Raw genomic sequence first — 72,089 nt, forward strand, 5'->3', positions numbered from 1 at the left:
GGTAAACATCTGTAATGAATCCCAGGGGCCAACAATGAGGATGCGTATTATTATCTTTGAGTATGACTACAGTACCCAGTTTTATATTTTCTGAGGACTTAGTCCATTTTTCTCTTTGTTGAAGGGAAGTGAGATATTCCTGGCTCCAACGACGCCAGAAATCATGCGTGAGTTTACATAACAATTGATAACGTGATAAGCGATTATCAGGCGATTCAAGGTAATTTTCAGCGGGAAGAAATTTTATAGGAGTAACATTTAAAAAATGATTTGGAGTGAGAGCAGTTGCTTCAGGTTCAGTACCTAGCACACAAAGGGGTCTACTGTTCAGCAAACCCTCTATTTGAACTAAGACAGTTGTGAACTCTTCGTAAGTTAAGATCTGAGAGCCTACAGTTTTGAGTATATGAGTTTTAACACTCTTAACATTAGCCTCACTTAGACCGTTAAAATGAGGACCGTACGGCGGGCTATGTTTAAATTGAATTTTATTTGTCAATAAATAATTACTGATATAATTTTGGTGAGCTGTGGACTGTAATAAATCATAAATTTCACTAAGTTTTCGTTTAGCGCCGATAAAGTTGGTTCCGCCATCGCTATAGATCATAGAAACCGGACCTCTTCTACTTATAAAGCGTTTGAAAGCGTCGACAAACAATTCTGAACTGAGATCAGAAACTAATTCTAAATGTAACGCCTTGGTAGCGAGACACACAAATAGACAAACATATGCCTTGTGGCTTTTGATTCCACGGCGTCGAATATGTGTAATAAAAAAGGGGCCTAAATAATCTACAGCAGTGTTAACGAAACACTTAACTTTTGAAATGCGAAAGGTAGGTAAATCTCCCATGCGAGGGTAAGTGAATTTCGGTTTAAGTTTGAAACAAATATTGCATTTATGTACGCGTTGACGAATTAAGTTTCTGGCGGATAGTATCCAAAACTTTTGTCTTATAAGAGCGAGTAATAGTGAAGGTCCTGTATGAAGGTTAGTTACGTGATAATAATCAATAATCAATTGAGTTATTAAATTTTTAGAAGGTAATAAAATGTGATGCTTTTGACCGAAATCGAGTTCAGAGTTTGATAATCTCCCACCGACTCTTAGAAGGCCTTCCTTGTCGATGAAAGGGTTTAACTTGAGTAGAGAACTATCAGATAATTTCCCATTTCGCAAAGCGGTAATTTCTTTAGAGAAATGCTTATTTTGAACAAAGCGGATTATATAAAGTTCAGAAAATTCTAAATCTTGTACAGAAATAGGTTGTTGAGATTTTAATTTTTGTATAAAACGTAACATATAAACAACCGAGCGTAATAATTTCAACCAGTTTGAAATTCTTTCAGCCATAATTTCAATTGGATGAGAAGTCTGAATATCTTCAGGACTTTGAACGACTAAACTTATTGTTTTAGTCTCTAAATTTCCTAAACAACCATTAGGATTAATCGTAAAAGGTTTCAATGGCCAATCCGAACAACTAAGGCTTAGCCAATCGGGACCATTAAACCAAAATTGATTGTTGACTAGAGCTTTAGGCGTTACAGGGCGAGATATAATATCTGCGGGATTTTCAATGCCTTTTACATGAAACCAATGCTTAGCGGGAAGTTTTGAGTTAATCTCAGTAATTCTATTAGCCACAAATGTATGGAATTTATACGGCGGAGAATGAATCCACGTAAGCGCCACAGATGAATCTGAAAACGAGTATATTTCGTTGATATGACATCTCTGAGAAAGAGTATGTCTAACGGCGTCTAGAAGGTTAGCGAGAAGAAGAGCGGCGCACAGCTCTAGTCGTGCGAGTGGCATTTTAGATAGTGAAGCTACGCGAGACATAGAAGCGAGCAAGTGGACAGAGCCGGGTGAGTATGAGTCTTGACTAACGCGAATGTACACATTAGCGCCATAGCACCTTTCACTTGCGTCTGCGAAACCTAGAAGAATGACATGCGGAGAACGTAATCCGACATGTCGCGGAATTTTTATTTGTTCTAGATAAGCAAGTTCATTATGAAACTGTGTCCATTTATTTAAGATCGCGGGAGGCACTGGATCGTCCCAATCAAGGCCAGCCATCCAGCATTCTTGAACGAGCAGTTTCATGTATGTGACCACCGGGCCTAGTAGCCCTAATGGGTCGAACAAGCGCGCAGTAATCGAGAGAATGAAGCGCTTGGTGCACTCTTGCATATCAGCGTTCGTTGAGAATTGAAAATGATCAGTAGTAGGTAACCACTGCATTCCTACTATCTTATGTGGAGTTGAAGCGTTAGTATCAAATTGTATGACGTCTTCACTTTGCATTGCGGACGACTTGTCCAAGAGGTCGGGACTATTAGAAATCCACTTCGTGAGATTAAAACCACCAGAGGCAAACATTTGGATCAACTCGGACTTGGCCTTAAGAGCGACGTCTACGCCATCCATAGATGTGATGAAATCATCCATGTACATGTGAGTTTCAGCTTCTGTGGCGGCGAGAGGAAATTGATCGCGGCTATCGGCAGCTAGCTGGCGAATGACTCTCATGGCAAGGTAAGGGGAACTTGATATACCGAAAGATACACGATTGAACTCGAATGTATCGATATCAGATCTAGAATCGAATCGATATAAAATACGTTGAAAAACGTGATGAGTGGGAGTAAGTTTCAATTGAAAATACATCTTTTCAATGTCTGCAGATAGGGCCACAGAGAACATGCGTAAATTTAATAAAAGGTCAAATATACTTGTCTGTAAATTTGGACCTGTATAAAGAAGGTCATTAAGGGACTTTCCACTAGTAGTTTTACTACTGGCGTCAATAACGATACGAGTTTTCGAAGTGAGTTTGTCGGGGCGATAAACAGCTCTGTGCGGAATATAATAAGAGCTATCATCTGACGATGCATTTTCAACCTTAGATAAGTAACCTTTATCAATATAACTTTGCAAAGTGTCGTTGTAATTTGTACGTAAATCAGGATTACTATCAAGTTTTTTCTCTAAATTCAGTATACGGCGTTTAGCGATAAAATGAGAATTTCCTAATTCTGAAGGATTATGTTTAAACGGGAGATGCACAGTATAACGACCGGTACTATCTCGAGAATAAGTTGACTTGAAGATTTCTTTACAGGCCTGATCGTCAGGGCTCATATGAATTTTATGAGGGACATTGTCGAGTTCCCAAAAGCGTTGAGTAATTGATTCTAGCGTTGAGGTTTGTTCAGTAAAACAAAAGAAAGTTTTATTATTAGCATTGCGACAGGGCTTGATGCGCGTAACAGCAGCCTTACCCATGGCTACATATCCAAGAGTAGTTTCTAACGCAACTACGGAAGAATGCGGTGAAGTCACTTTGTCACTTCCTAACAGAAACGGGAAGAGCTCGTTACCAATTAAACAATCCACCTCGCCGGGCGTGTGGTAATTATAGTCAGCCATTGGTAAGTCACTAAAGTGAGTTAATTTAGAAATATCTAACTCATAGTTGGGTAGGTGGTCGGTGATCGAGTCAATAACACGCGCAACTATATCATACGAACACATAGGATCGAAACGGGAATGGAATTTCAGAGTAGTGACTCCGTATGATACACTTTCGGTCTGACCGATACCTTTAATCGAGGAGGAAGCGGGAGTTATTTTTAAATTTAATCGATCACAGCAAGATTTTGTGATGAAGTGGCTCATAGATCCACAATCTAAAAATAGACGTAAATTATGTCGCTTATTCTTATTAAAAACATAAACGGAAGCAGTAGGTAAAACAACGGTATTACCTAGCTCATTACAACGAGACGAAGTAACAACCGACAGCGCAACATTATTTAAATTTGCGCGCGTATTCGAGTCTGCGTGTACTTGCTGCATAGAATTCGACTGTGTGAGCGTATCGGCAACAGGGGCTGAATACGGTGCGTGCGAGTGAGACGGATAGCTCACTGACGTCGCCTTGTGACTAGACGGTGTGATAGCACTTTGAGTATCATGCATGTGCAACAAAGAATGATGTCTTTGCTGACAAATATTACAGTTACGTTGAGAACGACAGACTGCAATATTATGAAATCTGAGGCAATTAATACAAAAATTGTACTTAGTGACTAAATTATTTCTGGAAACTGGAGTCTGATTCAAGAAATATTGACACTTATACAATGCGTGTGAAGGTTGAGAATTGCATATCAAACAATTGTAAGATAGTGAGTTTTTAGAATTAGAATTACGTATGTCTGTTTTGGTATTTATCTGATCGGTGTTAGCGAAATAATTATGCGTTGGTTTATTTTTGTTAGTATTTTTATTAGCGTTCGAGGGTAGCGTTTTGTTCATAGTATAGGCAGACGAACGAAGCGTTTGTATCTTGTTTTGATGATTGACAAATTGCGTTATTTGAGAAAAAGTAGGTATCTCAACACATGAATGCATTTGCTCAAATAACCTTACTGTTTCTTTGTCAAGTTTATTGAGTGCTATATGCGTAAAAATATAATCGGAGAAGTTATCGATTTTTAATCTGCGTAACGCAGATTCGGCCGAGCAAAATTGCTCCAAGAATGTATCAAGCGATTGGCCAGTCTTAAAATTAATCATTTGGTCAATATAAAATGACGCTTGGACTCTGATATCTTGGTATTTCTTCAAAAGCGCGTTCCAAATAATCAAATAATTGTCTGACGTGGGAGGTATACCGGAACATACTGTTAGGGCTTTACCTGTTAGTTTGCCTACCAGATACTGAACCTTCTCCGCATCCGTCAAGCGGGGATTTTCGTGAATTAAACTCTTAAAGTTTTCATAAAAGAGTGACCATTTTGTGGGGGTACCATCAAATGATATTAAATTAAGCGGGGGTAATTTCTTATTCAACAATTCAAACTTTTGATCGCACCTGGAAATCTTACAGTTGTATTTATTTTCGCAAGCTTTAATATGACAATAAAGTTGGTCAAAAGATTTCATACTGGAGTAATCCGGTTTTGATTTTGGATCAAAAGAGATTTGAGCTATGGCTAAATCATCGAGCGTTTGCATAAAATCAGTCCTAGTTTTTTCAAGCGATTGTATCATTATCAAGAACTGCTCTTTGTTTGTTTCATCGGAAATATCTTTACTAAGTGTATATGCGTCTTGAATAATAGCAAAAAGATGTTCCTTTTTTGCTGTTAATCGAACAATTTCGGGAGAATATGCACATTCAGACTTTTGTTTCGACATTTTAAATTGAAAATATGTAGAAAATTACTTTAATGAACTAGAAAATAAATTTATAAAATAAATCGGTGAAAATAAATATGGCGGCGATGTCGATAAATAATTTGACGCAAATTCGTAACAAAAAATATCAAATTATCTCGAAAAATACAATTGAACGAATATTTGTTATGCGTAATATATATTCTATTGTGAATATATAAGATAATAAATTATTATATTTAAGAGAAACATATGAGTTTATGAGTGTTTAAGCGAATGAAAGTGTAGCGTAATGTAGGTAGTTAAGTATGTAGTAATGAGATGCGTTGCGTGGTGCGTTGGAATTAAGTAAAATATACGATATTAATAGCGTGTGAGAAGTATTGCGTTGAAGAAGAGTAATGTGAGGATAGCAGATAGGGATACGGCTCGTGAGGAACACTTGGTGTCGCGGAAGGATATGGACAAGGAGTACCTTTGATCCGTAACTCGAGCTCTCGTCCAGCGCCGGTATCTTCCACGATCCAAAGGGTAGTTTTTGGGAAACACAAATCACTGCACTTCACAAACTAACCCCGGGGTGCGTAATTAATAAAGTTTTAGCGTCTTTGATGAATTTTGCGAATATTCACAACCGATGCAGAGAGCGATGCAGATGCGCGCGGAGACGAATTAGAACGTTTTCTTTTTAAATTATTTTGACATTTGTGAAAGGAGTGAGAGTGGGACAGGAATAGGATTGAGTGCGTGCGTGAAAGAGTGCGTGTATGTAGTGTTGCGTTTATAAAAAATATATTAAAAAATAAATAATTGGCGAAGACAATAACAAAATTTGAAAAATTTATAAATACATAATAAAATAGGAAATATAAGACCCCTGTCCACCCACACAGGGTCCCTCCTGATGGAGTTTCCATGAGCAGGTGGTGTTTTAGCACGGTAAGAGTCCGGCACTACCTGGGTCCTCCTTCCCAGGCTGTCCATGATGGATTTCACCACCTGCTCATGTAAATAAAATAAAAAAAAAAAAAAAAAAAAAAAAACCTAACCTAACCGCCACAGCAAGCGCTACTGCACAGAGCCGGCGGACCTCTGCAGCCACTGTGGAGGGCCACACCTGAAATCAGAATGCGCAGATTGGAAAACATCCATACCGCCGAAATGCAGAAACTGCGAAAGAGCTAGCTTCAAGGATAGAGAGCACAATGCCTTCGACAGGAATTGCCAGGTTATGAAGAAGTGGGACGCCATAGCCAGGTCGTCTGTGGCCTACTGCTAAGGGCGGCCAGGAGAGGAAACTTCCCTACAGGTTTGCGCAAGCGAACCTGCAGAGGAAAAGATTGGCGACAGACGAGCTCCGAATCGAGGCAAACAGGCGGAAATTAGCGGTGGCGCTAGTCCAGGAGCCCTATGTGGGCAGGGAAAATTATATGAAGAGCCATAGCGGGATGCGAGTCTTCCAGGCGGACGCTGAAGAAAGCAGGACTGTCAAGGCAGCAGTAGCGGTTTTTGACGCCGGTATGACCGTGGTTCAATACCCACCCCTAACCACGTGTAACGTGGCAGTGGTGGAGATACAGACCGAAGCCTGGAAAATCGCACTTGTCTCTATATACATTGAACCGGACAAGCCCACCGAGCCACACCTGGAGCACCTGAAAAAGATAATCGAGGTGTTGAAGCCAAAGCTCGTTATAGTGGGGGGCGACTTCAATGCGAAGAGCCCATGGTGGGGAAGCCAGGAAGTGGACCATAGAGGTGAGGAGGTGGCCAGCGCGCTCCATGAGATGGGCCTTCACATACTCAACAATGGTGATGTGCCAACTTTCGACACCATCAGGTGTGGCACAAGACTCAGGAGTTTCGTCGACATTACGGCTTGCTCGACCGGAGTGCTGGGATTGACCGAGGATTGGAGAGTGGCGGAAGACCTGGTTAGCTCGGACCACAACGGCATTATCTTTGAGGTAAACTTGAAAAAATCTAGAGGTATAATTATTAAACGAACCACGCGAAAATACAACACAAGGAAGGCTGATTGGAATAAATTTACCGATGAAATAAAAATGTTAAAACAGAAAAACAACTTAACCAAAGAGAGAATAACAAAAATAAAAAATATAGAAGAGATGGAAATAGTAATAGACAAAATAAATAACATAATAACAGAAGCATGCAACCAGTCCATCCCGAAGAAAAAGAAAAACGAAAAACTCACCGTACCGTGGTGGACTAAGGAACTCGCTGAGAGGAAGACCGTTGTGGCAAGGCTAAGACGCCGAATTCGGAACGCGGCACCAGTCCGGAGAGCGGCCGTGGTTGACGAATACCTGAAAGAGAAAGAAAGATATGAGAGTGAGGTAGTGAGGGCCCAGACTCAAAGCTGGAAATAATTCTGCACCAGGCAGGAGAGGGAGGGGGTCTGGGACGGAATTTATAGGGTCATGAAGAGAACCTCCAAAAGGGAAGAAGACGGCCCACTGGAGAGGGAAGGAAAAACCCTGGATATGGGCGAATCCGTAAAATTTCTCGCGGAGACATTTTATCCAGAGGACAGACAAGACAGTGACAGCCAGTACCAAAGAGAAGTGAGGGAAAAAGTTCACACAGGCAGAGCTAGAGGCTGCTGCTGGATCTTTTAACCCTAAAAAAGCTCCAGGAGAGGACGGTTTTACAGCAGACATTTGCTTCAGGTTCATCCAGGAAGATCCAAATACATACCTAGAACTACTGAGCAGATGTCTTGCTCTACAATGCTTCCCGAAGCAATGGAAGAAGGCCGCTGTAATTGTGCTTAAAAAACCAGGAAAAGATAGTTACAAAGCACCTAAATCATTCAGACCAATAGGACTCCTACCCATCCTTGGCAAGATATATGAGAAGATGCTGGTAGCACGGATGAAACACAGTCTCCTGCCGAGGATGAGTCCAAACCAATATGGCTTTATGCCCCAACGGAGTACCGAGGACTCCCTCTATGCTCTCATGCAACACATTAAGAGGAAATTAAACCAAAAGAGAATAGTGACTATGGTTTCATTGGACATAGAGGGAGCCTTCGATAATGCCTGGTGGCCGGCCATAAGACTCAGACTGGCGGAGGAGGTGTGCCCAGATAATATAAGAGGAGTGATAGACCACTACCTTCACCACAGGAGGGTCTGCATAAAATATGGAGGGGCAGAGAGTGAGACAAGCACGACTAAGGGTTGTGTGCAGGGATCCATCGCTGGCCCAATCCTTTGGAATCTGCTGTTGGACCCGCTGCTAAAAACCCTGTCCGAAATGAAGGTCCACTGTCAGGCGTTTGCCGATGACGTAGTGCTGGTATTCGATGGAGCCACAGCCTTAGACATTGAAATGGAAGCAAACGGTATACTCGACCATGTTGAGGCGTGGGGCGCTCGAAATAAGCTCAAATTTGCTGCTCACAAAACCAACGCTATGGTAATTACGCGCAAGCTTAAATACGATGTTCCGCGCCTCAGCATGGGCGGGGCTGCAGTTCAGCCAGTAAGCCAGATAAAGTTGCTGGGGGTTACCATCGACTCCAAATTAACGTTTAACGCGCACGTGGCAAGCGTCTGCAAAAAAGCCACATCCATATACAAGCAACTGGCAAAGGCGGCCAAAATAAATTGGGGTTTAAGCCCCGAGATTGTGCGGGTGATCTACAACGCCGCCGTGGAACCGGTCGTGTTGTATGCCGCGAGCGTATGGGGTGCCGCAGCGGAGAAAATCGGTGTCCGCAAACAGCTGAACGCTGTGCAGCGCGGCTTCGCCCAAAAAATATGCAGAGCTTATCGCACGGTCTCCCTGAACTCAGCACTGGTATTGGCCGGTCTGCTCCCCCTCGATCTTCGTATACGCGAAGCTGCTTCGCTGTACGAGATCAAGAGGGGTGCGCGGTTGCCGGAGTTGGGGGACTGGGAGATCGAGCGAATGGCATCTGCCCTTGACGCTCCTCATCCGGCCGAGCGTATCGACTTGGGTTTTACCGGCCTGGCAGACCGACAGCAGGTGGAGGCTAACATAAATTTTGATGTAAGAATCTACACGGACGGCAGCAGGATTGACGGGGGGGTCGGCGCAGCGATCTCCATATGGAGAGGCGAGGCGGAGACCAGGTCCGTCAAGTTTTGCCTGTCGTCGTATTGTACGGTCTATCAGGCCGAGCTCTTGGCGATATGTGAGGCCACGAGGAGAGCCATTAAGTATAATGCAAGTACCTTTGGAGTCTACAGCGACTCCATGGCAGCGTTACAAACGGTAACAAGCCCCGTTTCCCTTCATCCTTTAGCAGTAGAAACAAGGGAGAACCTGAAGATAATCACCCGCCAGAATAAGTCGTTAAAGCTTTTCTGGATCAAGGCACACGCGGGGCTGGAGGGAAACGAGAGGGCCGATCAGCTGGCCAAGGAAGCCGCTGTAAACACCAAAAGGAAAGCAGATTACGACCTCTGTCCCGTCTCATATGTCAAGGGAATACTCCGTAGGAGGTCTCTTGGCGTATGGGATGACAGATACAGCATGGGCGAGACCGCTGGTACAACAAAGATCTTCTTCCCTGTGGCATCCGGCGCATACAAAGTGGTGCGGCAGATGGACCTGAATGGTCAAATAACGCAAGTCCTGACCGGACACGGCGGATTTGCGGAGTACCTGCACAAATTTAAATGCAGAGAAAGCCCAGCATGTGAGTGCGACCCAGAGATTAACGAGACTGTCCCCCACCTACTAACAGAATGCCCCGTCTTTGGTCGTCAACGAACAGACTTAGAACATAGGTTAGGATGCAAAATTAGCATACAAAACTTATCAGAGATAATGAGAAACAAGAAAAGGGAAACCTTCTTACAATTTAGTAGATATATAGTAACAGTAGTCAATAAGAAAAATAGCGATAAAACCGTGATGTCCGCTGTATAGAATAGGCGTGTAGACAAATTTTGAAATTGACTTTTATTCGCTAGATATATATGTAATAATAGCGAAAAATATAATATTTCAGTACAGAATTCCGTTATAAATAATATTTTCGTCTTTTTTTGTGCCGTACTCCGAGTGAGCGCCAAAACGCTCCAAGTGTCATGGCCGATGCTTATGACGTCACGCCTCAGTTAGCAAGCAACAGCTGAGCGTACGAACTATAGTGATCTGAGAAAAAATATCTGTTTTGTGATTCAAATATGAATGATAAAGTTTATAAGTGGTGTGCAGTTCCTTTGTGCAAAAACACATCAAAATCCACACCGGATAAATTGTTTGTGTATGTACCAAACAAGAAAAAACTGAGATATATGTGGCTCCGGCTTGCACGTCGAGACCCAACCAAAGTAGTCACCAAATCTTCAATTTATTTCTGTGAGGACCACTTTGACGTAAGTATAAATTAATCATTAGATACATGCATAAATAGTTACCTATATCCTAATGTATCAAATAAGAGAAGGAAATTGTTTATTTCAATCGTACAAGACGCTCTTGTTGTCAATTTTAAAAGGCAATTTATTTTCCTTCCAGATGCCAAATGACATGGAAAATTATATGCAATATAGAATAATGGGTTATGTTTCGCAAGTTAGGATGAAACCTGGTTGTATGCCCAGTAAATTCGAATGTCAACCTAGTAGGAAGCGATCGAATACAGAAGAACGACCCTATATACTCAAAAAACAAAAAAGCAATAATGTTGCAGAACATGTTGATGAAATTGAAACTGGAAGTTCAGGTATGTACCTACCCATCATCTGGTTATGTAGTTTGTCTTATTTAATAGGTACCTACTTTATGTTATTATGACTAGGATAACAATAACATACATATTACCTTTATACCTAATTTATTTGGATGATTCTTAACTTTTATTTTCATGATATTTATTAAGTTTATTGCTTCAATAAAATACTATAACATAACAATAAGTAAGGTTTATTACATTAAAACATGTGCCACAACTTGGCTATCATGCTAAGGAAATGGTTTTAAATTAATTCAAAATTACATAAAATTTATTACAATCTCTTATAGCATTATTAAATCATTTCATTAATTGTTTACAGGTCAACATAATTTGGAAGAGCTGGAACAAATCACAGAAAAACCAAAAATGATAAATAAATCTATTCAAGTGCACTTAACAAGACCATTCAGAAGTAAAGCTTTGCAAACACAATGCCAATCAGTTACAAAGATGACATCTCCGCTGAAGCCACACCTGATTTCTGCTGCTACATCTCCATTTAAAATCAAACACTTTGCTAAAAATAATCCATCTAGCCACAATGTAAATGTAATGAGAAGAATATTTAAAAAAGAAGAACGGTCTGATAGTGATACTTCTTATACACCCTCTGTTGCTCATCCAGGTTCATCGCCATCAACAAAATCTTTTGAAATGGAATCGGCTTCTGATTGCAGTGAACTTTTAGAAGAAGACAAAAAACAGGAAACTATAAAAATTTTGGAATCTACATTGAAGAAAATCATGAACAATCCACGTTTTTACATTGGAATTCCGAAAAATTGTTACCACTTACTAAATATTATTGAAAAACAAACAAGTATCCCAATTAATCATATTTTACTGTGTCTAAAAAAAATTAGATTGAATAATTCATTCCGTGAACTTGCTGATGAGTTTGCCATGGATGCTACTTATGCTAGCAGAATATTCTCTAAAAATATACCGATATTAGCTAGTGTGATTCGCCCATTCATTGTTACATTAGATATTGAATTAATTAAAAAGAATTTACCTATGGCCTTCAGGCACTGATTTCATAAAGTAAGCTGTATAATAGACTGTTTAGAGATTGAGATACAAAAGCCATCGAAGGCAGTGAATCAAGCTTTGACATGGTCTGATTATAAAAAGGCTAACACTATAAAATATCTTGTTTCTTGTACTCCCAATGGCCTGGTCAATTTTATTTCCCCTGGTTATGGAGGACGTATAACAGATACATGCCTGGTTGAAACCTGTGACTTTGTAAAGTGTTTACAACAGGGTATGTGTGTCATGGCTGACCGGGGGTTCAAACATGTGGAAGTCTACTTACGCCAGAGGGGGATGGTATTAGTTAGACCACCAAGTGTTCAGTCTGGTACTAAATTTTCTAAGGCTGAAGCTAAGGAAACTAAGCAAATTGCAAGCCTTCGGATTCATATTGAGCGGGTCATCAGACGTTTACGGGAGTACAGTATGTTAAAACCTCATGCTTGTCTTAATTTAGGCTTAGTGAAAGTACTTGATGATGTAATAACTATAGCTTGCGGTTTAATTAACTTACAAGATTCGCTCATAAAATAATTGAGAATAAATAAATAATAACAAGAAATTTCAGTAATTTTATTTATTATTCAATACTTCTGTACAATAAAGGATACACATAGGTTTCCCAAAATGTAACTAAACTTTTAATATTTTCTAATATAAAGTCTTCGTTGAATGTAACACATACAATTTCAACATTAGAATTTGTTGAAAAGTTAGGATCCGCTACACAAAAATAACACTTTTTAAGTCCTGTCAAATACATTTGCACTTGTATCTGCATGTAGCATTTTTTTGTTGGTTGTCCGTTTTTTATATACTTGACAAAGGTTTGTTCGGTCATGGGACACTTAATTTCAACAATACAGTCTTCACATACACCATCTGGCGAACCAGCTAACATTGGATAGGTTTGGGATATGAAGAGTCCACAACTGTTTATTATTTTCTTAAGTTTTCTGCTCACTGAATCTCGCACTTTATTTTCCAAGTCTCTCCCTCGCTTCATGGCAGCCGTGTCTGGGATTTTTCCCCCCATAATAAGAGAAATTAGGGCTCCGTCACTTGTCTGGCAATGGCTGACATCATAAGCCCTAGAGGCTGTAATCCGGCCATATCTTAATTCATACCAAAGGCTATTTGCATGCTGATCTCTGGTCTTCTTTTCAATTTCAATTAGGATATTGTTATTTATATTAATTTGTTGTAAAAATGTGTTGCAACATTTTTCCTTAAACTGTAGTACAAGGTGATGCATGGAAACACTAAGTAGCTCATCACAAGTATAACCTGCTTGAAACTTCAACAGCTCACATCTTTCAAGATTTTTCTTTTGGCTTTCTTCTAAAAAAATTTGTAAAACTGTGGAATTTGATGGTATGATGGAACTACCATTACTATTAGCCAAGTTCTTTACTGTAATATACTTGATAGCTGTGCCTACTCTGGATAGTTTGGATTTTTTCCAATAACACTGCACTTCTGTACATGATGGCTCCTCACTCCTACGATGAACCCACATAAGTAAAGCAATGGCATGTTTGCAGCCTCCTTGAGCAGCTACACAATCATGGCATTGCACTGATATAACTTTTTCTTCATCCTTATCAACAATCAATGTAACTGAATACAGCTTAGCATGAACTTTGTGTTCTGGGCAAATTTTACATTTCACAGTGCAAATATTTCTGTCATTCTGTACTTGAACATAACTGATTGCATCATCCCCATATGATGGCCGTGAAGACCTGAAATAAATAAAAAATATTAGTATAATAATAAGTAAACAAAGAATAAATACGTTCAATTTATTTGCGTAGATGTGATATAGTTTCATATTTAATACAGTAAATGCTTGCAGATTAAGGCGACACATATTTCTAAGTTGTAAAAACAGTAAGAGAACGTTATTTGTAATATGTATATAAGAAGCTAACCTCAAAATTAACATATGACAATCTGACAATGTTAGATAATGAGACTTGCGTAAGTTAAACTAAATTATACCTAGAATTAAAGATAAAAATAATGTACTTACAAGGAAGCTTTCACATTTCGGAATTCAGAGGAACAAAAGTCTTTATTTGAAGCGAGAAAATCTCCCAACATTAACAAATCAACTCTGGGCAAATTGGAGCTATTTGCTTTGATGAAACCTGGTTCCATGGTGTATTATTACTGCAGCTACTATTTTAAATCACAAAATAACTACGATTAATTAATTTAAATGAACAAAAACAACAGATTCTAATAAAATGTACGAAAACAGCAAGAGAACGTATAGAACTTCGCGAACTTTGGCGGTTGTTGACTGAGGCGTGACGTAATGCGCTCTGATTGGTGTTTCAATCAACATGGCTGATTGCTGATTATTGAAGAATTATTTTATTGAAAATAATATTAATCCTATGGAAATATTAGAAACAGAGTTAATTTTATGAACTTACATTACATAATGTATCACCTAATAACAGTTAATCCTTGGTTCTTAATTACTGTCTACAGGCCTATTGTATTGTATTCCAATATAGGAGTATACGGCGAAACACCACAGGCATATATAAGATGTAATAAATAAGGAATAAAAAATGTAAGTATAAGAAAAATTGTTAGCTAAGAAAATGTAAGTAAGAAAATGTGCAACTGTTATAAATAAAAGAAATTGTCGATGTTTTCTTGTGTCCTTATAATTTTCTTGTCTAAACGGTAGATTCTGTATTTTATATTTTGTTAGCACTCAAATAAATAATATAACTGCTACAAGTGGCTGCCCAACGTTGTGCGAGTAAAGTTAACCCGTGAAACCTAAGTCTTCGTACCTACACCTACGTTTCGCGTGTGCTCTCCATCATCATGCCACGTACACGCAGGGAGGAAGCAGCGCAAGCTACTGACGAAGTCGCCCCGGACTTCGATGATGCAATGGGTGCCGACGCCGCAGTTTTTTCGTCGGGACAACTCGCCGCCATGGTGGCGGCCATCCAGAGGTCCCAAACTGAAGCCTTCGAGCGCCTGCTGGAGAGAGTAATTCGCCAGCCGCCATCCCCAACTCCCGCGTCTACACCAGCATTCGCCGCCGGCAGCGGCACTTTTACGCATTGCACCGCCAGATTCAGCGGTGACGCCGGCGACTCCGTGGAAGCATTCATTGACGGCATTCAAAGTTACAAGGACTGCGCTAACGTGTTCGAGGAAAACGCCCTCAGGGGGCTCTCAATGGTGCTCACTCACAACGCGGCAGTATGGTACCAAGGGATCAAAAAAGAAATCACAACATGGGACGGGGTCATTGAACTCCTACAAATACTTACGGCGATAAACGACCTCCACACCGCATCTACAGAGAGCTGTTCGACCAGAAACAAGGCGACCAGAATACCGACGTGTTTGTCGCGAGATGCCGTGCACTACTTGCAAAGATTCCCGTCGGCGATATTTCCGAAAGAGCGCAAGTCGATATGGTTTATGGCTTACTCGATACAAGAATACGTAAGTAAACGCTTACGAAGAGAAGAGTTCGAAAATTTCTCCGGCATGCTTCGTCTCGCCCGGTCTATTGAAATCGAGGAGGAGGTGGGGACGCAGACCCATCAGCAGTCCGGTCCGCCGCTAAGAGGACGACCGAGACCGACGGCGTACGACGGCCGCCGCGCCAGCAGCACGGCTAGGGCCCCGACGGGGTCGAGCGCCCATGCCGGCGCGACGCCGACACCAGCCGCGAGCGCAGCGTCGTCATCGCGACATTCCGTGGATGTCACCGCCGATTCCAATCAACGATCGAACAAGAAACTGCGTTGCGTTTATTGTAAAAAATACGGTCACGTACGGGAAGAATGTAAAAAGTTACAAAAGTGCGGTGATAGTGATAACAGTGATAAATCGTCGGGTTCGCTTATTTGTTACGGTTGCGGTGCGAGAGGGTTCATGCGCTCTCAATGTCCTACGTGTAACAGTAATGTATCATTCGCATCTCTCACATTCAACGATTCATCGGGTTCGGTAAGTGATCAAATTACTACTTTCTCTACTCCAAGTCATAACATCAAACCTATCAATAGTAGTTTTTTCGATGTCAATTCTCGCGAGATGTCACCTAGTAGTAGTTATAGATCGTCATACCTACAGTCGCAACAGCTGTGCGACCAAGCTTTTGTTACTAATAATTTTAATTTACGATTACATCTTAAAACCTCCGATTGCAATTCAGGTTATTGTAATGAGACACGTTCGGATGTGACAAGTGATAAACAATTGATAAATGATACATTTAGTACAGTAACTGTTATAGAACCTAACATTAATCAATTACCTAGTAGGGTAAATCTGCCTGTTTTGGATCTTAATCTTAAACAACCACCTAATAGGTTGAATACACCTGCTATCTTACCGGCTCATGGGTCTTGCTGCTTTAGCTTTAATCAATTCACACCTTCAGCTGTTTCTCACAGCACCGTGTCTACGGTGACAAACACTGGTTTTTTGGGTGATGCTATGCCTGCGGTTTCTCTCTCTGCGTCTGAAGTTTTACAGACGACTACTGCATGCTCTACGCAGCAAAGGTCTGTGCTATGTGTAACAATTCTTGGAATGCGAGGCATGGCTTTAGTTGATACCGCTGCAAAGTGCTCGGTTGCCGGACATAAGCTTTATAAAATTTTTAGAGATAAGGGGCTTACTTTTAGTTCCAAACAGGTGAACGTGAAGCTAGCTGACGGTGTTGTGCATCCTCATGAGGTCCTGGTGGCAACTGTAAACGTCACCATCACTGTAGATAGAAGTGTTCGAGTAGACTTCATGATTTTTCCTGATGCTGACAACAACGACACACTCCTGGGAATTGATTTCCTCAACGCTGCAGGTATGGTTATTGATTTTTCTGCTTCAACTTGGCGCTTCTCTGGGTGCACGCAGACCTACCTGCTTGAGTATGAAGGAAATCAGAAATCACCAAGCGACACTCAATCTACAACTCAATCACAGTGTCATCAATGACATTAAGGGCTGATGAAGGCTTATCGCTTACCCAGAATCAACGCCAGCAACTTACTGAATTACTCCAGCGCCATGAGGACATCTTCCAGCTAGGAGGAGAGGCTACCCGCTTCGCAGAGCATCATATTGACACAGGTGATCATGCACCAATTGCTGTACCACCATACCGCCTTACACCGGCTAAGCGGTCAATCATGGAGGCAGAAATCAATAAGATGTTGAAGGATGGAGTGATTGAGGAGTGCGAGTCGGCATGGGCTGCACCTGCCCTCCTCATCCCTAAGAAGGATGGTACATATAGATTCTGTGTTGACTACCAACGCCTTAATGCTATTACTAAAAGTGATACTTACCCCCTGCCAGTCATTGAGGATTTACTTCATTCTACTAAAAGGGAAGGTTACATGAGTACCCTCGACCTTCGATCTGGTTACTGGCAGGTCAGCGTTGCTCCAGCTGACAGAGACAAGACATCTTTCATTTCACCCATGGGAGTGTTCCGTTTCCTTCGTATGCCCTTTGGTTTAAAAAATGCCCCCGCAACCTTCCAAAGGCTGATGGACCGTTTCAGATCTGGAAGCACCTTAAAGGATGTCACCTTGCTGATCTATCTCGATGATCTGTTAATTTTGTCAGATGGACCGTTCCAAAAACATTTAGAAGACCTGGACGCCATCTTTAATCGTCTGCGCTTGTTTGGCCTACGAGCCAATAGAGAGAAATGTAATTTTGCTTGTGAACAAGTTAAGTATCTAGGTCATCTTATTACTCACAAAGGTATTTTGCCTGATGAGTCCAAGGTGCACGCTATTCAGGAGATGAAGGAACCGTCTAACCTGAAGCATCTGAAAAGCTTTTTACAAACTTGCTCCTGGTTCAGGAAGTTTGTACCCGGTTTCTCTGAAATTGCCCAACCACTTACCAAACTCACCAAGAAGAATGAGCCATGGGTTTGGGCTGATGACCAACGTAGTGCTTTCAACGAACTGAAGAAAAGGCTCATTACAGCTCCTGTACTTGTACAGGCGGACCACAGCAAACCTTTTATAATTCATACCGATGCTAGTAATTATGCATTAGGTGCTGTCCTGCTGCAAGGGGAAGGGAATGATGTTCACCCCATTGAATACTCTAGTCGTTTGCTAACATTCCACTCGAATGTAAGTATTCCACTACAGAGCGGGAAGCACTTGCTGTTGTATGGGCAGTAGAGAAGTATCGCCCATATATCGAAGGTCATCCAGTAATTTTGCGTAGCGACCATCAGCCACTTAGGTGGTTATTAACCTTGAAGTCTCCTAGTGGCAGGTTAACGCGTTGGGCCCTTAAATTACAAGCCTTCGATATACAATATGAATACACCCCTGGTAAATGCAATGTCGTTGCTGATACTCTTAGCCGCCCTATCTGTGATGAAACATCAAAAGAAGCATGTGGAGTCTGTTCAGTTATCATAGACTTACCTCGAAGAAGTGCTGCTGATCTTCGAACCGCCCAGCTGCAGGATCCTGAGGTAACCAAGATCATTAATGACATAGAGAACTTCACTGACCCAACGACTTCTTCTCGCTGGTTAGAACGCGGTTACTTAATGGAACAGGGTGTACTTTATCGTCACGCTCCAGAATCGGATTCTGAGGAGCCACAACTAGTAGTTCCAGCATCTATGCTTCAAGAGGTAATGAAAGAATTTCATGACGCCCCTACTGCTGGCCACCAAGGCGTGGATCGTACCATCAATCGCATCAGGCAGCGGTACTATTTCACAGGAATGCGTAAACACGTTACAGAATATTTAAAGAATTGCATAGAATGCCAACGTTACAAATTTTCAAACCAGAAGCCCGCTGGATTACTACAAACACCGATACTACACCAAAGAGGTGAAGTATTAGCCGTCGACCTTTTCGGTCCACTCCCTGAAGCTGAGAATGGCAAAAAGTGGGTATTCCTCATCGAGGATACTGCCACCCGCTGGGTAGAATTGTTCGCTCTCAAGGAGGCTACAGCTGAGGTTTGTGCAAAGTTAATGATAGAGGAGTTTTTCATGCGTTATGGGTTTCCCAGACGTGTCATCTCAGACAATGGGGTGCAATTTGTGTCTGCAGTAATGCAGCAATGTATGTTTTTATTTGGTATCAAGCAGAATTTGATACCCCTCTATCATCCCGAAGCCAACCCAGCTGAACGCAAGAACCGTGATCTGAAGGTTCAGCTAGCGATGTTGGTCAAGAATGAGCATCGCAGTTGGCCACAGTTCTTACCTCAGGTACGTTTTGCTCTTAATTCCGCTACTTGTGCCACCACAGGCATTACAGGCCCGCGTACATGATGTATGGCCGTGAAATGCGGACGCCCTTCGACGTCCAGCATGACTTGCGGGCTATATTGGCCAAGGAAGCCTTCGTACCTCAGGTAACGCCCTATCTTACAAAATTCGTCTATTCCTTAAAGGATATACGCGATCGGGTCGAAAAGCATCAAGATCAAAAGAAAGACCATGGTGATTCCTCTAGGAGACCATCTCCAGTTTTCAAAGTTGGGGATCAGGTACTGTTGACCATGCGTGCTCTTAGCAATGCAACCAAGGGTTTGACTAGAAAGTTCATGCCGCAGAGAGATGGGTCTTACACAATTAACAAGGTAATCAGTCCTACGTCCTATGAGCTGGTGGATAGTCAGGGTCAACATATAGGTCGTTATCACGCGTCAGATCTGACTTGTCTTATTCATAGTAGTGTCGAAAATGTAGAGCCCGTCCAACCTCGCCGTTTGCGAGGACGGCCACGTAAAGCTAAAAGATAGTCGCGCTTTCTGATGTTACCAACTCACTCTCGGGGCGATGTCGTGACTTGGAGGAGAAGGATGTAGCGCGCATCACTATTTTTATCAGACATACCCCAACCCTATTTTATGCTAAGGTTGGCGGCCTCGTCGGCCGCAGCCTATCACCATGCGTAGCGCCGCGTGCTTTGTCTATTTTCCTTTAAACGGTTGTCGTTCTGTCTCGAACGACCAATGGCAGAGCTTCCCGCCTTTTTTGTCAGCTGCATGCCCGCTCTCTCGCGCCGAAACTGGGAGTTCGACCGCCGTCCGCTCCGCCATGAGCGATGTTTTCTTGGGTCCTTATAATTTTCTTGTCTAAACGGTAGATTCTGTATTTTATATTTTGTTAGCACTCAAATAAATAATATAACTGCTACAAAGTATATATAAAATATAAATATTAATATATAATATATTATGTATGTAGGGTGTAGTTTTAATTCTGTTCCTGCACAACCTGCCGGCCGGATCTGATAACTGATACAGATACAAATTTTATTATAAGGTCTATGACACAAGCAGACAAAGAAAAATAAAGAAACTCAAACATGAAACAAAAAACATTATGTACACACCAAAAGACAAGTCTCGAGTGTATGGCGGGCTTTATAGCGATTGGATTCATTCCAAAGTATATGACGGTTACTTTAAAAAGAAAATTGACATTTGACAACTGACGCCTGTCATTAAGACAGGAAAACGACGGCTGTCAGATAAAAAAGAAAAACAAACAAAACTACCTACATCAGTCATCAGTAACTAAGAAAAAACTAGGAATTTACCCACTCGCACTTAATAAAATTGGACCAACCATCATCGAAACACAGAACCAATAAGCACCGCGTGAAAGCATACACAGGGAGATGAAAGTGAAAGAGGCCAACAGACTCAATTTGTATGCGGAGGTGGTGGCAACTTAGACTTGACCGCCTGTGTCTGCCATCGGGTCATATTCCTTTTATCGACTACAGCCGTGGTCGTTCTTTTTGGGGGTGGTCGCTTGTCTACTGCCGTCGACGAGCCCTGATCACTGCATATCTCCTCTCCTGGAAATCGCTTGATCAAAGCATTTAGCTCACCTTCGGTTGTGATCTTAACACGCTCACCAGTTGGGATCTTAATATTGATAACTCCATCGAGAGTCCAACAGTGCTTTATACCGAAATGTCGTCGAGCCGCTAAGAACACGCTTTGCCTTGTGTGTGTGAGAAATTCGGCAATACTAATTTTGGTACCCTTTAGTGCTGTTTTCTGGCTCCATATATCAGATTTGATCTTCTGAGAGCAGAGACTCACTAATACTGGACGAGCTCGGTCTGGCCTTCTAGTTCCAATACGGTGACAGATCTTTATTTGTGCGCTTGAATCTGTAAACTTAAATTTATCAGCAAGAAGATCACTCACTATTACCCCGATATTTTCATTGGGAACCTCAGTGACACCATTCAGCACCAGCACTTTCCGTCGTTTCATCTCCAAGGAGTCCACTCTGCAGCCTAAATCGTTTATTTGCTGTTGCAAATTTTGGAAGATGGAATAAACACACTCCTTGAAGTCCCGGAATTCCCGTTGCAACTGACCTATATCTGCTGATGGTGCTGCAGTAAGCCTCTTCTCAAACTCTGCCATGCGACAAGCTAATGAAGATTCCAGTTGCCTCTGCGTCTATTGGACTTGCTCCAGTTGCAAATTTCGCTGTGTGTCCATTTTGTTTGTGTAATAAAAGAAATTTATCCACAAGGCAGGTAGGTGCAGGTATTCCTTTTATTATATCATTAACTTAATGATTTGTAGTATTAGTTGTTGTATAATACTAATTGACGGCCTCTGTGGCGCAGCGGTAGTACGCTTGCCTGTGACACCGGGGGTCCCGGGTTCGAATCCCGGCCAGGGCATGATGAGAAAAGAACTTTTTCTGATTGGCCTGGGTCTTGGATGTTTATCTATATAAGTATTTATTATAAAATATAGTATCGTTGAGTTAGTATCTCGTAACACAAGTGTCGAACTTACTTCGAGGCTAACTCAATCTGTGTAATTTGTCAAAAAAAAAAAATTAAAAGTATTAAAAATAAAATATTAAATAATTAAAATATAGGGTCAGCTGTTTTTTAATGTTTTGCCTGCAACTACCCACAGGAAAAAAACGGATTTTGATGGAAATCCTAACATTTTAACACGATTTATTCGTATATGTGATCAATTAGTTGCAACCTATGTGAGGTCTGAGCCAGGGTCTGAGTTAAATATTTTGTCTGTAATAAATGGTATTCTCAATAAAGTGACATGTAATGCCGCAAGAACCATCAACTCAAATGGCATACCTGATAATTGGAACGGCATAAGAACTGTGTTAATTAATAATTTTTCTGATCAAAGGGATGAAACAGCCCTCTATAATGACCTAGCTTTACAATCTCAAGGGCAAAGTACTCCCCAGGAATTTTATGAAAGGTGTCAATCGCTTTTTAGTATTATAATGACTTATGTGACATTGCATGAGACCGTATACAATACAAATACAAATACAAATTATCTTTATTGCCCATAAAAAATACATATGTAGTAGAAACATACATTATGAACATGTTGAGCAAAGGCGGACTTATAGCTAAGCAATCTCTTCCAGCCAACCTTTGGGTAGTGAAAGGTAAAATCCTGGAATCGGGTGGGCAGCATACATAAGAAATATTAGTTAGTGTATAATAAATAAACTACACACATACATAAACTATAAATATAAACTTACACAGACTACATACATAATATTACACAAAATAAATAAATACATAATAATATACATACCTACATAAAAATAGATTGATTAAAATGAATATTACCATGAATAAAGTTAAGAAGAGAGATAGTACTTCTTCAAGTTCGTTTTAAAGGTACCTATTGTTTGTGAGGTGCGTATGTCAATGGGTAAAGCATTCCACAGACGAACGGCCTGAACTGTAAAGGATTTAGAGTAGGCTGTAGTCATATTAATGGGAGTAACGAGGCGAAGGGCAATTAGACTACGGGAAGTGTGACTGTTATTCTGATGGAAAAAGGTGAAGCGCTCTTTAAGATACTGAGGAGTAGAAGGGATGAAAAGTACAGAAAAAAGCAGTGTGAGAATGTGATAATTGCGACGTAACCTGATTGGAAGCCACTTGAGTTGTGCACGGAAAGAGGTGATGTGGTCATATTTGCGTAAGCCAAATATGAACCTGATACAGAAATTTTGAAGGCGCTAAGTTTATTAAGTAGATCTTCAGAAAGATTGAGATAGCATGAATCAGCATAGTCAAGGACAGGCCTTCTGCCTGGATTGGGCAAGTGAAATTTTAGTTACATACCGTATACACCACCATTGAAGCCAAACGCACCCTATATAAGAAACTTACTATGCAGGCGTTTGTGCGTGGCCTTAGAGAACCCCTAGGGTCCCGCATTAGGTGTATGCGACCTGATACAATTGAGAAAGCGCTGGAATATGTGCAGGAGGAAACAAATGTGATGTACTTGCAACAACGTAATAAAAACGCTTTGCCTAAAGGTTTTCAACCCTTATTTACGCCTAAAAATAATTATAATATGCCACCTGCACATACCTCTAACTTATCTACACCTAAACCATTTACTTTTACAGCTTTTGGTCAACATAGTAATAATTTTCAACGTAATATGCAACCGCCAGTACAATCCCATTTTAGGCCTAACCCACAGGGTAACCAACCCCCTTTCCGCATGCCAACGCGCACCCAAATGTTCCGCGTACTACCATCTAATTATAGCCCACAGAGTAATGCATTTAGGCTACCCCCGCGAAATGTACCTAATAATAACGCGAGCCCACGTCCTATGAGTGGTGTGAGCCACTTCGTCCCGCGACATTTGCCTCCAACCGGTCACGATTGGACGAAATTTGGAAATCCACCCCCTACAAATTATTTTAAATCACGCGACGTTAATATAAATGACTGTGAGACATATGACTATTACGATAACTCCTACGACTACTATACACCCGATTATTACGATTACGATATGACTTACGAGTACAACGATTACTTTAACTACTATGAAACTCAACCACAGCCAGACACGTCTCATGAGTTGCCGGTTTTGACAGAACCTTCGGAGCCTCAGCCAGGCCCTAGCTCAAGTTGTCACGAGGATTTTCGGGAGGATGCAATTATAAAAAAGCCAAAATAGAAATTAACCTTCAAACACAACGATGCCTACCTTATATTCACATAGAGAACCCCCCTTTAAATCTATTAATCGATACAGGGGCTAACATATCACTTTTAAGCCCCGTAGCTATTCAAAAATACTATCCCCATGTATCATTAACATACGAACCTTTTGAGATACATAATATTCAAGGTTCTGTAAGAAACGAACATTCAATCTTAATACCTAGTTTTAATAAGTTGAAAACCCCTGAAGATATAAAATTTTATGTGTATAAATTTCATGATCACTTTGATGGGTTAGTAGGGTTAGACACCCTCACCCAATGGGAGGCTCGAATAGATCTTAAAGAGCAAATATTACATACAAAAAATGCTAGCAACCCCATCAAATTGTTGAATTCCCGTAACGTAAATCTTTATGAAGGTATAATTCCCGCTAACACTAGAAAATTAATTCGTATGCCTCTTAACACCACTGACGGTGACGACATAGTAGAGGAGCAACTTATATGTAATTGCATCATCCATGAATGGCTTACTACAGTTAAAAATAATCGTGGTTTAGTCGAAGTTGAAAACCCTACTCATACTACAACTACTACTCATAATGACATCGTCTTTTCGTTAGATAACCCCGTGCAAGCCTCTCTATTTAACGTTGAGGGCGTTTACACAAGCCCGCGAGTGCAGGAAGTATTGTCAAAATTACGCACTGACCATCTTACGTTTATGTGAGCTTGGAACATTTTCGAAAGTAGTGGGTTATATGGTACTACCCATTGGTTATCTATTTCCAGTTCGTCTTTGCCTTGTATTCGTATTTTTGCTGTGAAGCCACCGTTTTTCGGTGATCGTCTTCTATATTTGGGATAGCCGCCTTCTTCAGTTTTTGTATCATCCAAGTATGGTTTTGGATATTTTTTTATACATTTTCCATCACTCATGCATGGTGCATTGAAGTTTAATGATCCACATGGTCCGTGAATCATGTTTTTCACTACTATGTTGTACAGTTCCGGATCTTTTTGTGGATCGGGAAATTCTGCTTGGATGATTTTGTCAATATCCGTGGGATAAATTTTATCGTGTAGCCATATGAGATTGTGTGAGTGAGGTAATCCTCGTTTTTGCCACTCAATTGTATACATCCAGCATCGAACGGTTCCAAAGATGTGGTATTTTGTGATGACTTCAATAAATCTTTTTTGTTTTTGTCGAAAAACTCGGGCTATTATGTCGTGTCGATCTATGGAGGTTTGTCCGTATTTTAGTTGTTCTTTGATGTCTGACCATGATGAGTTGCATGTAAATGTTATGAAGAGATCAGGTCGTCCATATTTTCTTGTATATGTATACGAGTATATTCGTGTATATGTCTTGGACTTCCTGTGTATGATGAAGGTAATATTACCATTGTTCCAATATCATCAATATTGCCGTCATTCATGATTGCGTCTCGAAGATGGATGTATTCTTCTGTGCGTAGTTTCTTCTGATTCAGTCTTATGTAAAGCATCCGTTCTGCTTCTATTTTTGCGTACATATCTACCAGAAATTGTTGAAATAAACGGCGAGTGTTGAGTATGTGATTGTATATTTCATTGTCTCTGATCATTAAGCGGTAAGCATAGAACTCCTTGGAAGTGACTTTTTTGTTTGTTTCTATGCCTGTTTCAGGATGTACTTGTTTTATATTGAAATGGTATCCGTCCTCTCCGTACAGAAATATTAATGGATATTGAAGAGCATCATAGGAACGGTGTGTCTCTGTAACGCGTTGTAATCCTTTTCCTCTTCGTTGTACAATTATGTCACGGCTTGTATTTTCATTGTCTACAATTTCGATGGCAACTTCATCTATCTAAGGTGCATTAAATCTACGTTCGTGCTCTCCAGGTGGTCTTTTATCGGCTCGAATTACAATTTTATAGTCATCAGAAATCATGCGGTCTAATGTTGTTTTGAATATGTAAATCAATTGATTGTATTTGTGTAAGATCTTCTGTACATTTCGGATTATTTTGCGACTCAATCCATTAAAATTTGTGCATCGTTGATCAATTTCTTGTTCTTCATTTCCGATGAAATATACTTGCAGAAATTTAAAGTCTTCGTTAGGCATTGGCAGTAACGATCCTATTTTGTGATCAATTTGCCCCTGAATTGAAAATACATATTCAAATTCATTTCTATTAGTGTTGGTCGAAGTAACTCCGAAAGAAGTCATTTGGAAGCAAGAGTTATATGATCTTATATTTTGAAGAAAGTGTTTTGATTCTTGTGTTTCCCCGGTCATGTAATGTAGAAATTCCTGCGGAGGTGCTTCCAGTGGTGGTAGTCAAATTTTTCCATTCATGCAACAGAGACCTGGTGTTTCTTTACTGAATTTTTTCGCGTGGCAAAATTGGCAAATGTTATTTTCATTTTTCCAATCACAACATGTTTATGATTGTAATATTTTTTCGTTAGGTCGTAGTGGAATGCTTCCTTTGTTAAATTATCTTTTAAAATTCTCGATTCTTCTACACTTTCATTCTCTTTCCTTTCTTCACTTTTTGTGCTTCTCAGAGTTCTCATCCTGGTTCGTTGATTTTGTAAACGTGCTTCGCGCTCTTCTTCCGTTTCATTTCTTCGAAATTCAAAGAACATTCTTTTTGTTTCCGCCGTTTCGCTGCAGAACTGGCAAGATCTCCTCCTCTTTTACGTCTAGGCATTGTTTTCTGTAAAATATAAATTAAATAAACATTTTATAGACAAACAATTAAAAGAAAAAGAAAAACAATCATTAGAATTAATTAAAGACGCTATTAATTATTTTTTCAAAAATAATAAATATAAATAATTAATAATCAAACTGAGAACTTTCTTTTTTTAAAGTCTGTTAAAAATACTTACATTTAATATTTCACAATAAAGGCTCACAGACGACTTTTTTCTTCTTAAAATTAATTAAACACACTATTAAAAATACTGACACGTGAAACTTCAAAATAAATGCTCACAGATAACTTCTTTCATTTCCTTTCGCAATCGCTTTCAAAATCGAACTAACTCTAGCGGGTGATACCGGGCCCTTATATATTCAGAGAGCTGGGCTCTAGGATATTCGGAAAAGTTCGAGAATATATTCTTTTACACCTTCTAGAATATACTCGAAATTATTATCCGCCGTAACAATAAGTTCTGCAGCTATAGCATAAGTAGTAAAGGCGCGAAATTTGAAAACTTAAATTTCAAATTATTTTCAGAATTAATAATTTGAATAACTAAATTTATCTCGCTTCAACTCCAAAATAAAAGCTACCTAATGCTGTATAAATACACAAAATTTAATAACTTTATTATAGAAACAATTGTAATTTAAGACTTTGTTGAAATTGGAATTTTAAATTTTGCGCCATTGCTACACATGCTGTAATTGCTCGCAGCGCTTTTCGAAACGCAACTCAAATAATCGTTGTTCTGAATGGAGTTCAACTACTCGACAACAGATGGCGCCACTACTTCACTTAATTTTCAAGTTAAGGAATTGGAAAAGCCCTTTTATCTTTAAAAATACGCCCTTTAAGTTAAAACGGGAACTTTCTTGTTCGAGGGGGGATAAAGGGCTATTGCACTATATAAGTCTCTTTATTGTATCGGGAATCCTTTTTAAGTTTTATCGGCACACACATTTTATCAACTTAGTTTTATTATATATAATGATAATGATAATGATTATATAATAATGATAATGATAATACACTTTGTGCAAAATATTTAAAGCCAAAATTAGATAATAGTATTTTTATTTTTTATTTAATTATTACATGGTGGTTCGGTTTTTTTAGTTATTGTTGGAATGTTAATTAAATCAGTATTTTACTATAATTATAATTGATAAATCACTTCCCAAATAATCTATTCAATTCTGATACTTTGATAATCATCACATAATCAAATATCCTATTTTTTCTCTATTTCATTATTACTATAATTGAGTTCAGCTTCACTTCCGTTTTTATCCAGAACTTTTCACTGCCCTTCGATTCTTTTCAAGTGAACTATATTCCTTCTCGATATTTGTCCTGTAGAATCATTTCGGACTTCTATATCTCCACCATTGCTGTTTTCCACAGTGTGCGGAATTGGATCGTAATTCAGACTCAGTTTATTGTCTTTATGTATGTTTTTCAGGTACACTTTATCTCCCGGTTCTAGATTACACTCTTTTGCTTTGCGTTTTCTGTCTGCATATTCCTTTCCTAGCTGTTTCTTTTCTTTGTCCATGTCTCTTACATCGGAGTCCTCTGGTCGGCAGATGAGATCGCTCACCATCGGAACCTTATCACGGAATTGTCGTTTGAAGAATAATTCTGCAGGAGGTTTGCCAGTTACATTATGTGATGTGCTATTATACATAGTTAGGTATTCTTCCAAACCCTCTCTCCAATTACTGTTTTCCATTTGACTTATTTTCAAACGTTTAAGTATGTCCCGATTTTGGCGTTCTACCTCGCCGTTTTGTTGGGACCAATAGGGCAAGGTATTGTATAGAATTATGTTCCTCTCTTTACAAAACTGTTTAAATTCTTGGCTACAAAATTGTCTGCCATTGTCCGCAGTTATTGTTAGTGGATTTCCTAAACGGCTAAATATTTCTTTTAGTTTATTTATAATATCCGAACTAGAAATCTTACGAAAGATTTTGACTTCTTTATATCGGCTGAAATAATCGATTACAACCAATATATAATCACCACTCAGAAACGGTCTCATTAAATCCATGGCCATATCTACCCAAGGTTCATTCGGCAATTCTCGTCGCTTCAGTGGATTCGGTGGGTTTGGAGCTGAGCCAGGGTACAACTTTTGCATCCCTTCACCAAGGATTCAGCATCTTTGTCATATCTTGGCCACCAAACCTTGGTCCTCAATCTAGCCTTCATTAGTACTATTCCCGGGTGACCCTCATGAGCTGCTGCAAGGACGTCCTTTCGTAATTGTATTGGGATCACTAATCTTGTCCCTCTCAATAACACTCCGTCGGAAAAACAAAGCTCGTTTTTAAATAACGAGTAATGGTCTCGCGGAAGAATATGGACAAGGAGTACCTTTGATCCGTAACTCGAGCTCTCGTCCAGCGCCGGTATCTTCCACGATCCAAAGGGTAATTCTTGGGAAACACAAATCACTGCACTTCACAAATTAACCCCGGGGTGCGTAGTTAATAAAGTTTTAGCGTCTTTGATGAATTTTGCGAATATTCACAACCGATGCAGAGAGCGATGCAGTTGCGTGCGGAGAGGAATTAGAACGTTTTCTTTTAAATTATTTTGACATTTGTGAAAGGAGTGAGAGTGGGACAGGAATAGGATTGAGTGCGTGCGTGAAAGAGTGCGTGTATGTAGTGTTGCGTTTATAAAAAATATATTAAAAAATAAATAATTGGCGAAGACAAGTCTGCCGGCCTAGAGGTTTCCTCTATATTACATGAAACAACATACAGGAACTAGGAATGAATACAATTGCAAGTTTTAAGTAGATACGTAACTAATAACAAAAAATTAAAACTTACAACCTAAAATATATAAATCTAGGTAATAATATTTACTGAGTAGGCAATGGGCAAACCCGGATTACTGGACGTATATAACTCCCAGAAGAAGTACGAACCTTGACGGTTCGAACTATATTGTCTTTACCCGGGTAAACATCTGTAATGACTCCCAGGAGCCAACAATGAGGATGCGTATTATTATCTTTGAGTATGACTACAGTACCCAGTTTTATATTTTCTGAGGACTTAGTCCATTTTTCTCTTTGTTGAAGGGAAGTGAGATATTCCTGGCTCCAGCGACGCCAGAAATCATGCGTGAGTTTACATAACAATTGATAACGTGATAAGCGATTATCAGGCGTTTCAAGGTAATTTTCAGCGGGAAGAAATTTTATAGGAGTAACATTCAAAAAATAATTTGGAGTGAGAGCAGTTGCTTCAGGTTCAGTACCTAGCACACAAAGGGGTCTACTGTTTAGCAAACCCTCTATTTGAACTAAGACAGTTGTGAACTCCTCGTAAGTTAAGATCTGAGAGCCTACAGTTTTGAGTATATGAGTTTTAACACTATAATAATAATAATAAAATATTCTTTATTGCAGTAATCTTGGTTACAATAATTATGCAAGGTCTTCCCAGTAAGTAATCAAATGATACTTGTGTAGGGAATGGCCTGCTACTTCCATAAAAGTTCTACAAAAAGATTACTAGTATGTGGATGTACGATATCTATACATTATAATAAAAAAAAACAACAATAAAGTGACGGTACGAATGAATGTGAGACAGTATGTGTAAGTGTGCAAGTCGTGGCAAATAGGTGGTGTGTATAGCGATTTGGTGTGTAAATAATAGCGGAAAGTGTGAATAATAATAAAATGATAAATAAAGATATATAAGTACTTACTCAAATTATTAAAAAAACAAAAAAAAAAATTGCGTTACGTACGTTTAGGAAATAAATTTTCTACATCATCATATGTAAGTTTTCCCAGGTATTGTAATAAACTTTTTTTGCAATTATATGATTGCATAGGATAAATTTCAATGTGTTCATTTATTATTTTATATAGAAAAGCGGATAGGAATGGGTATTGACGTTTGGCAAAGGCAGTACGTACAAAATGAGTGGAAGCTATTCTAACCTTTCTTCTCCTACTTTGGACAGTTTCTTTATATGGCAATGTTTTATGGTACTTTAATATCAGGTTAAGGACAAAGATTTTTCTTACTGAGAGAAGTTTACTAATGTTGTATAAAGTATGAGTAGAGAATCTACGAGGTTTAAAGTACATTACCTTTATGAGAGATCTCTGTGCCCTTTCCAAGGCTAAGAAGTCACTCTTGGTAGCTCCACCCCAGATTGGTATGCAGTATGAGATAATAGATTGTGCTAGGGCAGTATAAATATTGTTTAAAAGAGTGCTAGACATCACATATCTCAAGGATTTAAAAACACAGATCAGTTTCCTTATTCGACCTATCAACGCCTCCAAATGCGGATGCCAACTAAGTCTTTGATCAATAATTATGCCCAAATACTTTGTCTGAGACACCTTGTTGATAAAAGGACAGCTGCATGTATGATCATCGGGATCAGGGCAATCATGCAGTTTGATAGTCAAACTAGTACCCTGTGTTGTGACTTGTTGTATAAAGCGAAACATATATAATTGGTCTTTTGAATATTTAGCGTTAGTAAATTATCTTTTAGCCATGTGTATACCCGTACTAACCCAGTAGAAGCTTTATTATGCACTTCTACCCAGTCTTTGCCTGAAAAGACGATGGCAGTATCGTCTGCATAGGAGAATATTCTTCCCCCAACGTCTCGTAAATTACACAATTCATTTATATATAAGAGAAATAATGTCGGGCCAAGAACACTCCCCTGAGGGACCCCGTAGTTAACAGACTCTACATCACTAATATAACCACCGATCTTCACAACCTGGGTTCTATCCTGTAGGTAGCTTCTAAAAAGAGAGAGTGCGACCCCGCTGATCCCAATGCTCTCCAACCTTTGCAAGAGGATTGAGAACGAAACTGTGTCAAAAGCGGATTTGAGGTCTATAAAAACGGTTAGACTCTTGTCGCCTTTATCAACAGTTTCAATTATATTCGAGGTCAAGTCTGAAATCGCATCTTGACTGGAAATTCCACTACGAAATCCATACTGATATTTAGAAATAATGTGATGTTTATTAAGATAGTTCGTTAGTCTCCTATTAATCAGTTTTTCAATTATCCTCGTAATTGCGGTTAGAACAGATATTGGCCTAAAATTATTTACTTGAGACTTGTCTCCTTGCTTATATACAAGTGTTATAATAGATCGCTTGAGCTCTCTAGGAAAAATTCCAGTTTTAAAACAAAGGTTGGCCAATTTACTGATCAAGGGAACAGTAAAGTCTCTAGCATGTTTTAAGAATGATATGCCAATACCGTCCCAACCACAAGCACTACCGGAGTCAAAGCTCATGAGTATGCTATGGACCTCATCACAATCTGTGTCCAGCAACACAAACGAACCAGGATGAGAACAACCTGATATGGAAATATTAGGAGGATTTGAAGCCGCTCCTTTTAGAATTATTTCTGCCAGAGAAGACCCAATGCTAACAAAATGACTATTTACATAATTTACCAACAGTTGTGGTTGCGGTTTGATATTTAATAGGTCAACATTATTTTCTTTCGGAGGCTTGTATTGCGTAATATCATTTATTGCAGACCATAATTTTTTAGGTTGGTTCACAGATTCTTTTATTTTGAGGCTATTATGTCCTTTTAAGTTTCCTAATGAGATTAGAACAAAAGTTACGGTATCTTCTAAATGTTATTTTTAAGATAATATTATTTGGGTCTTTCTTAAGTTTACTTTGCATGTTGTTTCTGAGGTTAATACACTTCAGAGCTCCAGTGGTTATCCATGGCTTTAAAATTCTTTTATTTCTAGGAACAGTTATGCTTTTGGAATTAGCCTGAATAACGGCTCTCATCATACCTATAAATGAGTTTGCAAATGTTTCAGGACAGTTATATATATTAAGAAAAGTTATATCAGATGAAAGAAGCATTTTATATGCATTATCAAAATCAATAACATTTTTAATGTAGTTTGTAGTATATCTTTTAGATACATTGGTAAATTTTACCAGGACTAGACAGTGATCGGTGACTGTAGTATTTAATATAGCTACATAGACAGAGTTACATTTTTTATCTAATTTCAAAATAACATGGTCTAGACATGAGTCTATCCTTGTGTGATAAGTGTGGGCAGGTAGAAGACCGTGCAAAGAAAGAGTATCTAAATAATTAAGACGATTTCGGCGTTCATGCGCCTTTTCATTAGCAGCGACAAAAAGGTCAATGTTAATATCACCTATTATCGAAATATTTGTAGAGTGTGATATAGTTTCTAGATGTTCATCAAGGGAGTTGATGAAACCATCAGCATCTGAGTGAGACGGGGATCGGTAGATAGCTAGAAAGATCCACCCAGACATCTCAATTTGAAGACCAGTAGCATCTACAAGCATAAGCTCAGTAATTTTAGCTTGAGGATGATCTTTAATGTATACTACAACGCCATCATTTTGGTTTAAAAGTTTAGTTGTTTGAAAGGAGTTGTAGCTAGTTAGCAATGGCATTGGTTTATTCAAAACCAATCTACATTCTGTTAAAAGTAAAATGTCGACATCAAAGTTCAATTGTGATAGCGAGATCTGCAAATCATCCAGGTTCGCGTAAATGCTTCTAATGTTTTGACTAATTACAATTAGATCGTCATGGTTGTTAAAAGTTATATGTTGAGTTAAATCCTGAATGTTGCATTCCAATGATTTAGCGATCTGCATAGAGTCTAATTCTTCAATTATACTACAGTTATTATCCATAGTCTTTTAATGTTGTAATGTGAGTCATATCTAGTAGGGGAGGGTTATCTTAATGTAAGAAAATGTATTTTATATATTTAATTAGGGGTATGGGATTTAAGTAGTATATATAAAACATACTGTTGGAGTGGATTATGTAGCATAAAGTTAATGCATTTTTAAGGCGCTTGAATACATAATTACGTAGTTGAGTAATATTAGGTAATAAGTTAAATCTAGAACTATAATAGAGTAGTATATTTGTAATAGTGTATAAGCTTGTGCATATTGCTTGTAGTAAGTACGTACCGAACATAAAATCTGAATTTTGAATTGTGTATATAAACAAAAATTTTAATAATGTATAGATGTTCCAAATTACATAATGATATGGCCAGTTAGAAAAAGCTATGTAAGAAATAGAATTAAACACGTAAAATACAACAACAACTCCTATCATAAGTCATGCTTCCTGCATAAGTTGGTGCACCTGAGCTTCATTTTGAATGCAGATTATTCGCGAGGTATCGTCTCGCCGCACAAAGACACGTCCGAAAGACGTCCAGCAGTATTTGTACCGCTTGGAGCGGACGAGGTCCCGTGATAGGAAGAACAAGCGAGCTCCTTTGGCAGTCAGGAGCTCCGATATATAAATTGGGGTATCTTCATTGGGGGTGAGACCAAGGTGCTTTGCTTGCAATTTACTTTTGTGCTTTAAATTGAACTCCTTGGTCTTTTTCAACAGGTCTCCTTTGAGTATGGTGGAAGACAGTTCCAAAATAATTGGAGGTTTATTTTCCTGCTCATTTCGACTTTTGAGTCTGAAAATGTCTTTTATGTCTTGAGAACAAATATCTACATTTACAGTTCTAGATAGTGTTAGCACCATGTTGACTAGGTCTTCCCTATTTTCTAGTTTTTTACGGGGTACATTTTTTAATTCGATGCTAGTCTTACGTGCACCTCTCTGCAGATCTTCCAATTTGTCTTCAAGGATATTAATATATTCCCGATCTTTTTTGGCCTGGGACTCAAGTGACTCAATTTTCTTACGAAATTCCTCATTCTGGGAAGCCAGCAGGGAAACTGTTTGTTCAATATTAGTGTTACTATTTTTAATTATATTAAGGTTTTTAGTTATGTCGCCCAGCTCACTCTTTTGGTCTTTCACCAAGGAAGCAAGAAACTCCTTCATTTCATCTTTAAAGCTTTGGTATTGCGAGGGCGACATGTTTTCATCGCGCGGTCTTTTATTTCGATGAAAAACATAGTGTTGTGGCGAAAGACAGCTCTCATCAAACTCCAAATCCTTGTTTGTTAAAAGTTGTGAGTCAGATCCAAAGTTAGAAGAGGTCTGTTGTCCCAAGTTAGGTGCAGAAGTCGTCTTAATGGGCGGCGATCTTTTCACTGACATGGCTTATTATAAACGACAACAATAACAAACAAACAGTTCCGCTATTGCGTGACGTAACGCACCTCAATATCGCTCGAACGTAGAACAGGTAGCCGGCGGTGTCCCGATGACTCAGCGTAGCGTATATCTCATGCGCAGCTAGGTTCGTCCGCCCGAGCGAGATGAAAAATGGCAATTGTCTTTTGCTCGCGGGGGTGGGGATGCGGTAACCGCGCTCGCTGCAGCTTGCCGTCGGCTGTCAAGTCGTGGAGTGTTAATATTTGTACGATGTATGTGCACTTATTTGTGTAATTGGAATTGCGACCGAATTTAAATTCGCGATATGATTGTTATTTACACAAACACTTATAATTTTATCGAAAATAATTTAGCAACACGTCCACCGTTCACAAGATCTCAGAAGGAAGAGGAACATTAGCCTCACTTAGACCGTTAAAATGAGGACCGTACGGCGGGCTATGTTTAAATTGAATTTTATTTGTCAATAAATAATTACTGATATAATTTTGGTGAGCTGTGGACTGTAAAAAATCATAAATTTCACTAAGTTTTCGTTAAGCGCCGATAAAGTTGGTTCCGCCATTGCTATAGATCATAGAAACCGGACTTCTTCTACTTATAAAGCGTTTGAAAGCGTCGACAAACAATTCTGAACTGAGATCAGAAACTAATTCTAAATGTAACGCCTTGGTGGCGAGACACACAAATAGACAAACATATGCCTTGTGGCTTTTGATTCCACGGCGACGAATATGTGTAATAAAAAAGGGGCCTAAATAATCCACAGCAGTGTTAACGAAACACCTAACTTTTGAAATGCGAAAGGTAGGTAAATCTCCCATGCGAGGGTAAGTGAATTTCGGTTTAAGTTTGAAACAAATATTGCATTTATGTACGCGTTGACGAATTAAGTTTCTAGCGGATAGTATCCAAAACTTTTGTCTTATAAGAGCGAGTAATAGTGAAGGTCCTGTATGAAGGTTAGTAACGTGATAATAATCAATAATCAATTGAGTTATTAAATATTTAGAAGGTAATAAAATGGGATGCTTTTGACCGAAATCGAGTTCAGAGTTTGATAATCTCCCACCGACTCTTAGAAGGCCTTCTTTGTCGATGAAAAGGTTTAACTTGAGTAGAGAACTATCAGATAATTTCCCATTTCGTAAAGCGGTAATTTCTTTAGAGAAATGCTTATTTTGAACAAAGCGGATTATATAAAGTTCAGAAAATTCTAAATCTTGTACAGAAATAGGTTGTTGAGATTTTAATTTTTGTATAAAACGTAACATATAAACAACCGAGCGTAATAATTTCAACCAGTTTGAAATTCTTTCAGCCATAATTTCAATTGGATGAGAAGTCTGAATATCTTCAGGACTTTGAACGACTAAACTAATTGTTTTAGTCTCTAAATTTTCTAAACAACCATTAGGATTAATCGTAAAAGGTTTCAGTGGCAAATCAGAACAACTAAGGCTTAGCCAATTGGGACCATTAAACCAAAATTGATTGTTGACTAGAGCTTTAGGCGTTACAGGGCGAGATATAATATCTGCGGGATTTTCAATGCCTTTTACATGAAACCAATGCTTAGCGGGAAGTTTTGAGTTAATCTCAGTAATTGTATTAGCCACAAATGTATGGAATTTGTACGGCGGAGAATGAATCCACGTAAGCGCCACAGATGAATCTGAAAACGAGTATATTTCGTTGATATGACATCTCTGGGAAAGAGTATGTCTAACGGCGTCTAGAAGGTTAGCGAGAAGAAGAGCGGCGCACAGCTCTAGTCGTGCGAGTGGCATTTTAGATAGTGAAGCTACGCGAGACTTAGAAGCGAGCAAGTGGACAGAGCCGGGTGAGTATGAGTCTTGACTAACGCGAATGTACACATTAGCGCCATAGCATCTTTCACTTGCGTCTGCGAAACCTAGAAGAATGACATGCGGAGAACTTAATCCGACATGTCGCGGAATTTTTATTTGTTCTAGATAAGCAAGTTCATTATGAAACTGTGTCCATTTATTTAAGATCGCGGGAGGTACCGGATCGTCCCAATCAAGGCCAGCCATCCAGCATTCTTGAACGAGCAGTTTCATGTATGTGACCACCGGGCCTAATGGGTCGAACAAGCGCGCAGTAATCGAGAGAATGAAGCGCTTGGTGCACTCTTGCATATCAGCGTTCGTTGAGAATTGAAAATGATCAGTAGTAGGTGTCAGCAACACTGATATTTATAATTTAATTGATTTAAAATAATTGTAATAAATAATCTTTACTGTTAATATTAATAATTAAATGTAATTGATTATATAATATTTAAACATAATTTAATTTAAAAAGTTGTAAGTATTTGTTTTGACTAAAAAAAGAGAGGGGCGCATCAAAAGATGGCGCCCTCTTAGTGATCTGAAAAACACAAAAATGAGGCAGTCGTATGAAAAGTGACACAGTGGTTGGACGTGAATTAGTACTGTAAGAAATCAAGTGCCTTTAGTATAAGTGCTATTTTGTGAGCAAGATTAAAATATATGCTGTAAAAGTGAGTACCTTGTTTCTTTTAAAAACTAATCTTGGTAGTACATCTGAAAACTATAGTAACGTAGGCCTGATGTTGACATTTTCAGAAGTGGGATGGCTAATGTCTGAATAAGATTGAGCAGGATTCTATTTTTAACACAAGACTTGTTTTTATTTTAATTTGTGTTCAAATTAATATATTTTTTTTTTCTTTCTTTCTGTGGGTACCTACTTATCCACGTACAATAATTTCGTTGTCCTTATTTAGCCTTTGGTTTCCTATACATGGATAAAAGTTTTCTTTGTCTTTTACCGAGAACAAAAACGTATTGAACTTTAGAAAGTTATTAGATAATAACTGCTAAACGTAGATATTTAATTTTATTTTATATGCCCAGTTATATTTCCTTCTCTTTTATTATTTTATTTTTATTCTTTTTCCTCATTATAAATATGAAGAAGAATTTCATATAACATTGTTTTATTTAAACAGTTTACCGCGCGTGTAATATTTATGGCATTTCAGTGAGCGGTCGTGAAGCATATACACCAACGTACCCCGGTGACATCGGACACCGTTCAAGGAGCCATAACAGGCGGTCGTCGTCACGACGGGAGCTGCGACCTGCAACGCGCAGCCGCTCTCCAAGGCGCGACTCTAGGAATGGAGGAAGAAGAGATCGCGTCAGCGGCGAGGAGCGCAACTCTCGGTCCGAGGTGAGATAGTTGCGAAGTCCAATTTTGGTTAACAGATCCTGTTGTCATACTATAGAAAAATCGACACATCTAATCAGCACATGCCGTTCACGCAGGCGTGCAAATAGCCGCACACACAATAGGGCTAATTTAAGCCGTACAAGGACGGACGACGAGACACGTGGTCGGGTACCTCTCATCCGTAGTCATAATGACACTCACAGTAGAGCTATTAACCGGGAGCCGACCCAAGCATTGTCCCATACGGATAATCGATCACGCGATCGGTCCGTATGCCGCGTTCATAACCGGAAGCGCGGCCATGCACACGGTCAGACAAATGATCATTTACGGTGTCGTCAGGAGATCCGAGTACGTAGCCGGTCAAATAGCCAAACGCCCGAACGTAAAAATAGTCTCGTAGTTTTATTGTTAGTAAATACTACTACTTTTTGGCGGCTGGCAACCCCGGAGCGTAAATGTCATATTCATTGCTCCGTATTTAAAATTTGTAAATTTAATTAAAATACACTAAAAATAAGTAAAAAATAAAATAAATTTATTGAATGCACATAGTGTAATTGTAATATTTAATTTTTAAGGTCAAATTCGGTGTATCTTGTGAAATGATAGTGTTCAAAGTTGACATTCTGTGGGTAACTGTTGCCGGTTTTATTTTACAACTTTTACAAGGTAAGAACTGTACAATAGTTACTTTTCCTCACGAATTTATATCAATCACCGCGTCCTTGTGCACTGTTTTGCGTAATTTTTATTAAATATCTTACGAAATCACTTATTTCCTATACCGAATTTGACGTTTGTTTACTTTTGAATTGGGTAAGGTTTTAGTACGGTAGTCGGTTTTGCTGGTATTATTTTACACACATCAAACTCTCATTGTCTTCCTTATACTTATAACATCTTATTTTGTAAATTATGTCGTCCTCAACCCGTGCTGTGACCGCTCGTCAGCTGGAAATGCAACTGAAGGAAGCCTTAGTACAACTCAAGGCTGAGAAAAAGGACAATGAGCAATTATTACTGGAAAGGGAAGACAATGAACGTGAATATGAATTGATGCGAAATAAAAATCTAAAGCTCGAACAACATCTTGCTGAGAGTCTTAATAATTGTGATGACTTAACCGGGCAGCTTAACCGACTTAATTTAGTGGTAGATTCTTTCCGCCAATGCAGTGATACGTATGAGCAGACACTCAGACGTGTTACTGAATTAGAAAGGGAGCTGAGTGAGGCATATGAGCTGATAAATAGACACGAGCAAGATGCCCAGTCGCATCAGTCAAAGGAGGTGTCCAGCCTCTTTGATGAGCTCATTGAAAGTAGACTTATGTCACCCTCAGTTGATTCCTCAATTATTGATCTCACTAGTGACACTTCTTATGATAATATGTATAAAAACAAACCAGAACTTGTTATGAGCCATAATAAATTAAAAAAATACCTAAAATTCTCTAAAAAAATTAGGAAATGTAATTATCAATTAAAAAATAATAACATAAGGAAATCATGCTTAATAAAAAGCAGTTCATTGAACTGTAGGTTACAAAGGGAAATCAGCTCTTGCAATCAAAAAATGGTAGAAAATCAAGAGGCATATGAGGTTGATAGGATCAGATTGGAGACTCATGTCATAAAATTACAGGATGACTATTCTAAACTGTTTAATAAATATGATAAACAAAGACAGCAAAATACTGAGCATCTGTTGGCTGTAGAAAAGTTGATTCATGACAGTACATTTAACCAGGAGACTCTTGAATTCTTATCAAAAGAATGTACCTGCGGGCAATTCAACAAGCCCGATATCAATGATTCTACCTTGCTTTCACCCACTCCCAGTGCCGGTAATTTGCTTGATACTTATTCCAACTCTGCACCCTGTAAACCTCATTATAATTATAATACAGTGCTATTTTCAGACGGTATTGGTAGCAATATGGGTAAATATTTTTGTGATACCCTAAATCAGTCTTTTATAAATTACTGCATGCCAAATGCATCTTTTACCCAAATTATTGAGAGAATTAATAATGTAAATTTAAATAATAAATCCAACATAGTAATATTAATTGGTGATAGTTTTAAAATTGGCAGGAAAGATATAATTAACTGTTTTGAATCTTTGAATAAATTAAAAGTTAACCAAATAATTTTATGTGCTTTTCCATATATGAGTTGCCAGTCTCCAAAACTTAATAAAAACATTCACCTACTCAATAATTTTATGCATTCGTTGACATGTCGTCACAGTGACAAATTTGTGTTTTTTGACACAAACAATTTCATAGGTGATTGTTTTAAGACCAATGATAGAATATTTCTATCCAGATACCATAAGAACAAAATTGCTACATTGGTAGCTAGTAATATTAATTTTTGGACGAGTTTACATTGTAAGCGAAATATTAATTATAAGTTGACTACAGAATTGCCAACTCTGTGTGATGGTAACTCTGTTGACTTGACAGTTAATTTAAACCGCACACTCAGACAACGGGAAACCCTCGAGGGTTAAGAATTATCCATCAAAATATACAAGGTCTTCCCGGCAAAGAATTAGAAGTACAACTACTTTTAGAAGAATTAAATGTGGACATTTTATGTTTGACTGAGCATTGGCTCATGGAGGGGGAGATGATGTTCAGCCTAAACAATTATAATATTGTGAGCTGCTTAAACAGAAAGTCTGCAATTAGAGGTGGGTCTATGATATTTATCAAATGCGGTAAAGAGCGAACAGACATAACCAGTCTTTCGGTTGAGCGGTGTGCCGAAGTGACCTGTGCCGAGCTAGATCATCATATAATTGTTTGTGTGTACAGTGAATTTAAACAATTTTTAAAAATAATGGATCAAGTGTTACATGTTATCTCAAAATGTAATAAAAAATTAATTATTTGTGGTGATTTTAACATTGACATTTTAGTTAAATCAACTGCTAGTATACAATTTATTAATTTGTTTAAATCTTACAATTTAGAGTATGTTTTTTTTTGAACCAACCCGAATAACATCTACATCTGCCAAGTGTCTGGATAATTTTTTGGCAATAATCTTTATATACGGAAATCAATTATTCACAAATTTCCCTCGGATCACACCGGTCAATATATTACCTTTGAGAAAGAGTCCTTAAACAATTTAAATAATGATAAAATTATGTGTAGACTCTTTCTTACAAAAACATAAGAAAATTTAAAATAAACATTGCAAATCAATTAAATACATTAACATATTCTGGAAATAATCCTAATGAACATTATAACAATTTATTTAATATGATTTCTGCTGAATACTCAAAAAGGTTCAAGCAGAAACAAGTCAATATTCGTAATAGATTACAGTTCAGTGAATGGGCTACATTAGGTATTCACAAGAGTAGGAATAAGTTATATGACTTATATGCCCAAAAACAATACAATTTTGACCCCAGTTTTGTAGAATATGTCAAAAATTATTCAAAATTATTTAAAAAAGTTTGCAGGAAAGCCCAGTCTTTTCACATTAGTAGTAAAATAAACAACGCACCAAATAAAATTAAAGAAACATGGAACATTATTAATAAAGAATCTGGCAAAATCAAAGATAGAGACAGTATTAAACAAATATCATCCGGTAACAAAAGTATTTCTGAAACTCAGGACATAGTAAATGCTTTTGATAATTTCTTTGCAAAAATCCCTGTGGAGCTAACTTCTGACGTTGACTCTTGTCCATTGCGCGCTGAAACCCTACTTAATAATAACACAACTCCCATCATATCTGTCTTTAAATTTAAATATGTTAACTCTGATAATATATTAAAGGCGTTCAAACAACTTAATTTGAAAAAGTCTGAAGACCATTGGGGTATGTCTGTTAGTATCATAAGTCAAATCATAGACATTATTGCATCTGATCTAGCTTTTATATTTAATGAATGTATTGATGAGGATATTTTTCCAAATTTAATGAAATGTAGCAAATTAATACCTTTATTCAAAAAAGGGGAGAAAACAGTCCTTGGCAATTATAGACCTATTTCTATATTGCCAGTTTTGAGCAAGGTGTTTGAGAAGATGATGCTTAATCAAATGCAACATTATTTTAAAATCAATAACATTTTCCATTCCCAACAATATGGGTTCACTGCCGGGAAGTCCACCACAAGTAGCACTTGTTACTCAAATCTATGACGCGTGGGAGAGTTCACAGGATTCAGTTGGAGTCTTTTGCGATCTCTCTAAAGCATTTGATTGCGTAGATCATCAGACACTTTTGCGTAAACTTCGTCAATATGGGTTTGACCACAAATCAACTAAACTAATGGCATCCTATTTGACTGATAGGCTTCAAACTGTAGATATTAATAGAGTAAAGTCAAGCGGATCAAGCGTCTCAATGGGTGTTCCTCAGGGCTCAATTTTAGGACCATTCCTCTTCTTGGTATATGTCAATGACCTGCCTTTTATGGTGGAAAAACAGGCGGGTATAGTGCTGTTTGCCGATGACACTTCTTTGATATTTAAATTAGATCGCCATAGCGAAAATGTAAGTTCGGTTAATATACTGTCGGCCATATCTATCTGGTTCTCAACCAACAATCTTCTTTTAAATGCTAATAAGACCCAATGCATTAAATTTACCCTTCCAAACGTAAGGCAGGCCAATACTGACATAATACTGGAAGGCCAGAAATTAGAATTTGTTGAAAATACAAAGTTTTTAGGAATTATAATTGATGCAAAGCTACAGTGGGGTGCTCATATTTCTAAACTATCCAATAGACTTAGCTCTGCCGCTTATGCTGTAAGGAGGATCCGACAATTGACAGATGTAGCTACAGCTAGGCTTGTTTATTTCAGCTATTTTCATAGCTTGTTATCTTATGGTTTACTTTTATGGGGTAGCGCGGCTGATATACAAACTATTTTTATAATTCAGAAAAGGGCCGTTCGCGCAATTTACGGCTTAGGACCAAGAGACTCGTTAAGACAACTCTTTAAGAAAATAAACATACCTACAGTAGCGTCCCAGTACATTTTTGATCTTATAATGTATGTTAGGAAAAATACCTCTTTTTTTTTCAAAAAGTTAGTGCCACAACTGATAGAAATTTACGTAATAAACATAAATTAGTCATGCCGTTTCATAGGCTTAGCAAAGTCAGTAAATCATTTATGGGGAACTGTATACGATTTTATAATAGGTTGCCGGAGTCTGTTCTTGATATGCCCAACCGAAAATTCAAAGAGTATGTAAAGAAAGTACTTTGTGAGAAGGCTTATTATAGGACTGATGATTACCTTAATGATAAAAACATCTGGCTCGAGCTTGGCACAGGAACCTCGTAATTAATTGTAGTTTAATTTGAACTTAAATCAAAATTTCAGTACACTCTGTACATAAATCTTTTTAAAATTATTTTTCTTTTTTCAATATTAAATCTTATAAATATATAAATCTGAACAATGTATTCTCCCGTCCACATTCTATTCTAAGTATAATTTAATATTGTGAAGTTGACGTTGTTGAAGAAAATGCTGCAGTGCAGTTTGTTACCGCTTCTTCTGCACTGACGCCTTGGAAGCGGCAGTAAACTTAGTTTTTAAGTAATTTATTTGACGTCAGCCAATGTTGTTAAACCATACGATAATTATTAAGCGATATATAGTATCCTATAATAATGAATAATAAATTTGAATTTGAATTTGTTCGTAATATAGATTGCGGAGATGAATGCTGAACTTGATCGGGTTTCTGAATGGGCGAAGTATTATGGTCTTTTGGTTAATCCTGTCAAATCTAAGGCTATGATAATTGGTAGTTATTATATGTGTAATCAAATCAACATTGATATATTGCCAAGCCTGTACTATAATGGTTCTCCAATTGAATTCACCAAATCTGCAAGGAACCTTGGTCTTACTATAGATTCAAACCTAAACTGGTCGGCCCATATTAAGGAGGTTAGTCGTAAGATCTACTACTCTTTTCATACTCTAAGATGCCTTCAATATTTCTTACCTTTTCAAACAAGGGTCTCTCTCATGCAAAGCCTGATTCTTCCAATTCTGGACTATGCTGATGCGTGCTATCTTGATGCCACAGAGGAGCTACTGGATAAATTGGAACGGTTACAAAACCTCTGTATTCGTTTCATATTTGGCTTAAGAAAATACGATCATGTTTCCATTTACCGTTCTAAGCTGAAATGGCTTCCCATTCGCTTTCGTAGAAATACTCGCATTCTCTGTCTTCTTTTTAATATTTTATTTAATCCCGCCTTTCCTTCCTATCTTAAAGAACGTTTCTCTTTCCGTCATTCGTCTAATTCTCCTTGCAGATCTCATTTGCGCACCATTCTTACTATTCCTACCCACAAGACTTCCTTCTACTCTTTTTCCTTCTCTGCTCATGCTGTACGACTGTGGAATTCCTTACCGCATGATATTCGCGATTCCCAAACTCTTACTTCATTCAAACGACGAGTTAAAGACTATTATCTCTCCAAATAGACTTATATTATATTATATATAATATATATATATATTGGTATGTTTATGTAGTTTAGTACTGTCATTTATTTAATTGTTCCATGTTTAATTATGTAAGTATTAGCATGTATGTTTAGTTAAATATGTTAAACGTTATTTATGCACACGCCATACCGCTCCAAAATTAATCTCTCCTCTCATGGGTCTACTGGAAGAGATTTCTTTTGAAATAAGTAGCACCTTTGTACTAAAATTACTGTAATAAATGCTTCTGTATATAATTTTTGGGTACATAAATAAATAAATAAATAGATAGTATACGCGAACTTTTAGATGCCATAAAATCTGTTAATCGGAATGATTCTTTAAATTTAGATAAGTTAGGTAACATGCATAATACCGTACCTGAATTCGACCCCTCGAGAAAAGAACAGACGATGACCATGTGGCTCCATAAAGTAAACGAGTGCTCAACTATTTATAGATGGACAGAAAAACAGCTAATACACTTTGCATTACCGAAACTACGTGGGGTTGCACAACGCTGGTATGAGGGTTTATCTTCTGTCCTTTTCTCGTGGGAACAATGGCAAGAAAAATTACTAGCAGCATTTCCGTCGGAAGGGAACTATGGGCAAATGCTGAGCGATATGCTGGCCAAGCGTGCTAAGTTTGGTGACTCATTGGAAGCGTACTATTCGGCTGCCCCATTTCAAAACCTAGTAAGTATTTTCGACAAAATTTTATAGGAGAGCAAAAAAACATGTTTTGTGTTAGCCGTTGTGAACTACTAAGTATCTTACCAGAAATTAATATGCAGGACAAAGAGAGGTATCATACCATTCATTGTATAAGCGTTTTTCTTTTTAAAGTTTTATATTACATGTTTTATAAAAAAAAACATCTTGAGACAAAAACAAGAATTACATTCTAGACCATAAAAACTACATATATCAAAACCTAGTAACAGCTCTTACTAGGTTTTCATATGGTTCAACCCATCATCAAAGGCTTACTTTGCCCAGATCAATACCTAGTATGAGCTCATACTATGTTGTGATCGAGGCCAACTGGTCAGATAAGTGTTTATTTATCTAGATCAAAACCTAGTAAAATTTTTAGTTTTTAAGCACCTATAAAAATAGTGTTATTTTTATAGCTGCTTATAGCATATAACTGGAAAGTTTCATCCAAATCCATTCAGTAGTTTTTACGTGAAACATTAACAAACATAAATCCATCCATTCGCATTTACAAACTTTCGCGTTTATAAATTAGTACGAAGTAGGATAGTAGGACTAGGACTAGTAAACAAGACTACCTAGCATTTCCAAAAACTACAAGTATAAAAAACAACGTTTGGGTAAAGAAACTGTTTATTTTAATTAATTAAATCAATCGTTCAATTCTAATTGCCCCATAAATGATAAGTCTGCAGATCTATCATTAATTGGCAAACTATGCCAAAATGCTCTTCTTGATTCAGGCATCATTGGCACCAACTTTTCAATGATATTCTTCTTTTTAATTTCTTTGATGCCTCTTGGTTCTTCAATACAAGAGGGATAAGAAGTAACGTCAAATTTTTTCACCAAAAAGTCCAATTCTTTGACATTTTCATCAAATCTGAAAGAGACATAAAAATCTGTTGATATTTGATTTAATAGTTTTAGAACTAGTCAGAATAAAAAGTAACAAACAAGAGTTAATTTGATGCAAATGTTTTATACGAGTACCTGGTCTTATAATAAAGATTTCTTGAACCTCTTACAAATTTGACCTGAACCACAGACTTTAACTGAAAGTCCTTTAGAGGCTCACCAAAACGTCCAGCTCTTTTTTTCTTAGGCCAATCATAACGGTTTTGAATTTCTAATATTTGAATATTTTTTCTTGATAATAAAACACAAGTTTTGAAATCTGTGAAATCGTAAATACCTCTTTGGCGTTTCATTTTTTGTTCAATATTGGCATGAACAGCATCAGCGGCCATATGAGTATGCCCTTTAGTCAAATAATTTATTGTAATTGACACTATATCATTTGCTGTGTTATTAACTATCATGACAATGGCGAAAAATGAAAAGTGTCCAGTTTTTATTTTGGGCTGTGCAATTGTCAGCCCAAAAATGGAAATGTTGTACATCTCTGTGCATTTCTAGGAACGCTTTAAAAGCGTCCACGATATTACTGGCGTCTCGGCCAGCTATCGCTTCGTGCCATAACACACATACAGCAGGATCACTAGATTTCTTTTGCATAGCAGCAAAAGTGAGGTTAAATGTTATCAATCTGCTTAAAAAGAAAGCATCTTTGTATTGGGGCATTTCTGGAATTAAGATGACTTTTTGCAAATCCATCGCGTAATATTTGACTCTTTTTTCGTTTTGTTCTGCTGCATCTTACTTATATCTTTCAAGTGCTAAATTAACTTTTGTAGCGAGCGCGTACGTAGTTAGGTAGTTATCGCGGCCGCGTTGCTAGGCAACCGAGCCCGGCTGAGCGGTACCTCGTATCCCGCGCGTCTCTCCGGACGACTAAGCGTCTCCTCCGTGACTCGCGCGCCAGTAGAGCCGAGATCGCGTTCGCTGCGCACACGTTTGTGTATCCAATCATACGTCCCTTACACTGGCGCCAACTTGCGGCAAAATTTTTTTTTTTTCAAAAATACGAACCCCTTGCTCTTTAAACTTTAAAGCTAGCCAAAAAGTGAACAATGCCTCCTAAATATAAAACTCGTCGTAACCGTAACTGTGAAAGTGAAGAAGATGCTGCCACAGCCAGCGACGGCGGCGGATCCGGGAACGAGTCGATGACCTTCGCCGGCCCGCAGCTTTCCGCGCCTGCTCCTTCCGCGGCTGTTGGGGCCCACAGCACGGAACAAGTGATGTCAACAATGATGGAAATGATTTTGCAAACGCAGCGAATGCAGGAGGAAACAAATAAAACAATAATCGAAACGCTTCGATCTTTCCCACGTGCTGATCCCACCGGCGATTTCAGGACGTCGACTCCCTCGACGACTTCGGTTCAGAGAAGCTCAACAGCCCCTGCCGTGGTCGCCGCCCCGCCGGGAAACTTCACTAAGTGTACTGCGCGGTTCAACGGGAAGTCACGCGACGCCGAGAAGCTGGAAGCTTTTTTGGATGCCGTGGAAGTTTACAAAGAATGCGCGGATGTGAGCGACCAGCACGCGCTGCGAGGCCTGAGTATGCTGTTGGAGGACGACGCGGCTCTCTTCTGGCGCAGCGTCAAGGACAACGTCACGACATGGGCAGAGGCCGTCGCGCGGCTGCGAGCTATGTACGGCACTCAGTTGCCGCCGTACAAAATCTTCCGCGAAGTTTTTCGTACTGAACAATCTGAAAGTGAACGTGCCGACGGATTTATATCACGATTACGTGCCCTCATAGTGAAGCTGCCGTACAAAGTGCCGGATGCAATGCAGATAGACATGGTGTACGGGTTATTACATAGGCGGATACGAAAAAGACTGTCACGCGATACTATTACTTCGATGAACATTTTTGTAGAAAAAGTGCGAGCCACGGAGGACGCGATCGCGGAGACCAATAAATTGTCCCTTATATCTCCGTCTTCTACGGTAAAAAATGTAAACAAACCCGCGAATGTTAAAAACCTAACTACGAGTTCGTCCCCTACTACCGGTTCAGTAGTCACGAATAACTCGAATCTGCAATCGAAACGCACCCGGGTGCGATGCGCTCATTGTAAAGTGTACGGGCATACGGTCGAAAATTGCCGAAATCTACAAGGTAAAGGCGAGAACATCGGTAAGTCAGATTTGCATAATTCTAGTACCTTAAGGTGTTATGGATGTGGCCAACAGGGAGTTATAAAATCGAGATGCAAGACATGTTCGAGTTCGCATACAAACGCAGCTGGTTCTCAATCAGCTGATTTCAATACATTGTCTTGTAAACTATCTTCTAACAACATGTCATGCAACTCGAATTATCGCACATGTCATCGTGATTCAAATGAGGATATCATTTTTCTAAATAATCACGACATCGAAAATATTTTTTCCGATAATTTTGATATACAGTGTGTTTTTGATGAGCGTTCGGATATACAGGATGTCGTAAGTGAAAATGTCACAAGTGTTCAGGAAGACAAAATTCGGTGTTCTGAACACCGTACAAACAATTATTTTCGCGATATACAGGATGTTTCCAACGAAAATTCGAATTTTAAAAACTGTATTACAAATGATATTATAAATCTACAGGAACATTTTATCGAATACTCGGAGCAAAATTACTGTAATTATACCCGGGATTCGTTTAGTGTACACAGTGGTAATATAAAAAAATCTGACACTTGCGACAAATTTACTAATATCGATGCGACTTTACTTCCTACCGTATCTATTGATGTTTCGGGCCGCGAAGGGGTGGCCATCATTGATACCGGCGCAACTCACTCCATAGCTAGCACCAAGCTGTACTCCATATTAGTAGAACAAGGTGTCCAATTTTTAGACACAGAGCGAACAATAAGATTAGCCGATGGTACGCATAGTCAAAAGAGATTACTTACCGCCGACGTGAATGTCACTATTGGAGGTCGTAAGATAATCGTTGAAGATATGCTTGTTTTGCCAGGGGCTTCAACCAAAACGTTATTAGGCCGTAAATTCGTAAAAAAAGCCAATATTATTTTGGATATTCCACATGATGTGTGGTATTTTCGGGATAAGCCTGAACAAACTTTTGATTTTGTTAAATCCTATTTCCTCACCGGTCGCGCTTCAGTTGCTGAAGTCAATAATTTAAACGGAGCGTTTTTACTTGCCGACGAGGGAAACCAGCTAACTTCAGAAGAAAGAATCAGGCTGAGCGATTTCATCAAAAGTAAGGCAGACCAATTTAAATCTGAGGGTCCTGCCACGGACTTTGCTACGCACCGCATCAAGGTGAATGAGTCCCAAGAACCCATTGCTTCTCCTCCTTACCGTATGTCAGAAATACGTAAGAAAGCACTCAGGGAGGAATTAGATAAGTTGTTACGTGCAGATATAATTGAAGAATGTGAATCAGCATGGGCATCAAATGTTGTATTAGTTCCAAAGAAGGACGGAAGTTTCAAGTTTTGTGTAGACTATCGCAAATTAAACGCTGTCACAGAGCCTGACCGGTATCCATTACCGAGGATCGAAGATGTACTTCACGCCGCCAAATCGACGAAGTACATGAGTACACTCGACCTCAGATCCGGATTTTTTCAGGTTAACCTTCATCCAGATGACCGTGACAAGTCCGCGTTTACGACGCCTCTAGGAACCTTTCGTTTCAAGCGTATGCCGATGGGTCTTCGAAATTCCGGTGCCACATTCCAACGTTTGATGGACCGATTCAAGTCAAACTTACCTGGCGTTACACTTATTGCATATTTGGACGATTTGCTGGTTTTGTCAGAGGGTTCCTTGGAAAAGCACTTAGCTGACCTGCAGATAGTCTTTGATAGGCTCAAGATGTTCAACCTTCTTGTCAACCGCGAAAAAAGTCGTTTTGCGAGAGACTCTGTAAAATTTCTGGGTCATGTTATCGTTCCAGGAGGAATACATGTTGATCCTGACAAAACTGCAGCTATAACCAATATGAATATCCCACAAAACATTAAGCATTTGAAATGTTTTCTTCAAACTTCTAGTTGGTTTCGTCGTTTTATTCCCGACTATGCTAACATAGCCAAACCCCTAACCTTCTTATTGAAAAAAGGAAGTGCATGGCGATGGGAGACGGAGCAACAGGCTGCATTTGACCACATTAAGGAATTACTTGTGTCTGCGCCTATATTACGTCAAGCGGATGAGTCGAAACCATTTATTCTTCGGACTGACAGCAGTGGATACTGTCTAGGAGCGGCTCTAATGCAGGGGGAGGGATTTGAGGAACGCCCCATAGAGTACGCAAGCCGCCTTCTAACCGATGCTGAACGAAACTATACAACTACTGAGCGCGAGGCCTTGGCAGTCGTGTGGGCTGTAGGCAAATTCCGCGGATATATCGAAGGATCTGAAATCATCGTCAAGTCCGACCATCAGCCTCTGCGTTGGCTGATGAGCCTGAAGTCTCCAAGTGGACGTTTAGCCAGATGGGCTTTAACTCTCCAAGAGTATAATTTAAAAATCGAATATACTCCTGGACGAGCCAACGTCATCGCTGACACGTTGTCGCGGCCAGTATGTGCCGATAACGTCCAATGTGATGTATGCCTGGCAACAGTGGATGTCCCAGCTCGAAAAGCTAGTGATATAAGGGAGAACCAGATGAAAGATCCGGAAATTCGCAAAATACTGGAAGACATGGAATGTGAGGACCCATTTAAAGGAAGATCCTGGACGGACAGAGGATACATCACATCAGACGGTATCCTATACCGCTATGGCCCAGAAGGCGATGAAGGCGACGAAGCATGCCTTGTTGTGCCGAGCCACGAGCGACCTAAAGTGTTGGCTGATTTTCATGATGCGCCCACAGCAGGTCACTTTGGAATGGAACGCACGTTAGCTCGTTTACGAACCCGCTTTTACTGGCCGAACATGCGGAAATATGTAGCTGATTACATTAAAAAATGTATATCATGTCAGAGGTATAAGGCTGACAATAGAAAACCCACCGGCCTTCTACAAACACCTGCAATGTCTAGACGCTTCGAGGTATTGTCAGTTGACCTGTTTGGCCCCTTACCCGTTACCGCTCAACGTAACCGATGGATCCTGATCGTTGAAGACGTTTGTTCGCGATGGGTAGAGCTATTTCCTCTAGAAAACGCAACTAGTCTCGAATGCGCCAAAATTCTTATGAACGAGATTTTTTAAGGTTCGGTGTGCCTCGACGTCTAATTAGTGATAATGGCGTCCAATTTATTAGTGAAATTATGCAACAAACTTGCTACATAATGGGTATAGATCAAGTTCTAACACCACTGTACCACCCGGAGTCGAACCCGATTGAGTGTAAGAATAGGGATCTTAAACCACAACTTGCGATTCTCGTCGGTCAAGATCACGACACCTGGGACTTGCACTTAGCATCTATCAGGTTTGCTATGAACTCGGCAATTACGTCTAGCACAGGTTTTTCACCGGCTTTTCTTACCTTCGGCAGGGAGCTTCGTGCACCAGCTGATGCTGTTAACGACATGCGCGCGATATTAGAAAGCGACAATATTGTCCCTACTATCACTCCTTATCTTAAGAAAATGGCTGAAACCCTCTCAAATGCAAGAGATGTACATGAGAGAAACCAAATTGTGCAAAAGAAATACGCTGACGAACATCGCCGCGAAGCACCTGACTATCAGGTCGGAGACCTGGTGCTTTTGAAGACTCAAGGTCTTAATGATACTGACAAGGGTCAGACATCAAAGTTTATACCAAGAAGGGATGGTCCATATAAGATTAGGAAAATAGTGAGTGCTACTACATACGAGTTGGAAGGTATCAATGATGGCAAACTCGTAGGTAAATACCACGCATCACTTCTCACTCCATTTGTTGGCACCATCCAATCTCCTATAAGGGAAAAGCGCAGACGCGGTCGACCGCGTAAAGTTCCTATCCCAAACGCGGGGTCGCCAATTTTGGGATAGAGGGGGAGGATGTAGCGAGCGCGTACGTAGTTAGGTAGTTATCGCGGCCGCGTTGCTAGGCAACCGAGCCCGGCTGAGCGGTACCTCGTATCCCGCGCGTCTCTCCGGACGACTAAGCGTCTCCTCCGTGACTCGCGCGCCAGTAGAGCCGAGATCGCGTTCGCTGCGCACACGTTTGTGTATCCAATCATACGTCCCTTACACTTTCTCTTTGTGTTCCCTTTGCTTTGTTTCAATGTCTTCAGGTACTGTTGTACCCTTGTCAGTATATTTCTTAATTTCTTCTTTATAAAATGTACAATCTGCACATTTATCACCTTTAGGCATGTTAAATGAAATGTTTAGTTTCTTTATTGCTTGTCTATAAACTTCTATACCACATCGTAAAGTTGGATTACTTAATTTGAAATCTTTGTACATTTGTTTGAGTGTGAGGTGTCGTGGTAAATATTTTACATTTGGCTCAGCGGTAGTACGCTTGTCTGTGACACCGGAGGTCCCGGGTTCGAATCCCGGTCAGGGCATGATGAGAAAAGAACTTTTTCTGATTGGCCTGGGTCTTGGATGTTTATCTATATAAGTATTTATTATAAAATATAGTATCGTTGAGTTAGTATCTCGTAACACAAGTTTCGAACTTACTTCGAGGCTAACTCAATCAGTGTAATTTGTCCCGTATATATTTATATTTATATTTATATTTATATTTATATTTGGGGCATTATGTCTTCGGTAGTGGCTCACTACTGGCTGATAACTCAAAATATGCTGCTCAATAAGATATTTTGGTATTTCATTTCTTTTACCTCCTCTTTTATCTTTTATTACATTACCATATAATTTACCTTTTTTTATTGATTTACTTAACTCTGTGATCACTCCATCAGTAGTATAGCCCAAAGTATCGAGAAAAAAATTCCGACAAACGGGAACAGAAAGGGAACTATTATAGTTTTTAGGAAAATAGTAATATCTAGATTCTTTTTTGATGACTTCTTTGTTAACGCTGTCTACTTTGCGTTTTTTTATACCGGTTATTTGGATACATTTATTCAAAAAATTTCTTCGCTCTTGGAAATTAAAGTCCCAATAGTGATTCCAAATTTCAATTCTATCTCCAAGTGAAAATATCGTACATTTACGAGTACATTTTCCTATAAAGCTGTCTATAATCATAGGATGTTTAGACCTTTGTTTGATAGAAGACTTAGATTTTCGTGAACGATTTTTTAGCGATTGTTCTTTATTATTTATTTGCCAATCTAAGGTCTGCCGCGCCGATGGATGCATGGCTAGGGGCGAGCCTAGTCTCGAGCGTGCCACTTCCGCCATGGGGTTGGGCGACCCCCAGGTAATGGCTAGCCTTACCCTGGCATGCGGGGCTCTGCTGGGGCGGACAAAATTGTTCCCTTGCGTCTCGTGGGAATCGCATGGATGCAAATTTTTTGAAAGAGCACCTAAATGGCGGCGATGGTGTCCGCACCCCATCACGTCTCGTTCCCGGCGGGAGCGGTATGCGGTCTGCTGAAAGCCGCTTTGCGACGATGAATGTAAGAGGAGGAATGAAGGATAAGATTGAGGAAGTATGCCAGATGATGGATGAAAGACGTTTGGATGTGTTGTGCGTGAATGAAACGAAGCGGAAAGGATGCGACGCGACGCAGCACGGCCCTTACACGGCGTATTGGTCTGGAATTTCCAGTACCAGCCGAGGCTGTCAAGGGGTCGGTCTAATTCTTTCTGCACGAATGGCTGAGTGCGTGAATGAGTATGAGTGTGTCAGCCCTCGTCTTCTATGGATTAGGCTGAAAGTTGGAATCACTCGGATCTTCGTTTTAGGTGTTTATGCACCGTGGGATGTGGGTTCGAGGGGTACAACATCAGCAAAAAGCGAAAACGAGGAGTTCTGGAATAGTGTAAGAGAAGTATTGAAAGTTACCAAGCCAAATGAGAAGATTATTATGTTAGGTGATTTTAATGGATGGGTGGGTGTAAAGCGTGATGGATATGAAAAGGTGCTTGGTGCGTTTGGTGACGAAAGGTGAATGATAATGGAAGAAGTGTATTAGAAATTTGTCTAGAGTGGGATCTTTTTGTGTCGAACTCAATGTTTCAACATAAAGAGATCCACACCTATACAAGAGTGGAAGGTATTTTAAAAAGTATGATAGACTTTGTGATTGTAGATGAAAGATTGAAGAACAAAGTGCTGGATACCCGTGCATATCGCGGTGCTGGCATTGACTCGGACCATTTACTGGTGATATCCCGGATAAGGGGTATCTTCAATCGCTGGCGGCACAGGGTAAGGGAGCAAACCAGCGCTTTGGAAAGAGTGAAAGTAGAAAATTTGCAAGATATGGATGTAGGTAAGAAGTATATTAATAGACTGAAGGATGAAATTGAAGATTTAGATGAGAGGAGCAATATTGAAGATGGATGGAAGGAATTTAAAGAAAGAATTGTGAAAGTAGCTGTTGAAGTGTGTGGTGTAAGTAGAAGAAGGAAAGGGAAAAATCACAAAAATGCGTGGATGAGTAAAGATGTGCAAGAACTTGTGCGATTAAAGAAGAAAGCATGGCTGGATTTGTTAGCAGCAAAAGCTAACTTAAGAATGCAAGAGGTTATAGATGAGGATGTGAATGAAGCACGTAAGGAATACTAAAAAATGAAATATTTGGTTAAGAAAGCTGTGATTAGAAAGAAAGAAGAGTATAAAGAGGATTTTGATAAAAGGCTATCAGAAGACTTTCAGTCAAATCTGAAAGTATTCTGGAAATCCGTAAGGTCAGCCCGAGGAAAAACTATAACCAGAGAGCTGACTAGGATCAGATGCCAGGATGGTAGCGTTGTGAAAGGAGAAGAATGTGTGCTAAAGATATGGAAGGACTATTTTGAGAGTTTATTTGAAAAAAAGGAAGAAAATAAGAAAGAGTTCTGCTATAGCGAAGAAAAAGAGAATGAGATGGAAGGCGAAATTGAAATGTTTGAAATTGTGGAAGCACTTAAGAGTATGAAAGCGGGTAAGGCTGCCGGGTATGATAGAGTGTCGGTCGAGATGCTTAAAGCAGGAAAAGGCGTCGTAGCTAGACAGTTGTACTGCCTTTTCAATTTGTGTTGGAGAAGCGGCCGAGTACCAAAAGATTGGTGTAAGGCTGTTATTGTGCCACTTTACAAAGGAAAGGGTCACAACTGGACTGCAAAAATTATCGTGGTATAAGCCTGCTTAGCGTCGTCGGCAAATTGTATGCTAAGGTATTGATTAATAGAGTCAGGAATGAAACTGATGACAAAATATGGGATGCTCAAGCGGGATTTCGAAAGGGAATGGGATGTACTGATCAGGTCTTTTCTTTGCGGTGCATAGCCGAAAAGTTTTTGGCCAAGAGTCAAAAAGTCTATTGCACATTCGTGGATTTGGAAAAGGCCTATGACAGAGTTGAGAGGAATGAATTGTGGTCAGCACTCTCTATGCATGGGGTGAGCAGTCTCTTGATACGAGCACTGAAATCCTTATATGAGGATTCGAGTGCTTGTGTCAGGATAAACAGAGCGCACACTGAGTGGTTTAGGATTGAGAAAGGTGTTAGGCAGGGATGTGTTGCGTCACCGTGGCTGTTCAACCTATTTATGGATAGTTGTTTGACAGATTTGAAAGAGTCTGAAAGTGGATTAAGGATGAATGAATTACTCGTCAAATGTCTGCTCTATGCCGACGATCAGGTTATACTGGCGTCATCAGCGGAGGAGTTACAGGAGATGGTAAACTGTATGCATGAAGCTTTAAAAGAGAAAGGAATGAAAGTGAACGTAAGTAAAACTAAAACACTGGTTTTTGAAATGGAGAAAGAAATGACAGCATGTAATATTTTGATTGGAGGAGAAAAAGTTGAGCAAGTGAAAGAGTTTGTATATCTAGGATCAAAGTTTACATCAGATGGCAAGTGTGATAGTGATATTGAAAGGAGAGTGAACGCGGGGAACATGGTGAATGGAGCTTTGCATGCCTTTATGAGCAGTCAGAAACTATCCAAAAAGGCTCGACTGGCTGTGCACAGGGGCGTGTTGGTCCCGACATTAATGTATGGGAGTGAAAGTTGGGTATGGCAAAAGAAGCACGAAAGCAGAATAAATGCAGTGGAAATGAGAGCGTTAAGGAGTATGTTGGGTGTGAAATTGAGTGACCGGAAAAGGAACAGCGTGATAAGGGAATGTTGTGATGTGAAAGAAGATGTAGTTACAGGAATAGAAAAGGGTATGTTGAGATGGTTCGGTCATGTGGAGAGGATGAATGAAAACAGGTTGACTAAGCAGATATACAAGGAGAGTGTGGAGGGAAAGGTCGGGGTGGGAAGACCTAGACGAACATATCTTGATCAAATTAAGGACGTCCTGGTGAAGGGTCAGGTCAAAAGTGCCCGAAACCGCCGAGCTTGCATGAAGAGAGTTATGAATGTGGATGAAGCAAAGGAAGTATGCAGGGATCGTGGCAAGTGGAAAGAGGTAGTCTCTGCCTACCCCTCCGGGAAAGAGGCGTGAGTTTATGTATGTATGTATGTATGTTCTTTATTAATGAAAGTGGGACCCGGATAGTCTGCTACAAAAATGTTGTCAGATTGATCATTATCATGTGTCGTAATTGTATTTTTGTCGCTATAAATTGGACCCGGGTGGCGAGCAACAAACACTGTCTTATCGTTGTTGTTGGAAAGTACTTCAGTTTCACGATGATTAATGTCGTAAGGTATTAGAGATATTTTAGAGGGAGATGCATTAGCAGAACCGGAGCTGACGTTATCAAAATCCGATGGCATGTAATCTTTATCGGCAACAGAGTCATCCAAGTCACTCATCGTTATTAAATCTTGCATGTCGATCAAACTTTCTGTGTAGCTATCGTTATCAATAACGCAGAATTCAGTTTGAGAAGAACAAGGCTGTGGTTCAGCAGAAATAGCCATTTTATCTTTATCAATAACGTAAAGTTCGGTATTAGAAGAGCTAGGCTGTGGTTCAACCAAAACTTGCTTGTTAATATCTAATGTAGTAGTAGGAACGTTAAGAATTAATAAAGAGTCGTCTGTTGAAATGGACTCTGGCTCACTTGGCAAGGCGTTAGTAACAAAAGCAACATTTTGGCTGTAAATAAATAAACATGCAGATACAACAAAAATAAAATAAAATGATCAAACATAAATAAATTTTACAAAAAGAAAAGCAACGCCTCGTTTTGCATGTAAGTATAAATTAGTAACAGAAGAAGGAATATTAGGTAGGTATTTATCTATGTGCAATTATCTGTGATATTACTTATAATTTCTTGAACAATAGTTGATAGATATTAGCTATAACACAACACTGCAAAATATTTGTACCCCAAACAAGTGAATATTAGCTTGCTAGCTTGCATTTCCCATAATGATTTATCAACCGTTAACACAACGCAACCCCAACCACACAAACAATAACAAACAAAACTAAATTAAAGAAACGAAACACTTACTCAGCAGCGTCTTCGGAGTGGTTTGTATTAGTATTTAAGGAGTCTAATATTAATTTAGACCTATAACTCGAGTAATACTTTCGATTCATTATCGTCTTTAACGAAAAAACAAACGGTCAAAAGTACGTGCATTCACCGCGTGGCCGCGCAGGCGTCTGCGCTTCGTAACGCAACGCAAACTACCTACCGATGTCAGAATGAAAAATAATATGGCGCCTGCCGGCAGCGGGGGAGAGAAGAGGTCGGGTCGAAAGTAGCGAACAGAGAATAGATATTTTAGAAACAAAAATATTGACGAAGTTCATTCTAAGTAAAAAGCCTCTTTATTATTCTAGTAACACAAGTCTTTTATGTCTTACTAATTAATTATTAATAATTCTTGTCCCTATTGGCCATTTCAGAACCTAGTATGTATATTTAACCATTTCAATAAACTAGTAAGTCTGTCCACTTACTAAGTTTTTGGAATGGTTTTGCGACTTACTATGTTTTGAAGTGGTTAATCGCATAAAGTTGATGCTCTTACTAGGTTTGAGACACCTTGAAACTTTTTATTGAAGCGTGCTATCGATACAGGTGTTTTTGCAATATATTGAGCCTTACTAGGTTATCGCATTAGGCTAAAAAACGAAATTTACCTTTTTTGAAGACTTACTAGGTTTTGAAATGGGGCAGCCGTATTATGACAAAATTGCATTAATTAATAGGTGCGGTATAACTGGAAGAAGGGCCGTAGAATGTGTTTTACACGGGATTGATGACCGTTCTGTTAGGTTAGGCGCTGAATGCACCGCATACGAGGACCCTGATAGGCTTTTAGCTTATTTAAGGAACGCTAGAAATAGTAAACCTTTAATTGACCGGAAATTTAAGAATCTACCAAATACTAGACCCCAAGATATGAAGTCGACAGCTAGGGGACCTCGCTGCTTTAACTGTAAACAAGAGGGACACACCGCTGCTCAATGTACCCAACCAATAAAAAGGTGCGGTAGATGTCAAAAAATGGGTCACGATACCGAGCAGTGTTATTCAAAATTACCGTCTACTGCAGAAAAGTCAGTTTTGGCAGTATCAAATAATAACATAGGCAGTAAATATAATAAGACAATAGAAATTGACAATGTTTCTTTTCACGCTTTTATTGATTTTGGCAGCGAATGTTGCATGATTCGCATATCTGATTACAAAAGCATTCCAAACTATAGTGATTTTGACACTGAAGGACTACCATGTCTAAAAGGTTTTGGAAATTCGTCAGTTCAAGCGCTTGGTAAGCGTCAAGTCAGTATAGTTTTTAAAGAGGTAGAAGCTGAGGTAGAATTATTCGTTGTACCTGATGAAGTTATGACCATTCCAGTCATGATAGGACAATCATTCACAGAACAGCCTCACATACTTGTGTTTAAAACGAGTGAAAAACTACAACTATTACAGATTAGCGACGAAATAAGACATAATCCAAAGGTCAAACTTTTTGTAGTAATGATGTGACATTATCTGGAGGCACATCTGTAGTAGAGGTGAATTCTTGTCCTAAAATGGTTGGTGAGGTATATGTAGAAGGCAGCTTTCGAATATTAAATAATGTAAGGTTCTCTGTCCCCTCGGGGTTATTTTATTTAAGTGAAAGAGGTATTGGCAGAATTTTAGTTAGTTCCTTCAGATAAGACTGTTTCCTTTCCGAAGGGACATTTAATCGCTCGTGGGCGTATTGCAAGGAAAGAAAGTAACAACAACGGTACTGCCTCTAACCCGTCAGTTATGAAAGTATCTGAGACTGAGGGCAGTACAGGTATAGTTGGTAGTGACGTTAGAATCGGTGATAGGATCTCTGAGGAAGAAAGAAAACAATTGTTAGACCTTCTTAATAAATACCGAAAGTGTTTTGCATACAATTTGTCAGAGTTGGGCAAAACCACGGTAGGGGAAATGACAATAAGCTTAACTGATGATGGTCCAGTAGTTTACAGGCCATACAGGTTGTCTTTCAAAGAAAAGGAGGTTGTGCGGGATATGGTTACAGAGCTTCTAGACAATGGAATCGTACGGCCTTCTACCTCATCATACGCGAGCCCCATCGTCTTGGTACGAAAGAAAACCGGTGAATACAGGTTATGTATAGATTATCGTGCCCTCAATAAAAAGACTGTCAAGGAAAATTACCCTATGCCACTAATAGATGATCAGCTGGATGTTCTAGCTGGTCATCAATTTTACAGTACGCTTGACTTGGCATCTGGCTACTACCAGGTCCCAATTCGAAATGCACATCTTGTGCACAAAACAGCGTTTGTGACGCCGGACGGTCATTTCGAGTTTACCCGAATGCCGTTTGGCCTTGCAAACGCTCCTGCGACCTTCCAACGCATTATGAACCAAGTGCTAGGTTCTGCGCGTCATAGAGAAGCTCTAGCGTACTTGGATGACGTCATAATTCCGGCAAAAGATTTCCCAGAAGGATTGAATAGACTAGAGAATGTATTAAAATTATTTTTGAATGCAGGACTAACTCTTAAAATGTCAAAATGTATGTTTTTTGGTAACAATGTCGATTACTTAGGGTTTGAAGTCTCTCGCGACCGGGATCTAAGAAGATCGAAGCTGTAAAACGGTTCCCAACTCCAATAAATCAACATAATGTAAGGCAATTTTTAGGACTAGCTAGTTTTTTCCGGCGCTTTGTACCTGGGTTTTCTATTATAGCCAAGCCACTTACACAATTGCTTAGAAAGAATGTAACATGGAGTTGGGGACCAGAACAAGAGAATGCTTTTCAGACTTTACAAGATAAATTGACTCAGAAGCCAATATTGGCCCTTTACGACCCAAAGGCCTTAACTGAGTTGCATACCGATGCTTGCAAAGTAGGTCTCGCGGGCACTCTCCTGCAGCGCAACACTGATGGTCTACTTTGCCCTGTTGCCTATTTTAGTAAACAGACTATCCCTGAGGAGCAGAATTACTCCTCTTATGATCTGGAAACTCTTGCGGTTGTGTCTTCTTTGCGTAAATTTAGAGTTTACTTAACCCCTTCAGACCCGGCGTCCATATCAATGGACATCACTTATATTTCTTTGTTATAAGACCCAGTACTGTTCTAAAGGTAATGTAAACATTTCGCGGTGCTCTTTAGAGATAGTGAATTGTTTATACTCTATCAGGTTCAAAGAAATATTATGTGGGTATATCAAAATAATAAGTTGAATGTTGAAAGCAGCCATGAGTGGACGCAGTACGGGTAAGCAGATTTTATTATTTTTATTTTCCTCAGAGAATTGATTATTTATGACGTGAAATATTTTTTTTCTAGTAAATTAGACCTTAATGTATGTTTTTATCAAAAGATCTAAGAAAATTTTATCAATAATCTTGCTAAAACACGAGTAGGTTTGTGTGTCCACTGGAATGGACATTAGGACTTGATTGTAATAAAAATGTGCACAAGTTGATATAAAACATTATTTACTTTTTTATTTTTAGTATACGATTTATCGAGAGAAAAAAACGTTTCCAGTCTGTTGGATCTTCTAGAAAATGGTATGGTGTCAGATCTCGACGAAGAAAGTGACGATGAAATTATACAGCCTGAAGAACCATCGACCTCAACTCGTGTGGGTAGTGATATTGTGCACCCAAATGAACCACAACAGCTCCAAGAAAACTTAGTAGAAGATGAAGAGCATATTGAAGAGGAGAATGAACCAGCAGTGAGTGCATCGAATAATTATAGCACTAACAAAAAAAACAAACAAACCAAACATCACATGGCGAAAGCATCTACAATTTGAAACTCCTGAATTTTCTTGGTCGTCTCCACCAGTTTCTCTTATCTTATCTTAGACCTTTTGCATTTCCGCCAAAGAGTAGCTGAAGCTCTAATAAAAATGGGGCAACCTCTTATATCAAGAAAAAGAGGACGTCCATCTAGTTCTGGAAACAGCAGTCCAATAAATACACCAACTAGCACACCGAAGAGTCGTCGGTGTATAGAATTTAGGCCAGCTAGCGAAATACAATATGACACTGTCGACCATTTGCCGGAATATGACAAAAAAAAGAAGCCACAAGGTGTAAGAAACCAGGCTGTAAAGGCAAAACGCATGTTTATTGTCTGAAATGTGACATACATTTGTGTTTTGTCAGTGAAAGGAATTGTTTTAGAGCTTTTCACCAAAACGCATAACACACACAATTTATTTCTTTTTTTTTCGTTCTCCACGGGATACCTTATATAATAAAAAATATATTTGAAATAATATATTATTGTTTTGCTTACCTTATTGCCTTATAAAACCTCAAGTACACACAAAATAGTCTAGTAATTATTTATACATTTAAAGCAACTGTTAAGTCCTCATGTCCATCACAGTGGACACAAAATTATCTAAAAAACAAACAAACGAAAATTTTTTTTTTACTAGAAATACCATATTTAGACTACTAATATACAGTTAATTCACAGAAACATTTTTTAAAATACATTTCCGTAATTCAGGTCTGAGGGGGTTAATTGGAATTAAGTTTAAGATAATTACAGACTGCAACTCCCTCCGCGCAACCTTCCAAAAACGCGATATGATACCACAAGTAGCAAGGTGGTGGGAGTTGATGCAAGAATTTCATTTTGATATCGAATATAGGGCCGGAGTTTCAATGGCACATGTTGACGCGCTTAGCCGTAACCCAGTTTCAAATAATTCAACGGATACATATCTTATTAGGAATATCAATGAAGAGAGTTGGCTTATTACTGTACAAAACGCTGATTCAGAGATTCAAAGAATTATCAAAATTCTTGAGGATCCTAGCCTTGATGATCTCATTGATATAAAATCAAACTATAAAATTAAGAATTTAAAATTGTTTAGAATCACTCCACAAGGGGACCGTTGGGTAGTACCTAAAGGCGTTCGCTGGCAAGTGGTAAAATATAATCATGATGATATCGGACACTTTTCAGTAGACAAAACTCTTGAAAAGGTTAAAACATCTTACTGGTTCCCTAAAATGCGTTCTTTTATAAAAAAAATATGTAACTTCGTGCCTAGAGTGCACTTATTCAAAATCATCTGGTGGTAAAAAGCCAGGACTTATGCACCCTATTCAAAAGGTTGATATCCCTTTTGACACTATACATATCGACCACGTTGGTCCGTTTGTGCGAAGTAGTAGAGGTAATATGCACATTTTAGTAGTGGTAGATGCTTATACTAAATATATCTATATGAAACCTGTTAGAAACACAAAATCTTACAACTCCATTAGAATTCTTCGGGAATATTTTGGTTTATTTGGTGTTCCACGGCGATTAATTTCGGATCGAGGTACCTCCTTTACTAGTACTAGCTTCAAAAGGTTTATGAATGAAAAAGGTATTAAGCATATACTCAATGCAGTCGCGACACCTAGGGCTAACGGGCAGGTAGAGCGGTATAACAAGGTAATAGTGGATGCACAAACCGCTAGTTCCATAGGAACTGCCGACAAAAAATGGGATGATCACCTGCCGGAGGTTCAGTGGGGTATGAATATTATTTATTTATTTATTATTTATTTAAACTTCATTGCACAAGATGCAATTGGCGGACTTAATGCTAGAAGCATTATCTACCAGTCAACCATTGGGTCTTACAGAGAACTTCATGTGGGGTTAAACTAAATAAATATATTTATACCTACACAAAATATAAAATAAAATAATAAAATAATTATAATATACATACATAAAAAACACAATAGATAAACAATATACATACATAAAAACTACAATAGATAAACAATATACATAAGTAAATAGGTGCAGCGATTACCGAAATGAGTGAAAAGGCGATATTAAATACCCTCGCGACTCAAGAAAAACCCGTTTACCCGCGATTTGAAACTAGAACGACTTGGGGATGTCCTGATGGACTCGGGAAGTGAATTCCAGAGCCTAACAGCCATAACGGCGAAAGAATTGGAGGCAATACCTGTACGGTGAAAAGGGATAGCAAGAGTTAACTTATTTGAAGAACGAAGGATTTTTTCGTGAGTAGAACTTAATAGTTGGAAGTCTTTTTTAAGATAGTCTTAGAAGAATAATACCTTTAACAAAGGTATCAACCGGACCCCTTCTGAAGCTTTGTTTGGAACAAGAACAAGACCTGTCGGTTCAAGTGAGAGTAGGGTTTTGTCAGAGTTAGTCGAAGATACTAGACCTATTGATGAAACGGATACGAGTAGGACTGAAATGAGACAGGAGATCAATGAACATATTAAGTCTTGTCAACAAAGAGAAAAACGTACTTTTGATAGGAAACGTTGTCAACCCGTCAGTTATAAAGTTGGAGACCTGGTTAGAGTAGAACGACAGGTGCCAGCTTCTGGCCACAGCAAAAAGCTCGTACCTAAGCATCAGGGTCCTTACAGAATCACGGCCATTCTTGATCATGATCGCTTCCAAGTAGAAGACACTCCACTCACAAAAAAAAGTGGTAGGCGTTTTTCTACCATTGTAGCTATCGATAAAATAAAGCCCTGTCTTAGTTTTAACCGACCGCATGAACATGAGTTATTATCTTCCAGTGAGTCAACGGAAAATGAGTCAGCAGACTAATTGTAAAAATATACTTAAATAATAAATTGTAATTGTATACGTTAGATATAATAACGATGAAAAGTGATTAATGGAATTCGGTATTTAATTTTATAATAGAATAATTAATTGTTATTTCTGTTAAAATGCACTTAAACATTATTTTTACACACATAGCTCAAATTATTAATTAAGAGTCCTGTATTATTATATTATAAGCTACCCTAGACTTATTTTTATTGATCCCCACCACCGCCTATAAAAGGAGGCGCTCAGTCCACAGCAGCCCCTGGATCGTGCCAGCTGCCGTTAGTGATACATCTTCATCTGCGTACGAGCCCGCTACAAGGAAAATTTGCGCTTTAGTGCTGTGTCATCCTACTTTGTTTTAAAGTACGGATGACAAGTCCCCTGCGCCAACATAAAGGCGTAGGCGTAGGCGTAGGGGATAGTCGCGCGCAAATCAAGAGAATCCCGGACCGCGAAGGCGAGTTTTCTCTTTCCCCCACTACCCGGCCTCCCACCAGCGGGTCTCACCGGGGAAGGGGGGAGGGGGGCTGCTCGCCCCGCGGCCCGACGGGCTGCGCACGGCAACTCCCCGCCCGCGCGTCTTTGGGCTCCGAAATGGAGCCCCAAAAATCAGCTGAAGAGGGTGCGCGCTCCCGCCGCCCCTCACCTCACCCCGCCATCGCCTGCGAATTTGCAGCCAGCCGCCCGGACTCGCCACAAGACGAACACAAAACTCCGGAGGCAGAAAACACCGAAGACCACGCCGTCGCCTTTTGGGCGGCGAGCAAGTTGGGACAAAGGCGGCGCCCTCGAGACGATGAGCTGTCGCCTAAGGCAGGTATGGAGCGCGATTATATCACGCTCCACAGCATAATACAATGCGGCCTCCTTAGCGCGGCAGCGCAGAGTTGGATGGCGCTGTATTTCCGACTGCGAGACGCCGAACAACTAGGAAGCCACCCCGACATCGAGGACGTCGGGATATTGAAACATAGTGCGCGGGACGGGTGTCGGTGGGACTAGCCATGCCCCCCACACCCGCCCCCCTCCCCTCTCTTCGAGCACCGCGTCAGCGACAGCGCGAGGAAGGGCCGGAATGCGAGACGCCTACAGCGAAGCGTCCTAGGAAGAGGTCGCACTCGTGGACCCCAAGCCCCCCGCACCCCTCGCACCCCCCGCACCCCTCGGACAAGATAACCGAAGAGCGGCGGGCTCCGGCTCGGCACTCGTGCCGTCGAGCCCCCCACCGCGCCCCCGCGAAGCGTCCCCGCGTTCGTCTGCGGGCGACACCACTCCGCCTGTCGCCCCCCCCCGCTAGGGTATCCCGTTACCCCAGTGGAGCCGTGACCCGCGTCTGAGGGCGAACCGCTCCCCCGCCCCCGCGCCGTCGCTGGCAATTCCCGCGTGGGCTCCGCCGCGACTGGCCGCCTCCGCGTCGCCCGCCGCGCCGTCGACCGCGCCGCTCAACTCGCCGCTCACCGCGCCGCCGGCCGCACCGCTTAACGCGCCGCTCGCCGCGCCGCTCACCGCCCCGCCGGCCGGTCCGCGCACCGCGCCGCCGACTGCGCCGCTCACCGCGCCGCTCAACGCGCCGCTCGCCGCGCCACTCACCGCGCCGCTTACCGCGCCGCCGGCCGCCACTCGCGCTGCAGCGCCGTCCGCCGCGCGCGCCGCGCCGCCGGCCGCCCTGCGCGCCGCGCCGCCTGCGGCTCCCTCCGCGTGGGGACAGCCGCGGCTGGTCGCCTCCTTACCGGCAACCGCGCCGCCTGCGGCTCCCCCCGCGCGGGGTCTGACAACTGCACCCTCTGTCTGGGACCGCTCCTACGCGGCTGCCAGTACAAGCGCGCCGCCAGCACCGCCGCCACCACCACAGCACCCAGCACCACCGCTCCAGCACCCGCTGCCGCCTCTTCGAGGAACAATGGCGCTAACACAGCAGCGCCCCCCTCCCAGGCCTCCCGGACGAAATATCCACCCATCATAGTGGAGAGGCTCCCTGATTGGATGGTGCACTTTAGGGAGCTCACCACTAAGCTGGGACACCCGCCGTCAGCCCGCCCCTTCGGCGCAGGAGTTAGATTTTCGCCGAGGGACGACACAGAGTACCGCACCATCCAGAGATACCTCGACGACATTGCGCAACGAGACCAGCGTATATCCTGGTTCTCCTACTCCTTGCCGGCGGAGAGGAATCTCAAGGTGGCGATAAGAGGCCTCCCCCTGGAGACCCCCGAGGACGCCGAGGCACCGCTATTTGAATTAATATTTTATTTTATTATTAAATGTAAACATCCAACCACCCACTTAGGAGGGTGACGTGTATTACTAGTATATAAGTTCCCTTATAATCAAATAAAAGTTAGTTACAACACAGCTCGTACTTGTTTTACTTGTGTCCCGATCACCCATCAACACATGGCGACCCTACCAGTGCGCGCGCGTCCAGTTACTTAGCTCGAATCTGAGAGGACCTTCCAAATATAGTATACGACTAAATTCCAATCTATCTCGATATGTAATTTACGATGGGGAATCATCAAACTGCTCCAGTCCCGCCTGCCTCTAGCACACCTCCCGAGATTTATACTCAATTGGGAAAAAACAATTTAATTGAGCAACATTATTTAAGCCAAGGACTTAATAATATAAATTTATACCTCTGTATTGTGGTAGTTGCTGGATTTCTAATTATCATTTTTGTATTGATTCGTTATATCAATACCTGTTTAAACAAAAGAATTGAGAAACGTGCACAGGGAGAAATATTTAAACAACAAGTAAGAAACTAAAATGGAAAGATACATTAAGGCCGTAGAAGAAGAAATAAAGATATTGTGTGAGTCGTATAATCTCTTTTGTCAAGGCACAAACGTTACCAAGGAAGAAGGGCGCACAGCGATAGTAACATATGTGGAAGGACAAAAAGGTCACTATCGGTGGAGTCCCGAGAATATGACAGCAAAAATATTTGCGGATATTTCTAGACTATTGGACGTAGAGTTTGAAGATGGGACTAAAGGTATAGCCCAGATGTCCGTAATCTACGAGGGAAAGTTATTATTTATATGGAAAATCGTGTGGGAAAGAGACAGCACATATGCTGAGTGGTGAAAAGTGTTAAAGTGCGTGTGAAAAGTGCACCTATGGACTCTAGGTGATATAAATTGTAAGTATATTAACTAGCCTTTATATTCATTAATTATGTTCTTATATTATGTATCATCAATTTACTTTATAAAAGTGAGTAAGATCTATGGCAGATATAGAACAGTTAATTGAAGGGTTAAAAGATATTAGAACGTATTTAATTAAATTGGGACCAGCACGACGTAAAACTCAGAATTTAGAGATAAAAATTAAAGACGTGGAACAAAATTATTTAAAATTTAATGAATTAATTAAAAATTATAGTGATCTTATAAAATCTGGTACTATTGACGAAAAAGTAGTAAAAAACATTAATAAAGTAAGTGCAATATACATAGATTTATATGATAACATTAAAAATTTATTTACTGAAAAGAATCAAGAAGACATGGAAACTTTTAATATTAAAACAGCTTTAGGATTAATACCTGTAATGACAGAGGATGAAAAAGCTATTCAACAATTAATTGATAATATTGAGTACTATAGCTCAATGTTAACTAAACCGGAGTGTATATCAAAATTGATACAATTTATTTTAAAAAGCAGGTTAACACAATCCGCGAAACTAAAACTAAATAATGACTATCCTACTATTGTCGCATTGTTGAATGATATGAAGAGTAATTTACTTGCAAAAAAAAGTGCTAACGCAGTACAAACAAAATTACATAACGCAAGACAAAATAGTGTATCTATTTCCGAATTTGGACAAGAATTATCGGAACTTTTCGTTAAATTAACAATTGCACAAGCCAATGGTAATTCCGATGACTATAAAACATTAAGAGCAATTAATGAGAAAATGGCAATTAAAAAATTTGCTGATGGGTTGCGAAATCGTAGGATTAGCACCATAATCGCAGCTAGAAATTTTGACTCCCTTAAAGATGCCATTCAGGCAGCAGTAGATGAAGAAACAACTGCACCAGGAGCACCTGAAGGTGTAAGTTTATTCTATCGTAATAACACACATAGAGGAACCTATCGTCATGCAGTAGGCAATAATCAACAGAGAGGTAATTTCAGGGGAAATTATTATAAGACATTCAATACTACTACAAATCGAAATAACAGTAATAATATGCGCTATAACCAGAAATTTCAACGAGGTTATAACGCATCAAAAAGTTTCCGGGGAAGAAATACTTCAAGTGGATACAATAGAGGTATTAATAGAGGTATCAATAGATATCAAAACAATAGGAGCAATCATCAAAATACATATAAAAATACGGGAAATATTAACATGCTTAGTAGTACATCAGGTAATATAAATAGTGAAGAGAATTTACAACTTGATGAGTTTTTTCGTGAATAATAATCACATATTTACAGTCGGCAATTCAATGACTATAGAGTTATATTGTAATGGTAACTTAAACAATTGGTTGATTGACTCTGGAGCCACGATATCAGCAATTAAATATGAATATATTAAGAAACATAACATAAAAATGCATTTTAGTGATTTACAAATCTGTGGAATTGGAGGTAATATAAAAGCAATAGGATATACTTATTTACGATTACAATTAGGGAATGACGTTATTACTCAAAAGGTTTATGTTTTCAATTCCTTACCATGTATTACAACAGGCATTCTTGGACATGATTTCTTATACAAAAATAAAGCCATACTTAATTATGAAACAGATACAATTTCGATTGCATTGAATAATCGCAAATTAATAACGTTAAAATTAAAGAATAAGTCATGTTACACATTAACACCACGTTCAGAATCTATTGTATATGTGAGATGTAACATAAATAAAGATTGTGTAGTTTGTGCTAAAGAATTAAATGAAGGAGTATTTATCGCTAGCACTATTGCCAAACCTATTGATGGAAAAATACCTATCTTAATTTTAAATACTACGAATAAAGAAATAAAATTAGACAAAATAAATACCACAGTACACGACCTTGATGATTACAATTATTGCAAATTCGAAAAACCTAATGAAATTAATGCTGATAGAGTTAAAACGTTGTTTACTCAGTTGAATTTCAATCATTTAAATACGGAAGAAAAAAAGGAATTAAATAAAATATGTGCCAAATACGCCGATGTTTTTCAATTACCAAATGATAAATTAACCGTCACAACATTATGTAAACAGTCGATACAATTAAAACCAAATATTGATCCAGTATATACAAAAAATTATAGGTTGCCACAAACACAAAAAAAAGAATTAGATAAACAAATAGATAAAATGTTAAAGGATGGAATAATAGAACCAACAAGAAGTGAATGGTCTAGTCCCGTATTATTAGTACCAAAGAAAGTTGATCCATCGGGCGAAAAGAAATGGCGCCTTGTTATTGATTACAGAAAACTTAATGACAGGATCCAGGATGATAAATTCCCTCTGCCTAACATAACCGAAATATTAGATTCCTTATCTGGTTCTATTTATTTCAGTCATTTAGATCTTTTTTCTGGTTATTACCAACAGGAACTCGAAAAAGAATCAAGAAAATTTACAGCGTTTTGCTCAGGCCAGTATCAAATGACTCGATTACCTATGGGTCTAAAAATTAGCCCAGGTGCATTTAGCAGAATGATAACATTAGCTATGTCAGGTTTAACGTACGAAAAATGCTTCGTGTATTTAGATGATATAGTGGTTTTCGGCCGAAATTTAGAAAATCATAATAGTAATTTAATAAGTGTTCTTGAAAGATTAAGAAAAGTTAACTTGAAATTAAATCCAGTAAAATGCGAGTTCCTAAAGAAGGAACTACTATACTTAGGTCATGTAGTAACAGCTGAAGGAATTTTACCAGATCCAGGCAAAATAGAAGCGATTCGTAATTACCCAACACCAAACAACGAAAAAGAGGTAAAAAGTTTTGTTGCTTTGGCAAATTATTACAGGAAATTTATACCCAAGTTCGCAGAAAAGGCTTACCCATTAACCCAGTTAAGTAAAAAAAATATTAAATTTCATTGGGACAAGAATTGCCAAAATGCTTTTTGTAGTTTAAAGAAAGCAATAAGTTCCCCGCCGGTATTGCAATATCCAAATTTCAGTGAAAACAACGAATTTATTTTACAAACAGATGCATCAGGATATGCTATAGGTGCGGTTCTTTCAAATAATGACGATCGCCCAATAGCTTTTGCAAGCCGAAATTTAAATAAATCTGAACTAAATTATGCTACCATAGAAAAAGAACTTCTTGCTATAGTATGGGCAATCAAATATTTCAGACCATATTTATATGGTACACATTTTAAAATAAAAACAGATCATAAACCTTTAATTTATCTTTTTAACATGAAAGATCCCTCTAGTCGTTTAACAAAGTTTAGACTTCTTTTAGAAGAATATGATTTCACTGTAGAGTACAGAAAAGGAAAAGAAAACATAGTGGCAGATGCTTTATCACGTACGAAAATCACTGTTAAAGATTTAAAAGAAATGAATGAATGTATAAATGTCATGACGAGAGCAATGAGAAATAGAATGGCAAAACAATCGAGCCAAAATATGAATCAGGAGAACAACTGTAGGACTGATCACCCGAAAGTTGTAGATATTAACTCCAAAATAAATGGATGTGTCGAATTACGTTTTCTAAACGTTACTGAGCTCAGAAAAATAAAAGCATTAATGCGCAGTAAAAACTATGATATTCAAGAACTAGGAAATTTTACATACGTTAAAAATCAAAATACTCTTTATATTAAACCACTTTCCTCAGAACAAAAGGTACGAGATACCCTTGTGAAGGAACTTGGTATAGCATGTGAAAAATGGAAAATAAATCAAATAACTGTTATTAAAGATAATAACAATAAAATGATAGTAGAAAAGCTAGCTAATGAAATAAAAAACGATGTTAATTGGACTAGTCCACAGTTATGTATACTAAAAAATGTATCAAGAGTAGAAAATAAAGACGATAAGAAGGTAATATTAAATGATTTCCATTTACTACCCACTAGCGGTCACGCAGGGATTAAAAGAATGTATAACAATATAAAAAGACGTTATTTTTGGATAGGACTAGAAGACGATATTAAAAATTTTGTGAAAAAATGTTCTAAATGTCAAAAAGAAAAGTTTTCTTTGTATACTAAGGAACCTATGACTATCACAACCACAGCCAGCACTGCATTCCAGAAAATTTTCTTAGATGTTGTTGGACCCTTAGACACAGATACAAAGAACTTTTCTTACATTTTAACCCTTCAATGCGACTTAACGAAATATATTGAAGCCTACCCATTAGTGACGAAAGGTTCAAAAGAAATCGCTGAAACTCTAGTAAGTAATTTTATACTACGTTATGGTGTTCCAGAAATGATAACAACCGACAGGGGTTCCGAATTCACTTCAACTATTTTTCAAGAAGTATGCAAATTGTTACAAATAAAAAAGAATACATCTACAGCATATCATCATCAAAGTATTGGGGCATTAGAAAACACCCATAAAAGTCTTGGCGCTTATCTTCGAATACAAACTGATAATAATCCAGAACATTGGAGTAAGTGGCTACCATTTTGGTGCTTCGCTTACAATACTTCAGTTCATACTGAGACAAAATTTACACCATTTGAATTAGTATTTGGTAAAAAGTGTAACCTACCTAGTAATTTAACATCTCAGATTGAACCTCTGTATAATCATGAAAATTATCCAATGGAACTTCGTTATAGGCTTCAAATATCTCAAAGAGATG

The 72,089-nt window shown here is 39.2% G+C and overlaps 4 protein-coding genes and 1 non-coding gene across 5 annotated transcripts; 4 read left to right on the top strand and 1 right to left on the bottom strand.

The window, feature by feature from the left end:
• Window positions 1-10,134: 10,134 nt before the first annotated feature.
• Window positions 10,135-13,309, top strand: LOC106139093 (uncharacterized). Its single transcript, XR_009657552.1, has 3 exons — window positions 10,135-10,578; window positions 10,721-10,928; window positions 11,260-13,309. It is a non-coding gene; the product is annotated as an uncharacterized LOC106139093 (transcript).
• On the bottom strand, window positions 12,556-14,474 carry LOC132904253 (uncharacterized). Its single transcript, XM_060954180.1, has 2 exons — window positions 14,011-14,474; window positions 12,556-13,720 (listed from the first exon to the last, which is right to left on the bottom strand). Exons 1-2 carry the CDS (start codon window positions 14,136-14,138, stop codon window positions 12,556-12,558), a joined length of 1,293 nt encoding a protein of 430 aa, XP_060810163.1. The 5' UTR covers window positions 14,139-14,474.
• A 351-nt stretch (window positions 14,475-14,825) lies between these two features.
• Window positions 14,826-20,271, top strand: LOC132904321 (uncharacterized). The gene is made up of 7 exons (XM_060954248.1): window positions 14,826-15,971; window positions 16,665-16,830; window positions 16,953-18,124; window positions 18,805-18,978; window positions 19,111-19,233; window positions 19,419-19,607; window positions 20,218-20,271. Exons 1-7 carry the CDS (start codon window positions 14,826-14,828, stop codon window positions 20,269-20,271), a joined length of 3,024 nt encoding a protein of 1,007 aa, XP_060810231.1.
• A 27,057-nt stretch (window positions 20,272-47,328) lies between these two features.
• Window positions 47,329-51,382, top strand: LOC132904273 (uncharacterized). Its single transcript, XM_060954203.1, has one exon. The coding sequence runs from the start codon at window positions 47,345-47,347 to the stop codon at window positions 51,377-51,379; it is 4,035 nt and encodes a 1,344-aa protein (XP_060810186.1). The 5' UTR covers window positions 47,329-47,344; the 3' UTR covers window positions 51,380-51,382.
• Window positions 51,383-51,438: 56 nt separating this feature from the next.
• On the top strand, window positions 51,439-52,349 carry LOC132904274 (uncharacterized). Its single transcript, XM_060954204.1, has one exon. The coding sequence runs from the start codon at window positions 51,439-51,441 to the stop codon at window positions 52,150-52,152; it is 714 nt and encodes a 237-aa protein (XP_060810187.1). The 3' UTR covers window positions 52,153-52,349.
• Window positions 52,350-72,089: the final 19,740 nt, after the last annotated feature.

This window comes from Amyelois transitella, chromosome W (genome assembly GCF_032362555.1).
Source record: "Amyelois transitella isolate CPQ chromosome W, ilAmyTran1.1, whole genome shotgun sequence".
Lineage (NCBI taxonomy): Eukaryota > Metazoa > Arthropoda > Insecta > Lepidoptera > Pyralidae > Amyelois > Amyelois transitella.

What these genes read in the sequence shown, in the direction of transcription:
- LOC132904321 (XM_060954248.1), top strand. Translation starts at nt 14,826, where the DNA reads ATGCCACGTACACGCAGGGAGGAAGCAGCGCAAGCTACTGACGAAGTC. An exon ending in TGATTTCCTCAACGCTGCAG is followed by an intron (nt 16,831 to 16,952) that starts GTATGGTTATTG and finishes ACTCAATCACAG; the next exon opens with TGTCATCAATGACATTAAGG. An exon ending in TCAAGGAGGCTACAGCTGAG is followed by an intron (nt 18,979 to 19,110) that starts GTTTGTGCAAAG and finishes GGTATCAAGCAG; the next exon opens with AATTTGATACCCCTCTATCA.
- LOC132904274 (XM_060954204.1), top strand. Translation starts at nt 51,439, where the DNA reads ATGCAACAAACTTGCTACATAATGGGTATAGATCAAGTTCTAACACCA.
- LOC132904273 (XM_060954203.1), top strand. Translation starts at nt 47,345, where the DNA reads ATGACCTTCGCCGGCCCGCAGCTTTCCGCGCCTGCTCCTTCCGCGGCT.
- LOC132904253 (XM_060954180.1), bottom strand. Translation starts at nt 14,138, where the DNA reads ATGGAACCAGGTTTCATCAAAGCAAATAGCTCCAATTTGCCCAGAGTT. An exon ending in CGAAATGTGAAAGCTTCCTT is followed by an intron (nt 13,721 to 14,010) that starts GTAAGTACATTA and finishes TATTTATTTCAG; the next exon opens with GTCTTCACGGCCATCATATG.